The sequence below is a fragment of the Mercenaria mercenaria genome, chromosome 3, assembly GCF_021730395.1.
Source record: "Mercenaria mercenaria strain notata chromosome 3, MADL_Memer_1, whole genome shotgun sequence".
Lineage (NCBI taxonomy): Eukaryota > Metazoa > Mollusca > Bivalvia > Venerida > Veneridae > Mercenaria > Mercenaria mercenaria.
In genome coordinates this window covers 59,709,616-59,770,563 of record NC_069363.1, presented here as the reverse complement: position 1 = coordinate 59,770,563, position 60,948 = coordinate 59,709,616, and the positions used below count along the sequence as shown (strand labels likewise).

The window sequence follows — 60,948 nt, the reverse complement described above, 5'->3', positions numbered from 1 at the left end:
TGACCATGGTTTCACTGCATTATGTCAACCCCATATTTTTTGGGTATATTTTGATTGCCTAAAGACAGACCTTCAAGACAAGGGTAGTCTCGCAAGAAGGGAAATGCTAGAAATCTTGATAAAAATATGTTATAAGTTGTTTATTTTATATAGAAAATAGTAGCGGAGGCATTTAATACCTTCATACCTACACGCTATGCCACTTGATTTTCTACGGAGCAAAATCTTTTTTCTCAAAGAATGAATCGATTGTATCATGACTCTTCAATTAGGAGGAGTCCGCGAAAGTTAAAATATCAAAAAAGTATCTTTGGAGCCTTTTAAGAGAAGAACGTGCATATTTTCTTCTGATTTCTATAATTCTTGATGTACTTACCCCATAAATTCAATATACCTCTTTATCTGTGAAATGTGAACAATTCATGGAATTGTAATCAGTTTTCGCGATACATCTTATTTATCAAAACTTTTTTTTCCGTTACGGCCAGGCTTGTATTGGAATTTCCACAGTAGAACAGTTAGTATTTGTTCCTTAAGTTATGATCTGATTATGCTAGTTTTTCTGGAGAATTTTATTTATTCATTTAGAAAGTAGGAAAATGTTGAATGTCCTTGCCGATTGCATCAGATATTTATGTTAAAGCAAAAAGAGGAAGTGCAAATTTTATTTACTTTCCCTTCAAGTTGCACAAGAGCATTTCTGCGTATCGTGTCTGTTGATTGTATGTGACATTAAATAAAATTTACCATTGCCTTCTGTTATTCAGGTACCGAAATTTGTTGGAATACCTGGGCATGTATACATGCAGCTTAATTAACTGGACATGATGAAAAGCTTTGCCTAAGGACATAATGCAGTGGGAGTGGTCAGCGAACAAGCTGGCTTTTCTTATTTAATTATAGGAGCTTACAGGGGAAAGATTAATTATTGTTTTGTATATTTGATACAATATGTTCATTTGCATTAATGTTTGGAAGTGTCTATCGGCAGGACGGTCGTGCCGATTATTTTTCTTATTCGCACGACGGTCGTGCCGATTAGTATCCTTATCCGCACGACGGGTGTTTTGACAGCGTGAAGTATTATCCTAGTTAAAAGACTATTAGCATCATGTTCATTGTCTAAGATATTGAATCAATATACTTTAATTTGATATTAAAACAACACCATAAAAATGATAATATTACATACCATTTTTATTAGTTAAACTGATTAATTATAAATTCATCAACTGCAGAAGAAATAACTCAAAAGAATGCACAGAAAACTAATATCTGCATACCTTGATTAGTTTATCATACCTTCTTTTTGTTTTTCTAACTTTTTACATTATGTTTTAATTCAATAAATCAGATATAAGTTATTCAACAGAATAATTGTAGGCATCGTAATCGCGCGTTGTGGCGGGTTGTTAACTAACCAAAAGTTGCATGCTAGAAATTGTCAAGAAATCGATACTATGGGGATCTTAAGCAGGGAAAAACTTCAGAAAAGCTTAACTAAATTTTACATATGTATACAGCATGTTTAGTCATATGGATAACAAAAATAATTGGTATGACTTTCCAGGCGTGATCGTCGTGCGAATAAGGAATATAATCGGCATGACCGTCGTGCAAATAACGAAAATAATCGGCACGATGGTTGTGCGGATAAAGAAAATTATCGGCACGACCGTCGTGCGGATAGCCTCGGCCTTAATGTTTATACTACATGTCAAAGACCTGGGAGGTATCGCAGATAGCAGACAATGATATTGTCCAGTATTTGATCACCATCGTGAAATTTTCACAGTCTGGCAAATGGCAATTAACTGGTAAACTGGCCCATAATCAGCCTTGCAAAAAGCCCTTATATGGAAATATTTTAGTTTGCTGCAAACACTTGTTGCGATCATGCTGCGAATATCGGGCCAATAATGGCAATATGCCATGAACACGTTTCTTAAAATAGATACAATGATCGCAGGATGTTCATTTGGTGTTCAAATTTCACATGCAAATTACATTTGCTGCTAACAAGTAGTTGTGAATGAATACAAATATAAACAATGGTGCATGACATCATTTGATCAGTCTTGTTTGAAAGTATGCATGAATGAATGGAAATTGTTGAGTTCTCTAAGTCTTTTCCTGTAGATCCTAAAATAATAACATCCAGTATGTAAAGTTGCATCATTTCAGAAATAAAGGGCAAAAGATACGGGTAAAATAAATTTTAAAATAAAAATAATTGCATAGACATGTCTTTTAGCAGTTATTCTCAAAAACAAGATGGCATCATTTTGAAAAAAAAAAAAGAAGTCTGGCAAAAGTTTATTTAAAGCAAAATTTATTCTACCCATATGTTTTGCCCTTTATTTTGCACGAAGGTAGGATAAAACTTGTTCAGCAGCTTTTATGTCTGTAGAATGTATGTATGAGAGAGGCTGAATTTTTCTATTCTTAATTTAAATTCATGTTTTATGTCAGTTTTTTTTTCAGAATTGTAGGAGTTTCTCTTTACATTGAAATGATGATTAACAAAGTACAACGTGTAGCTCGGGTAATGTTTTCCAAATACTTGTTGGTGACAAATACATGTACAGCATCCAGTTTGTTGGGACTTGGAGATTGTATCATACAGCAAATAGAGAGGCTGGACAATCAACATAAAACTTACAACTTTCAAAGGACTGGTACAGAAACAAAGAATTTTTTTTTGTTCACTTTGATACTGAATTGTTAGAAGATCAAAAATACTCTTCTTCTTTTTCCCATTAATGTACAGGGCCCTCTCTGGGGCATAGACGTACTTGAAAACTGTACAAGGTAAAAGTTTTGGTACTGTTTTGGAACAGTAGCACTCTACCTTAAAATGGACATAAGTTTACATAACCATGCTTTCTTATGTGTTGCATTACAAAATGGTTAAGAGCTATACAGTATAAATTACATTATGCTCCCTTGTATAGAAGAGGGAAAATATTGTTTTCCACAGTGAAAGTTGATGTGTTAGTAGAAGCATTAACTAGAGAATGCTTTGGCCCACACTTCATAGAATTTATGCCTGTGGTTAGTAGATGATCCCTATTGTTTAAGGGATCAATAAGCCAAATTTTATGGTCACAGTGAACTTGAAACTGTACAGTTTTTGTTAAGCCTGCTGGCGGTGAGCTCAACATAGTTCAAGTTGTCACAATGGCGGTTTGGTGTATGTGCGTGCATGCTTGCATGCATATGTCCGTCCAAGTTTGTCCGGGCTGTAACTTATCCATGGATCAAAGGATTCTTAAATAACTTGGCACATATGTTTGCCGCAATGACACGGTGTGTCATGTGCAAGAACCAGATTGGTAGCTAATAGGTGAAGGTCATACTTTGAGGTCAAAGATCAAAACTCGGTACTGTTTTGCTTGTCCGGGCTGTAACTCAGCCATGCATTGATTCTTAAATACTTTGGCATAAATGTTTGCCTCGATAAGATGATGTGTCATGTGCAACAACCAGATTGGTAGCTTAAAGGTCAAGGTCATATTTAGAGGTCAAAGGTCATATTTAGAGGTCAAAGGTCTAAATTTGATGCAGTTTTCTTTGTCCGGGCTGTAACTCAGCCAAGGATCGAGGATTTCTTAAATTAAACTCAGCACAATTGTTTGCCGCAATGAGACAGTCTGTCAGGCATAAGTAGTTGAAAGATCAAGGTCACACTTGGGGGTCAAAGGTCAAAAGTTTATGACCTTTCTCTTGTCAGGGCTGTAACTTAGCCATGGATGGAAATGTTCTTAAATAACTTGGCAGAAATGTTTGCTGCAGTCAGTTCTGTCGCCACCAAATACTATCATAAACATTAGTCCTTTTGACAGCTGGCAGGCTCGAATAGTTTTATCAATAATTGAAGATTTCTGAAAGCTACAATAGTCAAAAGTGATGATTGCCTTTGGTCACTAGATGTCCCCTGTTATAATTTGTAAGTCAGTAAGTAACAAGGCTTAATATTGTTACCAGTAAATAACTGGAGAATACTTTGGCCTAAGACTATCAAATTCCATAGCATGATTGCCTGTGGCAGCAGGTAACCCCTACTGTATTTATAGGGGCAGTAGGTCAAAGGTCAAAGATAATGTCCTTGACATTAAAATTGATTCCTAGTTGTAGCCGAGGAAAGATTGGGTGTATGACCATGAAACTTCCTGGTATTATTGTGTGGTCGGTAGACGACTGTTATTATTTTGGCGGTCTGTAGGTCAAGGGTCAAGGTCATGTTGATCTTGAGAACGAAAAAGGTTTCTGATCAATGAATAGAAAATGCTTCTGCTGTCAGACTTCTTAATATGATTGTGTATGGTCAGTAGCTTACCCTTGTTGTTTTGGGGTTCAGTAGATAATGTCATTGTGACATTTAGTCTAGAAAAATTTCTTATCAGTAGTTGGAGAATACTTAGCATGATTTTCTACAGTTATTGGACAACCTTATTGTTTTGAAGGTTAAAAGTCAATACCAAAGTTACCTTGAAATTTAATGTTTTAGCAAATATAGCCGGATAACACAAAGGCCTGTCATAGTGTTCTTATTTGTTCCCTATTGTTTTCTGGATCAAAGGTCAAGGTCACAGTATATTTCAGTCTGAAAATTACAGTTGGGGACCTCCGTGGCCGAGTGGTTAAGGCTGCTGACTTTGAATCCTTTGCCCTTCACCGATGTGGGTTTAAGCCTCACTTGGGCGTTGAATTCTTCATGTGAGGAAGCCAACTAGCTGGCTTACGGAAGGTCGGTGGTTCTAACAGGTGCCTCCCCATGATGAAATAATGCACAGAGAAGCACCTGGGGTCTTTGTACCCCACAAAACTGGAAAGTCTCCACGTGACCTATAATTGTGTGGGTGCGATGTTAAACCTAACCAAAAAAAACACCAGAAAAACCATACATGTGCAGTTACCTCCAACAATACACATGTTTTACAAATGGCTTGTTTCTTTTGTGATAAGAGCAGGGTAGTTTATTCCAGCGTGTTATAACAATGGTAGATTCTAGATAAATATTACACTTTGAACAATCTGATAATATGCAAACATTTTGCTTTTAGGTAAAGAATTAAGCATTAAGCGGAGAGATAACCCTGTTTATAAAACTGTTCAGGGAATTGTGTTAGTAAATAAATGTTGTTATTATAATGTTATACAATCTATGTTAAATTATTTTATGAATTTATTAACTTGATATTTACATACAAAGAAACACAACAGTATTGCATCATTACAGGTCGTATGTGTACAATGGGATTGCTGTTTGGACCAGTTACACATGTTTGGTACAAAATCTTGGACAGATATCTTCCAGGTACTGTTCTACGAACAGTTGCTTCAAAAATACTAGCAGATCAAGTTGTAGCAGGACCATTCTTTTGTTCAGCTTTCTTTATGGGTATGTGAAGCCGGTAACATAGTAGATATATTTTTAAATGTTTAACCTTTGCCCTGCTAAATTCCTGAATTGGACTGTCCATCATTAAATTTGGGCAGTACCACTTGTTATTCAAAGGGGTGTTCACTGAAAATTTACTGACTGAATATCGCACAGTTCAGATCAGCCTGCACTAGTCCGCACTAGTTGCAAAGGCAATATCTCTTGCCCCCAGCAGGCTAAAGGTTAAGTCATTGAATTGAATTTTGTAAAATGGGTATTATTTGACATGCATGATTTTAGTACACTTTGGCACAGAATGTAAATTAATGGACTATGAAATATTCTCATTACATAATAGTTTGTGTCAAAAGTTTCAGTATTAATGATTGAAAGATTAACTTTAAAATGTTTTGCAAAAGTTAGTCTTTTTACGTTTAACAATATGTTTTATCTGCGTGCTTGATAATTCCTGTTGTACAAGTGTTTTGTAGAAAGTTGAAGTGTATTAGAATTGTGATATATTTTTGTATGTCTCGATTTTGCATTTGTGCCCTCAGGTGTTTCACAATGAAAGCACTGTCTTGCATCTTGCATGAGTTATCATTTAAACAAGAGTTGGCCTGTGCTAATTTCCTTATCTCTTCTTTATACATGCAGCTTTAGAGTTGTTGTTTCTAAGTTATGATAATTTTTATATTGTTTTAGGTATGACACTATTAGAGGGCAAGTCCAGTAGAGAGGGTATGGAAGAAGTGAAGTCTAAGTTCTGGACAGTTTACATGGTAAAGCTATTTTCAAGTCATATTTATTGTATTGAGGAACATTCATATTAGTTGTCTGACAAAAAAAAAAAAAAACCCAGCAATTTTTGTTGGTGTTTCATTTTGACTAAGCAATAGCAAAATGGTATAGATTCTTAACCATTGCCCTGCTAAATTTCTATAATGAACTTGTCCATCTTCCACTTTGGGCAGTACCATTAACTGTTAAAAGGGGTGCTTATCAAAAAGATACTGGCTGAACAGCGCAGAGTGCAGATCATGATCAGATTGCACGGATGTGCAGGCTGATCATGGTCTACACCGGTCGCAAAGGCAAAACAAATCGTGACCAGCATGATAAGGGTTAACTGCAATTTAAAGGTGCACTATATTTAAAAAACAAGTAAAAGCATTATGCAACCCAGAAATACAAATAGAAAATGCATATTTTCATGAATATTATTTTATATGATGAAGACATTGACAGATTCAGCAGTATAAAAAAAATAGAAATAATGGTGACAAAACTCGACTTTTTACTTTCTTTGGTAACAAAGCACCAATAATGATCCCTTCCCTGATACAAGCTTATTAAGATGGGTGATGTTAATATATGTAATTGTATGCTTTAGTTACAATTGGTCAACTTATTCCAATTCCTCACAAAACATGGCCGCCAGAGGGCGTGGTCAGTGACCATCACTTTTCCCTATATGAATGTAGTGGAAATTTTAAAAATCTTCTTGCATGAAAGTGCTTGCCGAATTTATTTATAGAAAATACTTTCACACAAATGGTCCTTGTGTGACCATATACCAAGATTGATTAAATTATTAAGATTTGTAAAAAAGCATGGCTGCCATTCAATATAATTTTTATGTATATAGTGAAAACTTGAAAAATATTATTGTTTGAAACTGCTTGCCCAATTTTGAAATAATTTCACACAAATGGTCCTTGTGTGACCCTCTATCAAGATTGTTCATATCATTTTGTTTCATCAAAAACATGGCCTCCAGGGGGTATGGCCACTTTTTTCCTTGTATGTTTGATTGGAAACTTGGAAAAACATTCTTGTCAGAAACAGCAGGCCCAATTTTAAAATAATATTACACAAATTTCTTGTTTGACCCATTCCAAGGGTTGTAGAAAGGCATTGCCACCAGGGGGTGTGGTCACTTTACCCCCTATTTATATAGTGGAAACTTTAAAAGTCTTCATGTTGGATATTATAATATCACATCATTTCCCAAATGTCTTACCTCTCTTCAAGCCCCCAACCCCACCCCCCACCCAAAGAAAAAAAAACAAAACAAAAGAAACAACAACACATTACCTGAATGTATTTATTCAGTTGAAACTTTTTAACTGTTCAAGCAAGCAACTAAACTCAGTTGAGCACTTTAGGCCATCTTGACCCTCTTGTTAGCTCATCTGATTTTTTGAAAAAAAATGATGAGTTATTGTCATCACTTGAGCGGTTGTCGGCGTCGGCGTCGGCGTCTGCGTCGGCGTTGCCTGGTTAAGTTTTATGTTTAGGTCAGCTTTTCTCCTAAACTATCAAAGCTATTGCTTTGAAACTTAGAATACTTGTTCACCATCATAAGCTGACCCTGTATAGCAAGAAACATAACTCCATCTTGCTTTTTGCAAGATTTATGGCCCCTTTTGTACTTAGAAAATATCAGATTTCTTGGTTAAGTTTTATGTTTAGGTCAACTTTTCTCCTAAACTATCAAAGCTTTTGCTTTGAAACTTGGAATACTTGTTCACCATCATAAGCAGACCCTGTACATCAAGAAACATAACTCCATCTTGCTTTTTGCAAGAATTATTGCCCCTTTTGGACTTAGAAAATCAGTTTTCTTGGTTAAGTTTTATGTTTAGGTCAGCTTTTATCCTAAACTATCAAAGCTATTCCTTTAAAACTTGCAACACTTGTTCACCATCATAAGCTGACCCTGTACAGCAAGAAATATAACTCCATCCTGCTTTTTGCAAGATTTATGGCGCCTTTTGGACTTAGAAAATATCAGATTTCTTGGTTAAGTTTTATGTTTAGGTCAACTTTTTCTCTTAAACTATCAAAGCTATTGCTTTAAAACTTGCAACTCTTGTTCACCATCATAAGCTGACCCTGTACAGCAAGCAACATAACTCCATCCTGCTTTTTGCAATAATTATTGCCCCTTTTTGACTTAAAAAAATCATTTTCTTGGTTGAATATTATGTTTAAGTCAACTTTTCTCATAAACTATCAAAGCTATTGCTTTAAAACTTGCAACAGTTTTTCACCATCATAAGTGGACACTGTACATAAAGAAACATAACTCTATCATGCTTTTTGCAAGAGTGATGGCCCTTTTTAGACTTAGAAAATCATGGGTAGGACAATATTTCTATTATACAAAAAAAATCAGATGAGCGTCAGCACCCGCAAGGCGGTGCTCTTGTTTTTTTATTTGAGTTAGCAGTGTTATGGACTTGTTAATTTCATTCTTTCAAGATTTTCAGGGGGCATGTGTCATACAATTTGACATTATTCTTGTTAATTTATAATTCTTGAGGGGAGAACCTGATAGTATATACAGCAGAATACTTAACCCTTATCATGCTGGACACAACTGATTCTGCCTTTGCGACCAGTGTAGATCATGATCAGCCTGCACATACATGCAGTCTGATCAAGATCTGCACTGACCACCATTCAGTCAGTATCTTTTTGGTAAGCACCCCTTTTAACAGTCAGTGGTACTGTCCAAATTGAAAGATGGCCAAGTTCATTATAGAAATTTAGCAGGGTAAGGGTTAAGTCAATGTATTTTATTTCAGCTTGATTGGTGTATATGGCCTCCTGCACAGTTCATAAATTTCTTTTTCCTACCACCATCATTCCGTGTAGTATATGTATCTGGTATAACCCTGGTCTGGAACACTATCTTGTCGTGGATGAAACATAAAGTAAGTTTTGTTTTAGTCTTGTGTAGAAATTCTCATTTGCATATCATCACGTGTGCAAAAAACCTGGATAACAGAGAAATAACAATAGTCCTGAAAAATTATTATGAAATATATATATATAAATAATGAATGTGAAATTTGTTATTTAAAACACCCACTGAATAAACAGATTTAGGGCAAAGATATTTTTGAAATGAATCAAGCACCATCTTTTTATGAAGTAATAATATCACAGTGTGAACAGTCTGAGTTTTGTCTTTCCAGTCATACACTGAGAGAGTTTTCATTATGCCTTATTAGAATAAAAAATACGCATGATACATATATACCAGAAAAAGTAAAGAAATGTATGTACATGTAAAGTTGTAGTTTAATGTTGATTTTTAGCTCGACTATTCGAAGAATAGTCTAGCTATTCTACTCACCCTGGCGTCGGCGTCGGCGTCGGCGTCGGCGTCACACCTTGGTTAAGTTTTTGCATGCAAGTACATACAGCCATCAGTGAAAGGCATATAGCTTTGAAACTTATTTCTTCTTTTTCTAGGTCAATTACCAACCTCTCTGGGTCAAGTCCCATAACTCTGACATGTATTTTGAGCAAATTATGCCCCCTTTTGGACTTAGAAAATTTTGGTTAAAGTTTTACATGCAAGTTACTATCTCCAAAACTAATGCAGATATTGATTTGAAACTTCACATGTGTCTTCGGGGTTATAAAACTAGTTGATAGCAGCAAGTCCCATAACTCTGACTTTCATTTTGGCCAAATTATGCCCCCTTTTGGACTTAGAAAATTCTGGTTAAAGTTTTGCGTGCAAGTACATACAACTATTTCTAAAAGGCATATAGATTTAAAACTTATTTTTTCTTTTTCTAGATCAATTACCAACCTCACTGGGTCAAGTCCCATAACTCTGACATGTTATTTGAGCAAATTATGCCCCCTTTTAGACTTAGAAAATTTTGGTTAAAGTTTTACATGCAAGTTACTATCTCCAAAACTAATGCAGATATTGATTTGAAACTTCACATGTGTCTTCGGGGTTATAAAACTAGTTGATAGCAGCAAGTCCCATAACTCTGACTTTCATTTTGGCCAAATTATGCCCCCTTTTGGACTTAGAAAATTCTGGTTAAAGTTTTGCGTGCAAGTACATACAACTATTTCTAAAAGGCATATAGATTTAAAACTTATTTTTTCTTTTTCTAGATCAATTACCAACCTCACTGGGTCAAGTCCCATAACTCTGACATGTTATTTGAGCAAATTATGCCCCCTTTTAGACTTAGAAAATTTTGGTTAAAGTTTTACATGCAAGTTACTATCTCCAAAACTAATGCAGATATTGATTTGAAACTTCACATGTGTCTTCGGGGTTATAAAACTAGTTGATAGGATCAAGTCCCATAACTCTGACTTTCATTTTGGCCAAATTATGCCCCCTTTTGGACTTAGAAAATTCTGGTTGAAGTTTTGCGTGCAAGTACATACAGCTATTACTAAAAGGCATATAGATTTAAACTTATTTTTTCTTTTTCTAGATCAATTACCAACCTCACTGGGTCAAGTCCCATAACTCTGACATGTTTTTGAGCAAATTATGCCCCCTTTTAGACTTGAAAATTTTGGTTAAAGTTTTACATGCAAGTTATTATCTCCAAAAATAATGCAGATATTGATTTGAAACTTCACATGTGTCTTCGGGGTTATAAAACTAGTTGATAGGATCAAGTCCCATAACTCTGACTTTCATTTTGGCCAAATTATGCCCCCTTTTGGACTTAGAAAATTCTGGTTGAAGTTTTGCGTGCAAGTACATACAGCTATTACTAAAAGGCATATAGATTTGAAACTTTTTTTCTTTTTCTAGATCAATTACTAACCTCACTGATCAAGTCCAAATCTGGCATGTATTTTGGGCAAATTATGCCCCCTTTTGGACTTTGAAAATTCTGGTTAAAGTTTTACATGCAAGTTACTATCTCCAAAACTAATGCAGATATTGAATTGAAACTTCTCATGTGCCTTCGGGGTTATAAAACTAGTTGATAGCAGCAAGTCCCATAACTGATATGCATTTTGGTCAAATTATTCCCCCTTTTGAACTTAAAACTCTTTTGATATTTAACTTTTTTGGGTAATATTTTCCTGCTTCTGGGTCAATATTTCGAATAGTCGAGCTTGGCTGTCTTACGGACAGCTCTTGTTAAACAGGTTTTCATAGAAAACCAGTTATTATCGCCCAACGAAAGTCGGAGGGATATAGTTTTGGCGTTGTCTGTCCGTCCTTCTGTCTGTCCGTCCAGAGCCATATCTAGGAATTCGTTGGGAATATTTTTATAAAACTTCATATACATGTTCACCACTATGAGTTTATGCGGCCCCTCAAGTTTCAGTCAGATTGCCCAAGTAACACCAGAGTTATGGCCCTTAGATGTTTCTAGTGTTAACTATATAAGGTACTATAAATATGGCAATTTCTGCATCATAACTTTTGATATATTTGACCTAGAACTATGAAACTTAAACAGAATTTAGATCACCATAATGTGGTTGTGCACACACAATTTCATTCAGATTTCTTTTGTAACTTCAGAGTTATTGCCTTTTAATTGTATAAAAATCCACATATTTGTACGTAACAAACTTATCATTTGGTAGAATTTCATTAAATTTCTTTCATTCTTTTCCATGAACATTTATTATAAACATGTGAAGTTGTGTACCCACACCTGGTCACCCCCTTACCTTGGTCACACCCCCTCCCCCTCCCCCCCCCCCCCCCCCCCCCCCCCCCCCCCCACCAAAAAAAATCATTTCTTTAGATTTTTTTTCAAACAAACTTCACACAATGTCATGTCCACCACTATGAGGTTATGGTGCCCGTCAAGTTTCAGTCAGATTGCCCAAGTAACACCAGAGTTATAGGCCTTAGAAGTTTCTAGTGTTAACTATATACATGTAGGGTACTATAAATATGGTAATTTCTGCATCATAACTTTTGATATAATTATTGTGATGATGTGACATGCAGTGCTCATGTCATAGAACTTTGTTTTGCTTAATAATATAGTTATGCTGCTTTTACTTAACAGTGTTTGTGTGTTATCTGTTACCTTATTTAGCATTAAAAGTGGGGAAAGTTCTATGACTCAAAATTGTTGCCCCTTTTGTACTTTATGTGAACTTATGTCTAGGTTTTTTAATAGTTGAGCGTAGCAGTCCTGTGACCACCCTTGTTTCTTTCAAAACATTTTTAGCTCGACTATTCAAAGAATAGGTAGAGCTATTGGACTCACCCATGCGTCTGCGTCAGCGTCCGCGTTGGCATCCCGATTTGGTTAAGTTTTTGTATGTAAGCTGGTATCTCAGTAACCACTTGTAGGAATGGATTAAAACTTCACACACTTATTCACTGTGATAAACTGACTTACATTGTACAGGTTCTATAACTCTACTTTGCATTTTTACAAAATTAGTCCTCTTTTTCGGCTTAGCCCTTTTTTTGACTTAGCAGTTTTTGGTTAAGTTTTTGTATGTAAACTGCTATCTCAGTACCCACTAATGGGAATGGATTGAAACTTCATACACTTGTTCACTGTCATGATCTGACATGTAATGCACAGGATCCATAACTCTACGTTTTTTACAAAATTATGCCCCTTTTTCGACTTAGAAAATTTTGGTTAAGGATTTATATGTAATATTTTATCTCAGTACCCACTAATTTGAATGAATTGAAACTTCACACACTTGTCCACTGTCATAATCTGATATGCAAGGTACTGGTTCCATAACCCTGTTTTGAAATTTTACAAAATTATGCCCCTTTTTCGACTTTTATATTCATTCAGTTGACAATGCTGTTGAATAGTTGAGCGTTGCTGTCCTCCGACAGCTCTTGTTTATTATAATATATGAGCAGTGCCATGGGAAAACCAACATAGTGGCTTTGCGACCAGCATGGATCCAGACCAGCCTGCGCATCCACGCAGTCTGGTCAGGCTCCATGCTGTTCGCTTTTAAAGCCTATTGGAATTGGAGAAACTGTTAGCGAACAGCATGGATCCTGACAAGACTGCGCGGATGCGCAGGCTGGTCTGGATCCATGCTGGTCGCAAACCCACTATGTTGGTTTTCCCATGGCGCGGCTCATATGTAAGATACAGGTAATGAAATCGAAATTGAGGTACAAAAATGTAAATGTTTTTATACTTTCAGGAACAGCATGTTGAAGCTGAAGTGAAATGACAAAGCTATGAAGGAAATACACGGGTTTTTGTATTAATTCCCTTAAGTCTTTCACACTTTATTGTTGTAATGCAGTTTGTATTCAGATATATTTTATCTTTTATGATTCAGAAAATGAATATCATTTTACTTATACCTGTTTTGACTGAAACATGTTAAGAATTTTTTATATATGCATTCATGTATATTTTAAAAAAAGTAGCACAGATACAAAATTTTAAGCTTTTATATTATACATGTCTGTTAAACCAACCAATCTTCAGTCCCTGATAATACATTACTGTAGGTGACTTTACTCCTTGATGTGAATAGATGACAGAAGGCATACTATTCACTACCTTCATATACCCTATAGATATATCAAATAGGGTTATTACAACAGTAGCCTGATCTGGGATGCAGTATTCGGCTCGAGTGGATTTTGCCAGATCGGATCTCACGAGGTGTGCAAGCGCAGAGTGTAATCCATCCTTGCAAAATCCATGAGAGCCGAGTACAAAATCCCAGATCTAGCTACTGTTGTAATGACCATTATATACCTCGTTGTTTTGTTATTGAACAAAATCTTAAAAAATAGAAGTGAGTGAAGTTTTTGTGTGCACTATTTATAGAATTGTGTCAGGTCACGCATATTGAATGAAAGTAGTTTGGCATCATACAATACAAAAGGTACAATACGGAATTTTTTTCTGCCTGTTCATATTTACTTGTGAAATACAAGCTGTATTTTTGACATAATTCATATAGGTGTATAATAAATGTTGATATTCACAAATACCTTAATATCAAAATATTGAATACCTACTGAATGTTAAGGTAGCTCTGCATGTTTGATTAGCTGGAAGTAAAGGCGTAACGTCATTTATCTGGATAATGTAGAATAAAGCCTGGATTCGGCATATGGAAACAAAAATCATTTTTTGAATAAATGGCAACCTCTGAGTAAAATTATTAAAATGGCAATGTTGTTGTCATTTTCGATATAAAGTATGATATCAACAAATTTTAGGTGTTACATAATTCCAAATACTGTCTTAAAATTAGATTGAAATCTAGCAAAAATCAAGCACACAACCCAATCTTTTTTATTCGCCTAATTTTCTAAGTACGTTTTTTTTAAGTTTTGAAAAGTCAGGTTTTAATCAGGTTCTACATTGAAGAAAAAAATCATCCAGACATGCAGAAGTACCTTAAAAGGTAATTATGTTCTGTACTCCTTTATCATATCAACCTTTAGCATGTTGGCGACAAATGATTCTGCCTTTGTGACCAGTGCAGACCAAGATCAGCCTGCACATCTGTGCAGTCTCATCATGGTCTGCACTGTTCGCTATTCAGTCAGTTAATTTTCAGTGAACACCTCTTCGAATTATAAGTGGTATTGCCCAAATTGAATGATGGACCAGTCCATTTTTAGAAATTAACAGGGTAATGGTTAAGTAAATTCTAACTGCTACTGGTATTGATGATAAACCCGGACAGATGATAAAGTCGACCACCTTAGAAATATTCGATTGCAATCGGTTATTTATAAAATTGAACACACCATCTAATAGTTTTCACTTACAACACCACAAAAACAAAATTGGTAAATATTCTGTATAAATAAATGACTTACATTTATTTGTATAAAAATATTTATCCAAAATTACTGGGGAAGAGGGTGTTTTTTGCGCATGCTCACTGTCGAAACATGAAGGCCTGACATTTGGTAACTTTTCATTACTTGATCAGGAATGACTGTTGCATCTTTTTGGGGAAAGTTTCAATATAATAATACCAAGAAAATTTTGTAAATGACAAAGTGTTCGAATTTATCATCAGTCAACGTTCATACAGTCCCCATTTTACATACCCCTTTCAGGGCCTCACTTCGTGTGAGTTTGTTTACTAAATATAAATTTGAATTATGTAAAGTTTTCAGCAAAGGTTAAGCTTTATTTTGATACCGACCATGATTACAATTTGCAGAAATGAAAAAGTTACACTGAGGTAAAAAAAAAACCTCATTTTCTGTTGGGTTTATCATCAGTACCAGTATATTTGCTATATTGAACATGTACAAATGCTTGCTTTAGATCCCTTTGCTAAAATTCGAGTTAAAATGGCTAGTTATGATTATGACATCGGCATTGTACATCTCTCTGCTTCTGCTGGCCATTATTACTCATAATAGAATTGATGGCCTGGTTATCATTTCTCCGTTTTTTTTTATGACACTATATTTGGGCATGATTCAGTAGTGTTGTGTAGAAAATGCCACACAGAAAAAATGTGTCGGGTACTGAGCAAAATGAAAAGAAGTAAAATAAATCAAAAATTATATTCTGTATTGGTGTCTGATAGTGTCACCTTGTTAATGATTCCATGCAAACTCACATGGTGTAATCACTCTCCACTACACAATCGCTACACTTATTGTAGTTTATTCGTTAATTTATAGTAATTAGACAGTTCTGCACATTATTTTCTATTTGTCAGTCTGTTACTTTACGAAATATGTGCCCTATTCTACATTTATAGTTTTCCATTTTGATATAGAAGGTCTAAAATAGAATTGTTGATGCCCTCCATTAAAGTTTGTTATTGGTGTTATTTAATGTCTTACTGATACCTTGAAGTATTAATTTATATAGATGTTTTATTTTTCAACTAATAAATTATGCATGGTATGTGTGTTTTATCTTTTTCATTATAAATGTTAAAATTTTTAGGCTCCACCCCCTCCTCTAAACCTCCCAGCCATGTTTGCTCATGATTGGTTGGTTGGTTCATCAGTAGGTAGACCATTTGCTTTCGATCAATAAGTAACCCATTAACCTTAAGCCTGCTGGCGGCAAGTGATTATGCCTTTGTGACCAGTGCAGACCAAGATCAACCTGCACGTCTATGCAGTCTGATCGTGGTTTACACTGTTCGCTATTCAGTCAGTAAATTTCAGTGAACACCCCTTCGAATAATAAATGGTACTGCCCAGATTGAATGATGGATCGGTCCATTTTAGAAATTTAGCAGGGCAAAGGTTAAAAGTTTGGACTACTGTTACCAAAAACCTATTTAGACACCAGTCCTATGGTCAGTAGATGGCCCTTAATAATTGAGCCGTGCCATGAGAAAACCAACATAGTGGCTTTGCGACCAGCATGGATCCAGACCAGCCTGCGCATCCGCGCAGTTTGGTCAGGATCCATGCTGTTCGCTAATAGTGTCTCTAATTCCAATAGGCTTTAAAAGCGAACAGCATGGATCCTGACCAGACTGCGCGGATGCGCAGGCTGGTCTGGATCCATGCTGGTCGTAAAGCCACTATGTTGGTTTTCTCATGGCACGGCTCAATTATGTCTATGGCTTTGTGCATATATGCATATCAGTCATTGATTTCAGGTTATTCGAAAAGATATGCAGAATTGAGACATAACACAGAACACACTCATTAGGGCGTTCAATTCAATAGCGCATTTCAACCACATTGGTCCATAATGATCCGTTTCCAAAAATGTTAAGAAATGTCTAAATTCATGTAGAAGACTGCCCAGAAAATGCTTCGGAATAATGGTGTTCTAGGTAAATGAATTTCCGATTTACTGGCCCAGCCAAAGGTTATCTCTGTATCCGTGTCCGTTTTACAATGGCCTCTATGGATAAAAATGTTCAGAGTTTTTGATGTCACAGCCCTTGCTCCAAGTAAAGTTGATAGCAATGGCATTACCTGAAGTAACAGAATATTTAATTATACATTGTGTTTCCAAAGAAAAGCTATGTGTTGTATTATAGTTTCTCAAACGTATCAAACTGGTATTTTATTTAGACGTTTGGTGAGTAGAACCATGAAATAAATAACAAAGGTTTCAAAGTGAAAAAGTGCTGGTAAAATTTTTTTCAGAAAACACGAAATGCATCCGAAGTAATGGAAATAGCAGCACTGTTAAGGTCACCCCTCCCCCCAGAGCAGAACTACATTTCAATTTCACCAGACTATATTCAATGATCTCTAAAGACCAGGAAATATAAATAGATAACTACACTATGTACGAAACAAATGACTACTGTATTGGTTATGTCCAAAACCTGTTTAGTGCTCGGATATGATCGGTGTTATGATCTTTAGCCATTGCACAAACTAACTTTTCATTTTCGTACACGAAAGTCTGCCTTCTCCACAATCTTTCGTTTTTTTCAGTGGCCCACACAGACACCTTGCAATTTTCCAATCTAAATAGGTACCAAATCCACTGTCTAGAAGATTAGAAAGAACTTTACAGAAATAATAGTAAAATATCTTGAACATGGCTACAGAATAAAACTGACGTTGATGATGTAATTAGAAAGTCTAAAGGAAGACTGTGACCATACATGAAATCCAACCTTTTAAGGGCCAACGAGCATTAAGTATTAATATTGGTGGTTTTGAGATTGGCTTTAGATAATGCATGAAAGGGAGCTGGCCAATGTTGACATTAATACTTTCAAAAAATGTAACGGCGGATTAAATTTCGATCAGTTAGTTTTACTTTTAGGAGAAACTTACGGAAACGAGTACTTTGCGTTATAAAACTTCCGTTGACCGTTCAACAAAAGGCCTCCTACTCACTAAGATCTCAACGACAGGACACCGGACCCCCAAGACCACCCCGCCATGAAGGAACCAGTGTTTACCCTCGTGATAACGCTGCTGGTGCAGTTTCGTATCAACGTACAATTAACTTTACGACGCCAAATCGTTATGCTTGTTTGAGTGACGTAAACCGTAGTGAACAAATCAAGAGAAAAGACCGCTCCCCTCTTGATAATGAAACATCGAGTAAGCGATTTACTGATGAAGATTGTTATATTGAACCCCCGAAAAATGTTCCCAAAGACAAAATTGTATGTGACAATCGCATCATAGACAAAGATGCAAGCTATAGTGATGACATGGTAGATAACCCGTGGAAAAATATGACCCCAGTAGAAACCTCAGCAGAACCTCATTCGAAAACATTTAACAATGACAATGTCCTTAAGTAGGACAGGTGTGGAAGGTCACATAATACCGACAGTGACACAGAATTTGTATATTCGGTGACCAATCAGTACGAAAATTATTTTGAACTTTTTCATCATTATTATGATTATAACGGTAAATGGTTTTTATATAACGCAAGTATTGACCCTTATACGGTGTATAGACCAGGTTTGCTTTATAAATCAAATTATGTCAATCAGAATACAATGAATGACGGATTTATTAGTAGTAGTAGAGTTTCGCCAATTTTGTATTCGCACAATCTTTTAGATATTGACAATAATTGTAACACTCTGTCTATTGAAACTAATTTTCATCGGGATAATTCTCCATTTTGTTATAGAATACCGAACAATTATTTGACCATTTATAGTAGGACGTATAAAACCATTTTTGATGCGATGATCTGTAACGGTTTTTGGTATTATGCGTGGGAGACCTGTAATACCCTATTACAATACTACTATTTATTGAACTATTCGTGCATGAGCACGTATTTAATGACCCTGTATAGTTATGATGTATCGTATAATGTCCAGATTTATTGTACATGTGTTTGTAAATACTATTATTTGTTAGCATTTTCGTATGCAATGTCTCATTATCTAGGTAATATTGCTATGCTGTTGTACTCATATATGTATGTATTGAATGCCGTAGTCATACATTTGGATAAAAATGTACATATTAGTAATTACCAATGCTGCTCGAAAGTTATACAATCCGAAACCCTGAAACATTATAGCTCTCGTACATGTAATAATAATGTCTCAGACTGTAAAATACCATTTGAAACTGCGAACCAATGCAAACCTCGTATATGCACAAATGACGTCATATATGCTAGAACAAACGAAGCCAGTGCATTGGGCACTCACATTTCTAATAAACAGTCGAATAATATAAGTTATCACCGTGATTCCGTAAATTTGGACGATAAAGCCGATCCTGATAGTAGTTCATCACCTCGCAACAGTGACTATAACATGGGCTCTCTCACTCATACAGAAAATCAAATTAAAATGTTATCTTTAAATGTCTGCGGTCTCCAAAGTAAACTATATTGCCCGGAATTTCTAGATTTAATTAACCAATACAGTTTGGTAGGAATACAAGAATCAAAACTTAATGATTTAGACTCAGTAGAGGTTAAAAATTTTGTTATACATGTTAAAAACCGTAAATCAATCTCCAGACGAAAGTCAGGGGGACTAGCGCTACTAATAAAGAATGAACTGTCCAAATATATAACTATTTTGAATACAGAGAGTACACTCGTGCTATGGTTTACAATATCAAAACTGTTAACGAAAACTGAAACAGATTTACTCTGCGGTGTAGTATATATACCACCAGAAAATTCTGAATATGCATCTTCTGACCCTTTTCTGGAAATTCAAACCGATTTTAATAGTTTTGTTAACAAATACTCTGCTTATTGTATTTTTGGAGACTTTAACTCGAGGACTAAATCCCTTAATGACTATATTATATTCGACAATGAATTAAGTGAGATATTGCATTTAGATGAAATTTCCGATGAATATAATTTAGAAATGTCGAAATTTGATATCGCGCCAAACATAAATAAAATACGATGCAATAGCGACAATTCAGTTAATAATTACGGATATCGATTAATAGAATTTCTGCAAACTAATAATTTGTATATAATGAATGGAAGAATAAACGGTGACAAGAATGGCTTAACAACATGTAAAAGTGTAAGTACGATAGACTATGTCATTTGTAATTCACTTCTTTTTAAAGATATTTGTTCAGTTAGTGTACTCGACTTTTGTCCGCTCTTTTCTGATGCCCACAACCCGGTTGAGTTTTGTTTTAGTTTTGAAAATAGTCCGGCAGTGAAACCCAAAATAAATAAAAATCCATCAATAAAGCTGTGGGATAAATCTAAACAAAACGACTACATTAATACATTAGATAATAACAAAATACGTGAAATCAATGAAAAACTTTTAACATTCACACTTGTAAATGACTTTAATCAAACTGAAGCTGATGAGATCGTTAACGATATAGCTTCTTTATTCATAGACACTTCTGTCAAGGTATTTGGATATCGAAATGAATCAATAACTGAAAATAAGCAAAATAATAACCAAAACGCACCGAAATGGTTCGGATTCAAATGCAAAAAGGCTAGAAGAGATTTCCATCGAGCCAAATACCTATATAAACTAAGAAAATCAGAAGTAAACAAAACTAATCTGAAAACAAAAAGCAAAACATATAAAGATACATTAAAATTATTTCATAACAAATCAAAATCTAAAAATATTAGAAAACTGAAACGACTTAAAACTAATGATCCCAGACAATTTTGGAAAATTTTGAATGAGAAGAAAGCAACTGCTACTGAAGCACCCATCGACGATTTATATAATTTCTTTAGAGATGTGAACTACGCTGACAATATTGAAAATAATGATTTAAATATGCATTCAGATAATACAAATAACCATGAAACTGAAGAGATATTAAATGTAGAAATAAATAGAATAATTACAGAAGATGAAATTGAAAAATCAATAAAGACTCTTAAATCAAACAAAGCTAGCGGATATGATAAAATAGTCAATGAACACATTAAACATACGTATTCCCAAATGAAAAATATTTATGTAAAATTATTTAATCTCGTTTTAGATACCGGTGTTATTCCAGAATCATGGACCATTGGAATTATCAATCCTATTTACAAAAATAAAGGTGATATAAGTAAACCAGAAAATTACAGACCCATTACATTACTGAGTTGTTTAGGAAAACTTTTTACGTGTATATTGAACGAAAGAATCACAAAATATGTTGAAAGCAATAATCTTTTGCATAACACACAAGCAGGATTCCGGAAAGGCTACTCTACATCAGATAACATGTTTATTCTACATCAACTTATACAGTCACTAAATAATAACAAAAAGAAACTGTTTTGTGCTTTTATAGACCTAAAACAAGCTTTTGATACAGTTTGGAGAGATGGATTATGGTTCAAAATTGCAAATTTAAATATAAATGGAAAATGTCTTAACTTAATTAAAAATTTGTATAAGAATATAAAGTCTTGCGTAAGGGTAAATTCTGAACTATCAATTTTTTTCCCAAGTAACATCGGCGTACGTCAAGGCGAAAATTTATCGCCCTTATTATTTTCTATGTTTCTAAACGACTTACATGAATACTTTAGTACTAATGGAAGTACTAACGGCGTAAATATACCAATAGCACATGAAGATGGAACAATAGATCTAATAAAATTATTTATACTTTTATACGCCGATGATACAGTCATTATGTCTGATTCAGAAACTGAACTGCAAAATGCACTTAACACATATGCAGAATACTGTAACCATTGGAAACTTACTGTAAATACTTCGAAGTCAAAAGTTCTTATATTCTCAAAAGGTCGACAGCGAAACTTTAATTTTACTTATCATAATCAACCAATTGAAATCGTTAATGAATATAAATACCTAGGTATATATTTCAGTAGAAGCGGGTCTTTCTATAAATGTAAGAAACATATTGCATTGCAAGCAACAAGAGCTATGTACAGTCTATTGAGAAATTCAAATCGTTTACAACTGCCAATAGATATGCAAATTGAACTATTCCAAAAAACAATCAAGCCAGTTCTACTGTATGGTTCTGAAATTTGGGGATTTGGGAACATAGATGTTATAGAAAGGGTTCAGTTAAAATTTTTGAAACACATTCTTAAAATGAAACAGTCAACTCCGAGTTATATGGTCTATGGTGAAACTGGATGCCCCCCGTTACGTTTAGATATTGAAGAACGAATAATTAGTTTTTGGGCGCGAATATGTAACAGTGACAACAATAACCCAATGTCCAAGTTATCTTCAAAAGTATACCAAGGTATTATATCAACATCAAAAACACTAAATGATGACAATTTCAAAAAACAATACCCGTGGTTATATAATATTAAGCAAATCTTTATAAAGTGTGGTACATTTAATATATGGAACGATCACACATTCCCTAACATTAAATGGCTTAAATTGACAATAAGACAAAAGCTTAAAGATCTTTTTATAAACGAATGGCACTCCAGCATTGAAAATTCATCCAAAAGTTCATTTTATAGAATATTCAAGACAGAATTTGGATTTGAAAAGTACCTAGCAAAATACTCAATTTCTTCATGTTTAACCTTTGCAAAGTTTAGAACTAGGAACCACCGAATGCCAATAGAAACAGGTAACTGGGCAAGAATTCCCTTAAGTGACAGAAAGTGTATATCATGTGATAAAATAGGAGATGAATTTCATTATTTGCTAGAATGTCAAGATCTTAGACAAGAACGAATTAGATATATTAAACCTTACTATTACAGAAGACCAAATACTCTTAAACTGTCCCAACTAATGACATCTGAAAACAAATCTGAACAAACGAAACTGAGTAAGTTTATGAAATGCATCCTTTCTAAGTTTGTACGTTGATTAAATTATATCTTCTATGTAAGTTATAGACTATACTTTTACTTGTTTTTGTCCATTAATTTAATGAATTGCATTTGATTCAGTCTTCTGTTTCGTTTCGTGGGCTTTTAAATAATGATCTATCTGAAATTCCACTTTATTTCCCAATTTCAATCCGAATCATATTACAAATAGTTTGACCACACATGCCACCTATATCAATTAATTTGACTTCCTTATACCATACTGTCAAACTTAACAGACTATCAAATGCTGACAGATGTTTTGTTTGTTTATTTTTCTGTGTGGCCCTCCACAATTATATTATATTTTACTATTTTATTTAAAAAAAAAAATGATATCAAGGTATTTCATCATGCCTGATATAAATTATACTTCGATAAAGTAGATCGTTGGAAACCAATTTATAGATGTAGATTTTGTTTAGTGAGTATAATCATTGTTGTAGTGAATATTTTCTTTACTTAAATACACATAAATATAACTGTTTATATAAAGAGCCTCGATTATAAAATGTTATATGTTTTACCTCATGTTTTCATGTATGCCATGAATTGAGAGAATAAAAGAGTTTGAGTTTGAGTTTGAGTTCGTAACTTATGTTAGATGGCTTCTTTCTTTTGTTTGAATCCAGTTTGTCTGTTCCCCAAAAGACGAATGAACCGTCTTTGACGTTTAAGACGAGTTTTTTTCAGAAGGTGTCGGACGTATTTTAAACCTGAGAATTTGTAGGCAATCTGAGTGAGAGATTGTTCATCAAATGAGCCGCTTGGGATTATTTTTAATCAAAGTTAACCGCCAGGGCACTAGTTTCTCAATCAACTGCGATTAAAAAATGTGTTATAATCCAATTAGCGCTATCAATAAAATGATTACCGGTAACAGATTTGACCCCCAACACGCACGACATGTGCCTGATTAAGAAAGGTGTTGTAGTCCAATTAGCACTAACTGTTAAATGGGTAATTGGATTAAACAAAATATTTTATATAAAATTTAATGTAAATATCCAGTCGATACTATTTTCTTTTGATAGAAAAATCTACTTCGCATTGTAATTCCCTGTTCAATAACATATTTGAAATGAGAACTCCATCTTTTCAATGTGTAAAAGATTTAGCAGCGGTTGGTCATACTTGCTCATGTTCGGTGTTTTCATTTCAGTCAGCAAACACGAATCTCTAAAGTCGTGTTTGTTGCGTCCTGAAACAGATCGCGTGTAAAAAAAAATACAATATTAATGTGCTTGAATGTAGTATTTTTTTAATTATGTACATGTATTTTGCTATTTATAATCAATTTAAACCACAAAAACCACCGTGAAAAATTTATGATAAAGCTTTTATAAAATAATTAATCATATGCAGGCATGTTCGGTATTTAAAAGTCGTGTTCGTGAACACGAAGCAGATCGCAAGTTTTGTAATTTATATAAATAACAAGCTTTAAAATAAGATATTTGTTTTGGGTATGAGCATGTATTTTAAAATTTATAGTCAATTTGAATCACAACCCCCCCCCCCCCCCCCCCCAAAAAAAAACAACAAAACAAAACAACAACATAATATATTGCTTTATTTAAATATAATAATAATCGCTCATGTTCGGTATTTACCAGTCATGTTCGTTGGCATATAACAGATCGCCCGTACTGTATTCTATATAAATAGCACTCTTTTCTGTGCTTGAATGTAGTACATTTTTGAAATGTTCATGATCAAATGCATTTTAATATTTATAATCATTTTAAACCACAAAACACATAATACATTGCTTTAATAGACTAATAATCGCTCATGTTTGGTTTTTACCAGTCTGTTCACGAACATGAATCAGATCGTCAGTTTTATATTTTATATAAATTAAAAGCATAATTATGATTGGATTTTTAATATTTTTGGTATGCACTAGTTTTTTTAGCATAAGTAATCAATTTAAATAACAAAAACGTAATATATTGCTTTAAGAAAATAATAATCGCTCATGTTCGGTATTTACCAGTCATGTCCGCGGACATGACTCATGTTTGGTGTTTAGCCATAACGGTGCAATAAAAGGAGATCACGACGGACAGCCAAAGAGCTATAAAAATGTGTATTTTATACTTCTTTGGAAGCGCTTATTCAATAATTCTTCCCACTGTACACACGAAGAAGAGGGACTACATTGTTTTAGCTTATTATCTGTATTCATGTCAGGACGTGGGTAGCCCCTTTGGTTTCCAGTCAATAACTAGAGAATGCTAGGTCTCACAGTGGCCAAATTTCATACTTGACGATTGCTTTCGGACACCTCTATTGTTTTGCGGGGACAAAGATTAAGGTAACCATTTCCGTTAAGTAACTGAAGAAAGCTTTGGCTTACTGATATCAGACTACATAAGATGGAGCAGTGGTCTAGTGGATAAGGTGTCGGCCGCTCAATCCAGGGGCCGTGGGTTCTAGCCCCACTGGGGTATGAAACCAATACTGGTTTTTCCTGGAAGCGGACTCGTGAGTGGTTCAAACAAGCTCGAAGCTTTCATCACAATCGAGCTAAAACAAATAAGCCGTGCAATGGGAAAAACCAACATAGTGGCTTTGCGACCAGCATGGATCCAGACCAGCATGCCCATCCGCGCATTCTGGTCAGGATCCATGCTGTTCGCTAACGGTTTCTCTAATTGCAATAGGCTTTGAAAGGGAACAGCATGGGTCCTGACCAGACTGCGCGGATGCGCAGGCTGGTCTGGATCCATGCTGGTCGCAAACCCACCATGTTGGTTTTCTCATGGCACGGCTCAAATTAGTAAAAACTAAGAACTACATAAGATGATTACTTTCGGTCAGTAGGTGAACCCTACCACTTCGGGTGTCAGTAGGTCAAAGGTCAAGAAAACGGTTTCTGCTCGATATCTGAAGTAACCTTTGGCCTACAATATTCAAACTTCAAAGGATGATTGCCTGTGGTCAGTAGATGACCTCTATTGTTCCGGGGGTCAGGATGGCAAAAGTAAAGGACACAGTGACCCCAAGACAAATGATTTCCGTTCATAATTTAAAGAATGCTTGGCCGTCAATCGTCATAGGATGGTTGCTTGAAGTCATTAGATGACCCCTGTTGTTTTTAAGGTCAATTGGTCAAAGGTCAAGGTCACAACATACACAATCACATACACATTTCCCACCGACATGCCATCATGTAGTGTTATCTGTGTTTTACAAAATGCTCGTGTTTTCACAAATCACTAGTCTGTAAATGGTTTGTAGAAGACATTATATTTTGCATATATTCTTGATTACCCTTCCCATCCTGTTTTCATGTCGCGTTATTACACCCATATAATCACAATCACTTAATTTGTTTAATCAAGCATAATAACCATTGTGCAGATATCGCTCAGTAGTTTACATAGCATATAAAGAATGCTTTACTGTTTGTTGCATAAGCTTTTGTTATGTTGCTTTTTTGTTGGGTTTAATGTCGCACCGACACAATTTAGGTCATATGGTGACGTTCCACCTTTAATGGTAGAGGAAGACCCCAGGTGCCCCCTCCGTGCATTATTTCATCACAGGCGGGCACCTGGGTAGAACCACCGATCTTCTGTAAACCAGCTGGATGGCTTCCTTACATGAAGAATTCAATGCCCCGAGCGAGGCTCGAACCCACAGTTGTGAGGGGCAAGTGATTCAAAGTCCGCGACTTTAACCACTCGGCCACGGAGGCCCCCGTGTTGCTTTGTACAAGACTTTGTAGATGAAACGTATTCCGCAGTTAACTAATTATCCTCCCCATCCTAATTTCCTCCGCCCCCGCTGAAATGCGACAACGGATATGGTTATTTTCAGAAAATTTTGATTAACAATATTTCTTAGCTATATCCCTATAATCGACTGTACTCCCTCTCTTCCTCTTGCGAATGATCAAAACAATAAACTGACAGCTAAAAATTGAAAAACACCATTTTAAAGTAAATGATATGCTTTGATAGTACGTATATTTATATTTTATTGAAAGCTGAACATGATTTGTTTCTGTATATAATGTGTTAGTCTGATTACAGGTAACATTATAGTAAAAAACTCGATTGATCACTGATTTTGTCCAGAAATTGTACATTGTTGGCATCAAAAGTACATATTTTCTTGTTTGAAGAATGATCTACATGTAAATTACACTGTTGCATGGATAAAGAAACAATACTAGCTTGGAAAAATAAGGTAAAATCAATGCTAAAACCTCCAGTTTGTTTATAACCGTCAATGAAAGAAGATTCGGTGTGATTTCCTGACTGTATGCATGCTTGCTGGAGTACTGTACAAGTGTTTGCGACTTTCGTAAAAAAGACTGTATGCCTGTTTGCAACTGACTTATTTATAAAATATCGGCGTTTCCTATACTCATGTAGTATTTCTTCATTATTAGAACCCGCAAACGAAATTTGAAGGAGGGTGGTATATAGGACTCACCATGCGGTCTGTCTGTTCGGTCTGTTTGTGTATGTGTCCTCATAAATTTGGTCGTGCAATTACTTAAATACTATTACACCTACCTCTCTCAAAGTTTATACACTAACACCGGCAATATGTATTTAATGTTCGTCTTATTCTTTTCCTTTTCTCTTTAATGTGACACTTAAAAGTGAAATAGGGTCTGTTTTTCGTGTCATTGCCATAACTTCTTTATGCATTGATGGATTCTGAAATAGCTTGGTACAAATGTTCACCATCATGAGACGATGTGTCGCGCACAAGACTATATCTTCTAGAAAATCAACCCATTGAAACCGATATATCATCGCAAACTACAATCAACAAGTGAATGAAGTATTGCCATGCAATACAAAGTCCCCTACTGGAAGGCATCTAATTTTCTCTACTGCAGTATAACATAATGGACTGATATCTGTTAATGATGTATAAACAATATTGTACTATATATACAATATAATATAACAAAGCACTTGGATTAAAATTTGCATATATCAAAACGTACAGTTGTTTTCATATGGATTTTTTTGGCCGATTATACAAAAAGTTATCATAAAAGTTATTTATAGTAACAACAAAGTGAAATTAACCCTAAAAAAAGATATAGATATATATATATAATATAAGTCCACAAGAAACTTTTTACCAGGTAGAGATAGATCAAACTACACCTAAAATTTGGATGTACCGTGCATGTTGTACCACAGAAAAGTGGTCTCAATTTTTCCCTACGACCAGTAATAAAAAGTTTACAATATAATCTATTTATAGTAACAACAAAGGGACATAATTGTAAAAAAAGTGTGCCTCATAGTGGTGAACATTTCTGCCAAGTTACAACAAAATCCCTCCATGCATGAAGAAGAAATAAGTCATTCTTGAATTTGACTAACCTCTAACTATGACCTTGACCTTAGACCTAGGGAACTGGTTCTGGCGCGCGACAATTCGTCTCATGGTGGTGAACATTTGTGCCAGTTACATTAAAATCCCTCCATGCATAAAGAAGAAATACTCCAGACAAAGTCTTGAATTTGACCTTTGACCTCTAGTATGACCTTGACCTTAGATCTAGAGCCGGGGATTTGCGCACAACATGTTGTCTCATCCAGGGAAATGTTTGTGCCAGCTGATATTTAAATCCTGTTTTGCGTGACAAAGTTATAGACCGGACAGGAAAAAAATCCTATTGACCTTTGATCTCAAAGTGTGACATTGTCCTTTAAGCTAGGGTTCTTGGTGTTGCACACGACACGTCGTCTCATCATGGGGAATACTTATGCCAAGTAATATAGTAATACCTTGATGGATGACAAAGTTCTGGACCGGACAGGAAAAAACCCTATTGACATTTGGCCTCCAATTGTGACATTGACCTTTAAGCTAGGGGTCCGGGTTTTGCGCATGACATGCTGCCTCATCATGGGGAACATTTGTGCCAAGTAATATCAAAATCTCTTCATGGATGGCAGTGTTATGGACTGGGCAGGAAAAAAGCCCTATTGACATTTGACCCCCAATGGTGACCTTGACCTTTGAGCAAGGGCTCCGGGATTTGCGCATGACATGTTGTCTCATCATAGGGAACATCTGTGCTAAGTAATATTGAAATCCCTTAATGAATGACAGAGTTATGGACCGGACAGGAAATAGACCCTGTCCATGCCATGTTAACATTTGACTGCTAAGTGTGACCTTGACCTTTGAGCAAGGGGTCCGAAAGTTGTGCAAGACACATCGTCTTATTATGAGGTACAATTATGCCAATTGATATTAAAATCCCTTCATAGATGGGAGAGTTATGGACCGGACAGGAAAAAAGCCCTGTTGACATTTGTCCTCAAATTGTGACCTTGACCTTTGAGCTAGGGGTGCGGGTTTTGCGCATGACACGTCATCTCATCACGGGGAACATTTGTGCTAAGTAATATTAAAATCCCTTCATGGATGAAAAAGTTATGGACCGGACACGAAACAAACCCTGTTCATGCCATGTTAACATTTGACTGCTAAGTGTGACCTTGACCTTTGAGCTAGGGGTCTCAACTTGTGCATGACACATCATCTTATTATGAGGTACAATTGTGCCAAGTGGTATTAAAATCCCTTCATGGATGGGAGAGTTATGGACCGGACAGGACAAAAGCCTTGTTGACCTTTGACCTCCAATTGTGACCTTGACCTTTAAGCTAGGGGTCCAATTTTTGCGCATGACACGTCGTCTCATCATGGGGAACATTTGTGCCAAGTAATATTAAAATCCCGTCATGGATAAAAGAGTTATAGACCGGACACGAAATTGCGGACGGACGGAATGACAGAATGATGGAATGACGAAAAAGCGCATTCCTATAGACCCCGAAACTGGTTTTCAACCAGTAGGGGACTAATAAGCTGTGAAAATATGAACAGTAAATGGGGTGATTTGTAGTGAAACGGCGCCATATTGAATCCACTAACCCTTTGTGGATCCATTTCTTGACAGCGTCGCACAGTAAACAGCTCTATTTTAGTTTTGTCTTTGTATTTGCCATAAACACACGAAATGTAACATGCACTTTGTCTTATTTTACTGAAAATACATTCTGCGAATGAAAGAAGCTCCCATTTTACAAGCAGAAGTGCCATAAAAGGAAAAAAATGAGGGTTTATTAGCTCATCTGAACACGAAGTGTTCAAGGTGAGCTTCTGTGATCACCCTATTTCCGTCGTCCGTCGTCAACAATTTGACAATTAACACTCTAGAGGTCACAATTTCAGTCCAATCTTAATGAAACTTGGTCAGAATGTTACCCTCTATAGAATCTTGGACGAGTTCGATACTGGGTCATCTGGGCTGAAAAATTAGGTCACCAGGTCAAATCAAAGGAAAACATTGTTAACACTCTAGAGATCATCATTTTGGCCCAATCGTAATGAAACTTTGGCAGAATGTTACCCTCAATAATGTCTTGGACGATTTCGATATTGGGTCATCTGGGGTCAAAACCTAGGTCACCATTTCAAATCAAAGGAAAAGCTTGACAGGTGAGCTTAAAATAGTATACGTGCGTTTACTACATATTGCCCTAAATGTGTGTGTGAAGTATCAAGGTAGGTGAAATCACAGGTACCTTAGCTCCGCCTGGACATACAGCCTTCGTGTTGACTACCCGCCGTGATGTGACCGTTATTTCTCATACATTTATACTTACCAAGTAACACACAGCTTTCGATTTAAATGTCTGAATTTGCCGATGTTATTAAAACAAAGACGAGGTAGAACTCATGCCATTTTTAAACCAACGGAAGTGGATTGAGCCAGGCTTTGCAATAAAAACGACTAAATCCGCACATTCCCTGCGTGTGCAAGCGTTATCACTATCAAATGTAAATTATTTCAAACATGAGAAATAACGGTTAAATCTCGACAGGTAGTAAACACGACGGCTGTATGTCCATTCGCAGGGTACTTGTGTGTGCAATAGTTTTTAAAAAATCAGAGGATCATTTTGTTGGCAGGCAGACAGACGGGGGTCAGCCTATAGTCCCCTCCTGTCTTATCTCATCGACATTTTGAAGTCGTCAAGTAACATTTCTTCACGTGACTTCCATAGGGAATCGGCAGAGGGTTAATTTCTTGCATGACATAGTAGGGACCCTTTGTATACTTTCAGTTTCTAATTCTGTATCTTATGATAGAATATGTCTGTAAAATCAACACGGACTACTTTCATGTAAACGATTCTGAAGCATTCAATTCATTATGTAATTAAGTAGGATAGCGAGTCACATTATGTACATGACGACTGATCAAAAGAGACAATTTGGTATGTATTTTTTATTTTATTTACGCCTGTAAAGGACATAAATCGCCTACTATAGTCGCAAAATGGAATACAGTGTCAGTCGCAAATACGCGTCAGATCAAATATCAAAATAGGCAAGTCGGCACACAGTGAATGTTTTTTTACCGACTAGATAAAAATTCATTTCTTTCAAAAACGCAACAGATATGCAAAATCTTATTCACATATATATATGGATTATGCATGCTTATTTCAGAAAACATTACGGATTATTGGATTGCAAATCAATTTGACGTGTTATTCATCAGTTTCGTGACTTGGTCGAGTGAATTTTCATGCAATGAGTTTGACCAGTCAACATTTTGACAGCATTTTGTAAACATTACCTGTCAGTTTCATCTATCATATCACCATATACACTTATCTATGTACGATCGTTAAACTTAAATACACATAGTGCAAAGCAAATTGATTAATTTCAAGACGATTTTTTTTTACCTTCCGCGTGTCTGTTTATTGTTTTGATCTCTCGCAAGAGGAAGAGGGGGAGTACAGTCGTTTTTCATATTATAAATGATTGGTGATGAAGTATTCAAAATTATTAATACTTGCATTTCCTAGAAGACCTACATTTTTTTAAGAAAGATGATATAAATAAGACCGTCTTGGAGAATGAGTAAACGGAGCACCATTCCAGTATGGAAATACTTTATTTATAAAAGCAAGTAATTCTTAGAAATTAATAAATTTTCATTCATATACATTCACTTGCGTCATTTTTTGTCAAATAAAGTATATCGGGTGTTCTATATTAGTTCTATCAATTCCAAATATGGAAAGTCCTTTTTTGTCGTCTGCTACACTTTGCTCGTGCTACTCTTTTCCTTGGTACTGTTTCAAGTGAGCCATTACCCAAAGCATTGGTCCAGTGATTATCACCATGGCGCCGCTCCATAACACAATTTTTTCCTGAAAAAAGGTGTTTTTTTTTGCGAATTAACACGTTTCAAGTTGTTTTTAATGTATTACAAGATGATGAAGATCTTTTTATGAATAACAAGCTTTTTTTAAAATTAAAGATGTTTTTTATGAATTACAGTCGAGATAGCTGACTTTCTAGGTGTGATTTATTACCTAAATATATACAAAACGAAATTGAAACTCTTCTTTAGTCTTAAATTGTACAATACAAAAACGTGAGGATATTAATTAACAATCGTTAGTGTAAATTGTAGCACACGACCTCCAAGCATTGGTTACCTCCCCTAGCGCCATATTAACTAATGTAAGGGGAGAAAACTGCAAAGGAAATTCGGTAGCTCTGTGCCTACACATATATTTCAAACACCTGTGTAATAGGATTGTTATTTACAGCGTTACGTCATAACGACAGTCCTTTCTACAGTATAATAAGTATGTTATTAGCCCGACTACCGGCTTAAATAAAAAAAAAAAGATAAAAAAAAATCTAAATTTCTACTCATTTTTGCTCGCTTTTACCACTTAGAAAAAAAAGGGACACAACTATTATACTCTTTGAATAGGCTCAGGATGTAGTAGTAATTTCCTGTTAGCAAAATGCAGACCATGCTGTTTTGAAAAAAAAATTGATTAAACACAATAAATCTTATAGATAAGCTTTCAGCACACGATGAACGTGCCATTCACTTAACAGGTTGTACGTTATCAGGCATACTTAAACGCAAGGCCGTGGAGATTAGGTCCAAGGCCAAACTGTATTTTGTCTTCCAAATACTCAGTGCATAATGACACTGTGCAAAAGGATGTAAATATTAAATTTCAATGCATGAAAGAACATTTTAATTTTGTAACTGTTTATCTTGCCTAGTAATATGAAGCGACCATGACATATATTGCATTGAAATCCAGATTTTCAATGATACGAAAAAATGCACTTTTCATAAATAAGTGCGTATTTTGAAGCTGATCATTTAAATATTCATCTATATCAAACAGAAATAACGTTCTAATTCTGTACCATTCTTATGAGCAGTTTTTTCTTTTAAAATGTTTAACTATTAGAAAAAAAGTTCCAAAAATGAAGTACTCGTAAATTATTAGAAAATTTGAAAGAAAAAAAATACGCATCGATTTATATCGGTGGTCTTGATCGCAGACTGGTGAAGTAATTGTTAGGACACTTGAAAATGCAGATCAAAAGAATATCTAAAATACTAACGAAAGTACCTGCATGGAAATGCGGTTCTTTGGCGGTCCGTAAGTAAAGTTTCTTCGCCAAATAGTCCTGCTTGTTAAAGGTACTAAACGATTAAAAGCTTTGTTCCACACCATATTGTTAACTTACAAGGTCGTTGATAACGGAAGTTAAACAAATGTATGAATACTATTTTATGTATGAATTCTTAAACACATGAGGGACTTTGAAAAAAATTATAATTACAAATCTTTGAAGTGTGATGTGGTTATTAATTTCGTTTCATTGCATTTACAAAGTACACTGTCGGTCGATTCGAAATGTGTCCTTTCGAGGCAAAATACCAAAACAAAATAGTCCGCAATGCATGGAGCGCGCAAAAGTGCACACACTTCACTTACATGTATACTTCTTATGCGAGCACGCATAAATTGATATACATTTAATAATACCCTTGCACCTGTAAATTTTACAAGTGCAAAATAATGTGCAAGTGCGGCACAAAAACAGTATATAGTGACCTGACATAAACAACGGGTCCAGCCTTGTGACCTCTAAACATCGATAGACTCCACCCTATACCAAAGCTTTTAAAACTGACTTTGGGGTTCATTGCGTTAAATACGCAGCATTTTTTTACGTAAATAGAAGCAATGTAGATGTATCATACATAGACGTCACTTTCTGTTTTAAATTTTGTTTTCATGAACATCTTGTGGCACGCCCTTTTCAAACTACATACATGTATTTTGGCCTTCTTAAACACGAAGCTCTATTTAAATGCCAAAGATGTTGCACAAGTACTTTTCCACCCATGTATTTATTTTTAACTTACCACTGCGTTATCTTTCGCTGATTAATGAGTTTCAAAGCAGTGCCACGACACTTGTAGAATAATATCAAAGACGGCCCTTTCCACGAGATTGCACCGGCAACCTGATGTCACTCGCAGAAAATCATTAACAAAATGGCGTGGTACGAAAAAAAAAACAAAAACAAACATTACAAACATTGAATTTAAGAGTTAACTTTATTTTTCTCAAGTTAAAGATCAAAACTGAATCGACGCGGCTATATCGAGGGTTGAATGCAATACTGTAGTAACTCCTATAAAATAAAGAAGGACTTACGACAGTATTGCGTTCAACCCTCGAAATTATGATGTGTCACTGGATGTACAGATATTTTAGATAAAAACCAGGAACTGCATTTTCATGGGACGGCAAATTACAACTGAACATGGGCGGGTCCTTTTGGGTGTTCTATTTAGATGTTGAAAAGATGATATACTGACACTGAGTTTGATTTTCCGATACTCACGGAAACCAAACCACTCATTTACAAATGTAATAGCAAGCTACCGTAAGAAAGTAAATACAAGAATTGAATGCTATTTTTTTCTGCGTTTTATACGGGTGTAAACTATACTGCAAATTATCCAAGAATTGCTAGCACGGTTTAAATTTTACACAAGTCTTCATCAATCTGATCACCTCGGCCTTTATGCTACGCAATATTTACCGGAGAATACGGAAATGCCCGATGTTGCACGATTGAAGTCTTCATAATGAAACCAATAACCGGGCGACCAGACACTGTCTTTGATGCTTACCTCGTCTTGGATCAAACTCCTGATCTGTTGGTGTAAAATGAAAATGGAACCTGTTTATATTACAATTATGTGTCTGCCAACATCCGAGCTACAGACGTTCAATGGTCAGTTCAGTATTAATCCTGGCAAATGGGAGTTGTTCGCGTCAGATGGCATACAGGCAGTTTCGAATTATGGCTCCGGTCGATTTAAAACGATAAATTATAATATTTGGGGTACTTTTGTTGAAAGTGTATTGATATAAATGTTTTAATAATTGGAAGTTTAATTTCAAAGAAATAAAAGTGTTCATGCTATAAAAAGAAGATGCAAATACATGTATATGCTTCTCCCGATCCATTAATTTTGTGAGTCATTATTTTTGGAGGCGGATTTAAACGAAGCAATATGTTTTCTATAGCAAAACAATAGTAAGTTTCTTTGACCTGCTTTCTCTCCTAAATCTCTTTCATTGACAGACAATTTGCTTTGCAGGGCTTTGCACCCTAAGCGTTGCTCTGTATGAAAAAAAAAGTCAAATTACATTAAAGTACACAAACGAGTGTTTAGCTTGTGTTGGAAATAAGGAAAATACCCAGTTCAGACTGCTGCTTCTGTACTAATATAAATATATATTCAATAAGATGATTGTGTATTTTTAGTGCTTTGCATCTTAATTACAATTTTGAAACAACGGTTTTCTTTTTGTTATCACCAGCGTGCGATCTGTTTGTTAATTAGAAAGAAAACATTCGACATCAAAACCGCCTGGATTACATTTTGTCATGTGCATATTCCTTCAGGGTATTGCATAACATTTGTTCATTGTTTTTGATAGCTGTTCTTGCATGAAAAGGCAACTTTCCAGAATTGAAGTGAGGTAAATAAAGTGACATGGTTAAAGTGTCAGATATGAAAGGCTTCTGTAACTTCCCATGGTTGGGATGTCATCATATTAACTGTATATCTAATAGGAGATAAGACTTTTTAGCATGTTTCGTTTCTTTTATTGCATTAAAAATAGAACAAATTTGTAAAATATAGTTGCATGAACATTAATTTTAAAAATGACATGTAAAAGAATAAAGGTAACAGGGGGACAGGTTCAAATTATGGCGCCGGTCATTTTTTTTTCAGATGTTTGGAGTATATTTGTTCAAAGTGTATATTTTTTAATGTTTTAATTCACAAAAAAATCAATTGGGACATGCTATAAAAACAGATGCAAATATTTGGCTACAACTGGATCCATCGGTATTGTGATTTATTATTTTTGGAGGCAGCAATGTTTTCTGTAGCAAAACAAAAATAGGTATCCGTGACCTGACTTTTTCTCCTAAAACTCACTCCGTGACAGGTACTTTGCTTAGCAGGGCTCTGCACCTAAAGCGTTGATCTATATGAAGACAAGGTAAAATTAAATTAAAGTACATAAACGAATATGGCATTGTTGGAACTAAGGAAATGTTTAAAACTACCCTTGTCTTTGTAATCGGCGATGAGTTACTGTCATATATAAGAATCCAGTACGAAGAATCTTATCATTTAAAAGGTCATACGTGTAATAACGGTAGAATAGTAAATAGTAGGTTTCATCCGAAATAATACGTTGCTGCTTCATACGTCTGACATAACAGCATGAGCCATTTGAAAGTACGTTCGGATAAATGTGGCACGATGTTTAGCTGAGTCAGCCTTGTTTTATGGTATTTTATGTAAAACTAGCTCATTTTTTATGACAGCTAATTCAAAATACATGTCATTTCTTCTCATTTTCTTAATATTTAGCAAAATGGTCTCAAGCAGTTTCAGAACTTGGAAAATTCAAGAAAGATATTAACTATTAAGATTTAATTAAAATTATGACTGACTGAATTTGATTTAAATTTCTACAAATGGACCGCCCTGTGAACAGCAGAAGTTTAAGGGTGGTGCCGGTTTCTATTTCATGGGTAAATATTATTATATCACCCTAACCTCTCATAACCGCTGCTTATATAGTCGGTTAAGGTCGTGTATTTTAGTGCTTTGTTTTTTACAGTTTAGATGCGAAACAACGCTTTTCTGTGTCATCAACAGCGTGCGACCTGTTTGTTTATTAAACAGTTAAGATTCTACTTCAGGGCCGTCTAGTTCACATTTTGACTTTTGCAGATTCCCTGAAGTCATTCCTGTCAAAGAAAGCATTGTGCATGGCATTTGTTCTCTGCTTTTGATATGTTTCGCATGAAAAGGCCGCTTTCTAGAATTCAAGTGAAGTTAAGACAGTGGCATGGTTAACATATCAGCTAGGTCAGCTGCTGTTACTTCCTTTGGGTGGGAGAGGATGGGTGATCATCATAGTTGGAACACAAGACTGAACCATTTTAAAGTGTCAGCTACATTGGAAATAGTTTTTATTACATTGAAAATAGAACCCTTTTGTAAAAAAAAATAATAAAAAAAAAAAATAACAGCATGAACATTAAAAAGTGACATGTGAATAAAAACGGTACTTTTGTAATTCCCTTTATTACTTTGACAATAGAACAGATTTGTAATAAAAAATAGCATGAGCATTTACAAATTGGCCGTAGCAGGAAAGCAATATAAATTTATGGCACGGTTGAGGTTTAACGTATTCGAGGTACTTTCGTTCAATGTGTATTAATGTTTTGATATTAATTATTAATCCCGAAAGAAATCAATGTGTACATGCATGTAGCTATAAATAGCAGACGCGGTTATTTACAGTCTGTTTTCTGTAGCAGAAGGACAGTAAGTGTCTTTGGCCTGCTTTTTCTCCTAAAATACTGCCCATGACAAAGACTTTGCTTAGCAGGGCTTTGCCGGCTGAGGTTTAACCCGTATGAAAACAATGTCAAATTATATCAAAGAACACAAACGAATGTATGGCTTGTGTTGGAAATAAGAAAAAAGGTCCAAATTAATTCGAGTTTCAGAGGGCGCGTGGACAGGTTTAAATCTCTTTATTCTAGAGGTGATCCTAAAGGTCTAAACTATTTGTATAATGTTGAAGCATATATTACTGCCATATTGCAGTATAAATCACAAGTGCTGCAACCTTTTTATCTGATTTTATACATAGGAAACCTTCGAGTATCCGAGATGTACTTCAAAATTTCGAAAACCCCGCTCCACTAATGCTTCAAGGAATATTGAAGGTTAAGACATTTAGGTATATGTACTAAACTACTTTGTCTTTAGAATCAGCGATATTGTTTTTGGCCATAGAAGAAACCCACTTTTTTTCTTCTTTAGTTTTCAGTACTGAGCAAAATGGTCTCAATGGTATTCAAGACCATATGGAAAATACAAGAAAGGCATAAAACAAGATTTTATTAAAACCTAGATTGACTTGATGTAAGTTGCTTCAAATGGACCGGCTAAAGGATAGCTGAACAGTTCTACTGAATTTACACCATGTATTTGATACAGTTTGTTATTTTACAAAAGGTGACTACCGGTTCTACATAGCTGGAGGCAACAAGCAGCGCTTGTTGTGTACGAACCTGTTTATAAAACAAATCCTATGACAGGTACATAAAAAAACTTCCCCGAGACCATATAGGCTACAACTGACTGTACCAGAAATTTATAGTCTGTTGTATACATGAAAGGCAAACCGACAATAGTTATAAAGTTTGCAATAATCATACACAAGGCTCTTCCAGTTGCTTGTGACACATTCTTAGCTTACTATTGTTGTCTAGGATCTCTTCAAACTTAAGTTCCAAAAGTCAACATAAATTTTTAATCACATCCTTTTCAGTTTCTTTAACATTACTTGCACCAAACATATTTGAAATCTTTGAACACATCTGAAATAAAAGATCAATGATACAAAAAAAAAAAACAAACTGTAAGAGGCATGGGTAGTAAGTAAATTACAACAGAAATATTCAGGTTTAAGTTTTTGTGGTGTATACCTGTAGTTTTGCTTCTTGCAAAAACAAACGTTATACCGTTATAGTTTTTTTTATAACAACTGGCACACAAGCCAATAAACATTTCTTGTGAGCAGATAATTGGCTATTGGAATAAAATTTATCCCAGCTTTCCGAACTTGTCTTACCATTTTAACTTCGAAGACAGTATATCCTTTAAAATATTTCGTGACTGTATATGAATCAATTGAGCCGCGCCATCAGAAAACCAACATAGTGCTTTTGCGACTAGCATGGATCCAGACCAGCCTGCGCATCCGCGCAGTCTGGTCAGGATCCATGCTGTTCACTTTCAAAGCCTATTGGAATTAGAAAAACTGTTAGCAAACAGCATGGATCCTGACCAGACTGAGCGGATGCAGATGTTGATTTTCTCATGGCGCGGCTCAATTTTACTCTGGAACCAGGTTATGCTACAATGAATCTCTACGTGGAAGCCATTTTATTACATCTGTAAATCAGTTCTTTTACAACCATATATCTTTAAAATTTAACAATTACTTTTTTTTTTCAAATTTTGTTTTAAGTTGTCAAAAATTATTTATATTCCTTAAAAAGGAGGGGACACCATGGCCGAGTGCTTAAAGTCGCTGACTTCAAATCATTAGCTCCTCGCCGACGTGGGTTCCAGCCTCGATCGGGGCGTAGTCGATCGATTGCATGTGAAGAAGCCATCTAGCTTGCTTAACAGATGATCGGTGGTTCTACCTAGGTGCCCGCCCGTGATAACATAGTGCATTGGGGTGGGGTGGAGGGGGTTACCTGGGATCGCCTTCCACTGACAAAAGCTGCTGAAAAGTCGCAATATGACATATAAATGTGTCGGTGTGACCTTTAATGCAACACAAATTCTTTGAAAAGGTTTAACAGGAAAATTATGTTGTCTATTTGTCTTAATTTTCTTTTTATATATGCATAGCTTAATTTGTCTAGCATCAGTCGATGCTGATAGCTTTAATTAGAACCTAAAGAAACCAGTCAAAATGCAAATGGCTAATTTAGTGCACTGATGACAAGTAATTTGCTTTTAGCGAAATCACTAGGTGGGCTTTTTGTAATAGAATGGCTTTTTGATCTTTGTGCACTCCCCAATGTAGTTTTGAGGAGGAGCTAGGCTCCTAGATTTACCAATGCTCGTTCGTCTGTGCGTCCGTTCGTTCGATTGTGTTTAGTCATATATCTCAAAAAGGGTTTGACTTGGATTCATCAGACGTTATTGGATTGTGAATCAGCAGATTTAGTTGTGCCCTTGTGGTTTTGTTTGGAATTTCACTCCGCAAGACCAGAGCTATTACCCTTTATTTAGTCAAAATGATGCATTAGGGGTAATAAAGTTTGTATCGCATGTATCTCAAAATATTTATTTACCTGAGTACAGTTGTGCACCTAGGTTTTATTTTGTGAATTTCACACCTTCTATCAATACCCTACCCCGTAAAAGATACTTTTCAGTTTCTTTTATCTTGTGTTTCCTAATAATGGTTTGTATTATCAATACCCCACCCACATCCCTCCTGAAGACTCGCATCCTCAATCCAAGATAATATAAAATTTTACTGTGTCTTGCATTGCCAACAAGTGACAGGAAGTGGGTGTACCAATAGAATTAAAGAAAAAGAACTTGATTAACAGTCTGAATAGTTTGAAGGAAAATTATGATTTATGAGCGGTATCGTAGTTATAATGTATGAATTATTTTGTTTAGACATATCACTGAAGACAAACATTACAAGGCGAAGGTCAAAACTGACAAAAATAACCAGGACACGAAATACGTGATGTAATAACAAATAAGGCCGAATTTTCAGTAAAAAGAGTTTCCTTTGCGCTCCTTTATGCTACTTAGTTTCTGTGGTTTCAGCAGGCTTGAAAGGTTTGATCCAATACCTCATATCTTTATTTCGATATAAATCGTACTGTTGTTTTGTGCCATATAACTTGTAATGCGTTCATGCGCCGTAAACAATGATAAAACCCAATCAAAAAAATCAAACCTGCTATGCTGCTACATCACTTGTTAATAAAAGATAAAGTCTTGCTTGAATCAACGACACAACTTAGGACAAGTCATGAATCTTTATACAAGACAAGATGAAAATACACATCAGTATTTTTCTAAATTGATTGAATAATGTAAGCGATTGTATTTGTTCAAGTTTTTAACACTTGGCATGAAAATCTTAAAGAGTAAGGCTCTTGCTTTGTTGGACTATGTGATTGGAAATTCCGTTTTCGAATTTAAAGTTATGTGATAATATAAGCTTCAGAGTTATGGTTTTATAAATGATGTGTAAGTGGAGGGCTCAACGTTTGACAATAAACAATGAAGTCCTACAATTTTCGGATTGTTGGTTTAATGGTCATTAACCCTTATCACGCTAAATATATACAATGAACATTTGGACAGTACCATTAACTGTTAAAAGGGGTGCTAACCAAAATGATACTGGCTGAATAGCGAACAGTGCAGATCAGGATCAGACTGCACGTATGTGCAGGCTGATCATGATCTATACTGGTCGCAAAGGCAAAACCAATCGTGTCCAGCATGGTAAGGGTTAACAGAAAGACTGCTAATCTTAATCGCAAACACAGCATAGATTTACGACTGTATAAAATGAGATTATATTTATCATTATATGACAGTAAGTTCAAGCAAATATTTTTTCGTTTGTTTGGGGCAAAATTAAACAATCTGAAAGTACAAAAATGAATTTTTTATATAATAAGGACACTTTAATAACCATTTGCATTTTGACTGGCCTCTGTCATATAAGAAACGTTATCAACTTAAAATAAAAAAAATGTAATTTATAAATATTGACAGTTTACATACCCCTATACATTATCAACAGAGGGTACAAAATGCTATATTGGGTTGGGGCAGCTGATTCGCAGTTTGCTAGATTTTTTGTAACACTTGTTATACCTTTACTAAAAATCTTCTAATAAATAATGACATCGTTCTTTATTAAGTCCTTTGCATGTAAACGTGCAACGATTACTGCACGGTTATGTAAGTGGTTTTATAAACGCATATCGTCAGATAATTAGTATTTATGCTTATCAATATGAAAGATCGGTCCACCTTGCTAATTGCCAATGCGAAATGCCAAACACTTATTGCAAAATGGTATTTGCCAAATGTTGCCAAATGTTTATTGTCAGATGATAAAAGATAGTTTTTAATTGCAAAATTTGAAACAATATATTCCAAATGCCTATTGCTAAGTGCTTATCAAAGAAAGAGCTGAATACATCAGTGGATAAATGCATCCTTCAAATAGTCACTGCCCTTTGTTACATAACTTCGTCTCATTTTAGAGTAATCATGTCCCCACGACCGACAGAGCATGTTATTGCTTCTAGTCAAACGGGTAGAACATTTATATGTTTTACAATAAGTAAGTATAAAATCCAAAGGGATTGATGATATCAATTAATTATAATAAATAGAGTTGTTTATTATTAATTGTTTTACAATTATTAAAAGGTACGCCCATTTGTTTAAGAGATACATTTCATTAAGTCAGTCAGGAAGTTAAAGAATTTGACGATTAGCATTTATCATTTGACAATAAGCGTTAGCTACTTGACATTTAGCATATAACATTTAAAATAATGTATTTGGCATATGAAAGTTGTTATGTGGCATTTAGCATTAAGTATTTGGCATTTAGCATTAAGTAGTCATTTTGCATTAAATATTTGTCATTTAGTTTTTGGCAATTAGCATGACGCTCCGCCTTGCATGGAAGTCAAATTAAATTGAGCACAAAAATGGAGCAAAGTACACACTATTCCTTTAAACAAACCGAAAGCACAAAATAGGAATTTCAATAACTACCTTTCTAAAATAGCCATTAGCATTTTGACTGGTTTCTGGCGTTCTTATAATTAAAGCTATCAGTGAGCTGTCAGGGATAACTAGAGAAGCCAGACAAAAGCCAGCTGTCCCTTCCCAGCAGAATATCTGACAACTACCAATCACATACATACAAGTCAATTTGACATATTTACAACAAATCATTGTCTTTGGTTTATGGTGAAACTTCAAGACATGCATTTATTTTGTGACAATTTATTACATGATAAAGACTACCGGGCAAGAATATTTCCGGAAATTAATTCACATTGCATTTACTGGAATTGGCCCTGTAAGTTTAATTAAATCATATTTAGAAACTCTCATTTCTTACAAAAAGAGACTTACTTTAATGCGTGTTTGAATGTGAACTGTACCGTAAGACTCCCCTACCCTCTCTCTCTCTCTCTCTCTCTCTCTCTTTCTCTCATGACAAGGCCAGACATGTATCTGCGTTTTGATTATTCAATTATCTGGGTGCACTGGAGTATTCCTTGTGACAATATTGGCCTCTAGACAGCAGATCAGGAAATAAGTTTGTTCTATTAGGTTATCAAGGAGATTGGAGTATTTTGTTATATACATGTACTTGATACGATTATGTATGTCTTTGAGTTATATTTATTAGATATGTCCAACACATCTTGATTATGTTAAAAGAAAAAGTATACATTTCATGAAACTTGTACCTTCGTATCAAAATGGCAACAATAATCTTTTTAATTTTAATAAGTGTCTTATTGAATACTTTTCACTACAAAGTTGGCATGGACGTTTAACGGTAATTCATATACACAAAGTAATAAAAATGCTCATGAAATTCAGTAAGTAATGATGTTTTTTCAAGTTTTTTTCTGAAGGTCTAATTGTTATATTGTATGAAACATAGAACAGTGTCAATGTGTTCTTTAGAGCAAAAGTTAAAAAACAAGGATGAACGTCCAACAGGGAAAGTCTAGTTCCAAAAAGGCAGCCTCCCCACCCCACAGCTCAAAGCAAGTGGACGTGCATATGACTAACAAACACAAACGATGACATAACGAATAAATAAAGAAACAACGTGGGATAATTTTGTTTGTATGTAAAGTTCCATGGAAGATAGAAAAAAATAAGTGCGTCGTTTTCTTTTGAAAACAAGGTATATGGCTTTCGTTCATTTATGTGTTTTTACGATTATAAAGAAGTAGAAAAAAAAACTGTAACAAACAGAGATAAGACATTCCTTAACTGTTTGGAACATTATTACAGGACAATACTTTAAGGAATGGTTAAGTTATGAATGTACATATCGTCATATCTGCAGACGTTTCCAAAATAAACAGTAAATATTCCATTTAATGTAATCTTAATATTTTTATTCAATTCTACAACTGTTTCATTTGACGCATCAGATATAATGAAATCTCCTTTCAGATAGGTTTTTTGAAAGTTTGTTATAACATTGTCGACTTATTATGACAAATGAACACGAGTACAATTGAATGAACAAGGTTGCCTTTTCGTAAAAGCTAGTCTCGACCCGTTAATCATGCTACTGAGATTGAAAAATCTGTGCCGGTATGGTATTGACCAAAACAACTTAAATAATGCAACAGCTGGTTTTCAGCTTGCCAATGCATTTGCAATTGCTTGCACAGAAAGCAACGAAAGAAAACAACACAACAACATCTCCATGGGGTTCGAAAGCTTCGGCCTTTATCGTTGTTTTAAAACAAAATTCCTGTCGTAAAAGTTTTCTTTACATGAACTTACGGAACAAATCGAATTAGTAAATCAAGATGACTTAATAGTACAATTCTTTTGCCTCATTAAAACAGTTTGTGTAACTTCTATATATGTTTACTGAATATGTTGTCAAAAAAAGGAAATAATAAAATATTTATAAAAAAATAAACACAATTGAGGTTAATTTATCTTCGTTTTGCAATGCACTGCAAAAAATAGTTAGATTTTTTTTTACATTGATAAATTCCACGGAGATGCTTCATATATAGCACTACCATTTCAATTATACTTCAGACTGATGACTGGCCGTCTGGGAAGGTAACATGACTCACTGTTACTTGAAACCGATGAGGGCTTCGGATTACAAATGAAGTGAACGATCAGATTGAAATACGCATTTTCGACTTTCTTTTCTAGCAATCTAAACTAATTGCATAAAGCACAACCTAAAGTTAGAACCTTTTGGAAACGATATAAATATATCATGTCTTATACTGTCCGATTATTCAACCGTGGCGGATAAAATTTAAAAACCTCCGAATGAATAAAACTCAACTAAACAAAATAACAGACTAAGCGTGATTAGGTCTATCTATGGGAGTCTGAAATGTTCAATTGTACCATTTATAAATACAGCGGGTATTGTGGCCGAGTGATTAAGGTCATTTGCCCCTCACCGATATGGGTTCGAAACCTCGCTAAGAGTGTAGACTTCTTCAGGTGAGGAAGCCATCCAGCTGGCTTACGGAAGGTTGATGGTTCTACTGTTCTACGCAGGTATCCATTCAAGCCTGAAATTAAAGCCAGATAAGAACCTGTGGTCTTTCTCCACTATCAAAAGCCAGAAAAGTCACAACAAGACCGAAATCGTGTCGGTGTGATTCTAAACCCAACACAAACAAACATGAAAGATAATTTATCAACATACAGAGTAAACTGTACTCATAGTAATGTACAAAGAACAAACACACATTCACCACTGAATCTTTCCTGTCCTGTTTGTTTTACGGACCCTACATATTAAGGACAAAGATGCTATTCTTACAATGACATTAAATGAACTGGAAGCTATAGATAGACATGTTAGATTTCAAAAGAGTCCGAAACGGGATTAAAATGATCTGTGATTGATTAGATCATGAAATCCTGTGCTTAATATGAAATATAGTCAAGGACCGTTTATCAGATTCTCTACATAAATCAGTCCATTTTGTATAAATATGGCAGTATACACTTTCATAATCATAAATGTATATGAACGAGAGTAACTAAATAAATCATATTTGTTTGTGTTTCTGGAAGAAATATATAGATTAATTCTGCCCAACGGTCGTGCTCATATAATCTCGTGACTAAAGGTAAATGAATGTAAAACAACATTTGCAAAACGAATCAAAGCATTCTTACATTATGTATGGATAAAAATATAACACTAGAAAGGTGAACGCGCATATCCCCTTCTATGGTTTGGGCTGTCCTGTAACGGTACATTGACAATAACTATGTATACAGAAGTTTCGGATCGGAAAAAAAAATGTCCTTAAAATCTCACCTTTATGTGCTCTTCAGTTTTTAACCAGGGATCCTTGTCCTGTTTGTTGCATATCGTGTTGTTATGATGGAAGAAAATATGATATCCCTTTATGTCTAAAAAGTTACAAACCGGACAAGGAAAATGACATATAATCTTTGACCTTTAAGCATGAACATGTGGGCATCACCATTTAGTATTGAAGTCAATCCTTTCCAAATCCTTTAAATGAAGTTTTGGAGCAGCTACCTCATATATAGTTCATACATGAGGTAATGTGATTGTATTGAGTATAGAACGTATGCTTTATGCACTGTTTTCACGGACAAGTAAGTAGATGTTAGTAATATAAGTGTTTTTAATAGTTGAAGGGCACTCGAAGACAAATTAAGCTTGAACTATGTTTTAACTTCACCATTTATATTCACATATACTCGACACACTGTTTCAGTGATTATATTGGTATTTCAGTGAAACAAGGTCATTGAACTTTACAAGATAGAAGTCTACTTTCGAGGCAATCTTCTGCTAGATCTATTTATTTGTCTACCAATACGACGACCTATGATTGACGATGAAAGATTTAATGAAGCTCCAAGGAAGCCAAGCCACGAATGTGTTGTTAGATAAGACATTTTTACGAAAGTACTCTCACGAAGAAAAGCTATAAATGTTCAAAACCTCATCTGCTGGATAACGATCTCTTTACCATGTGAAGGCAAGACATTTACAGGGTTCAACATTGTGAATTGGGAATAACTAAATGGAAAAACATTTCCAAAGACAGTCAACTGCGAATTTGAGCATTAAATAAAACTGAAAACTTCCATTTGTGTGCACTTAATGGATATACTGTTGCTGGCATTTCAACATTCATCTCTAATTCAGTCTGAGAGCACATATATGATCTAATTGTGTAATGGAAATATATTTGCAAACTGGACCTAGAATTTCGAATTTAGTTAATAAGAAACGACGCTGTGTTATGTATCACTAACGCTAATTATACTGAACTGATAAAGAAACGCTCAACTATGTTTATATGGTAATTTTAACAACCACCACATAGCGTTCAAACTGCAAACATTCAAAGTTCACTTTCTTACTGATATATAATACAAGAAATGTAAACAAGCTTTTGCTTTGTGGGAATGTGTGCTTGCAAACTCCGTCCTTGAATGTAAAGTTATGTGATAATATAAAAAACCTATCAGTATTATCATTTTATGAAAAAATAAGCGCAAGTGGAGCGTTCAACATTTGACAATAGAAGTCCTACGAAATACAGCACTGATTTACAAGAGTTATTACAGATATCAGGACGAGCTTGCACCATAAAATGAGTTTGTATTTATTATATATGACAATAAGTTCAGGCAAATATTTCTTTGTATATTGAGGGCAAAATTAATCAAGCACAAGCATGCATTTCTTTTAATAAGGGTACTTTTATAATCATTTGCATTTTGACTGGGGGATGGGGTCGTGAGTCTCCTTGACGATTTGATAAAAGACATTGTGTCTGACATCATTCGTCCTCCACCTCTGATTCATGTGGAGAAGTTGGAAGTTACTTGCGGAGAACAGGTATATACTGGTACAGAATCCAGGAACACTGGTTAGGTTACTGCCCGCCGTTACATAACTGAACTATTGTTGAAAACGGTGTTTAACCCAAAAAAACAAACAACCTGGCATATAAAAAGCTTTCGGTGAGTTGTCAGAGTAGAAAAGACAGCTGTTTTTCTTGCATTTTCAATCAAACCATAAATAAGTAATGTAAAGTATATATTGACAGTTTAAATACTCCTAAACATTGTCACTGAGTACAAAGATGCTTAATTGGGTTGGGGCAGCTGGCTCGCAGTTTGCTAGATTTTCTGTAACTTTTGTAATACTTTTTACTAAGAATCTCCTATAGAAATAATGACATAGTTTTTGAATATCTCTTTTGAATATAAATGCGCATTTGTTACTGCTAGTTATTTTCGTCAATGCATATCGTCAGATAATTAGTATTTATGCTTATAAACATGAAAGAACTGTCCACCGTACTAATTGCCAATGCTAAATGCCAAGCACTGTCCAAGGGTTATTGTAAATTGATGAATGCTATTTTCTAATTGCGAAATGTGAAACAATATATGCCAAATGCCTATTGCTGAGTGCTTATCAAATAATTAGATGAATACATCATAGGATGAAAGCATCCTTTAAATAGTCACTGGCCTTTGTTTCATAACTTTGTCTCATTTTAGAGTAAACAGTTTCTTTCACATGCCCCAACGACCGGTAGAGCATATTATTGTTTTAAGTCAGACTGGTAGAAGAGTTATATGTTTTACAATTATTACAGTCACAGTTACGTTCGTTTGTTTAAGAGATACAGATCATTTAGTAAGAAAATTAAACAATTTGTCGATTAGCATTTATCATTACCTATGAGACTTTCAGCATTTTACATTCAAAATTAGGTATGTGGCAAATATAAGTTGACATGCAGCGTTTACCATTAAGTATTTGTCATGTAGCATTAAGTAGTTGTCATTTTGCATTAAATATTGTTCATTTATCATTTTGCAGGGCGCTCGCTCCAACCTTGTTTAGAAGGCAGAATGAATTTGTGCGCAAAATGAAGCAAAATACACACTACTCTGTTAATCAAACCGAAAGCACAAAATATGAATTTTAAATAATAAGCTCACTAAATTAGCTATTCGCAATTGACTGGTTTCAGGCGTTCTCATAATTAAAGCTATCAGTGAGCTGTCAGAGATAACAACAGAAGCCAGACAAAAGCCAGCTGTCCCTTCCCAGCAGAATATCTGACAACTACTAATCTTACACATACAAGGCAATTTGCCACAAATCTTTGTCAGACTGATAGCAGTTTTTATCCTTTCATAAAGCCTTATCATGCCAAGTTTGCTGTTTTTATCCTTTCATAAAGCCTTATCATGCCAAGTTTGCTAGAGATGTCAAGAGGAGGCTGTTAACAAAGATACTAACGTATTTGGACAACACATTTATATTCATTCTTTAGTTTACCGTGAAATATATAAAAATACTTTATTTCGTAGAAATTTACTATACAGCAAAAGTCTGTGTTTTGTGGCAATTTGTTTAATTATGATTTATTTCATGATGCTTTGTGGGGATGAATACGCTTGTGATTTCAAGAAGCTCCCGTTTCATCCAAAAATAGACTTACGTAAATGTGTGTTTGAATGTGAATTTATCGTAAGACTCTCTCTCTCCCTCTCCTTCTCTCTCTCTCTCTCATGGCCAAGTCTTTCGTCGGACATACGTGATGACCGCGCTTTAATTATTCCATTTAACTATGTGCTCTGGAGTATTTCTTGTTACGCTATTTGCCGCTAGACAACAGATCAGGCAATAAATTTCAAAGTTTGTCTCCATTATTATTGTGGCTATGACAGCATATTGCTTTATACATGAAATTGATATCTCCTTTGTTGCAAAAATATCCAACATATTCCGTTTATATCAAAATAAAAGGTATACATTTCATGAAAATTTTACAATTGTATCCAGTTGGTAGCACTAGTCTTAATTTCTAAAAATGAGTGTTTTACTGAATACATTGTACTTAGTTTTTATTTGGAACACCACAAGGTTGACAATAACGTTAAGCAGAAATTCGTATGTACAAAGAAACGAAAAACACACGAAAATCATAAAGAAAGGAGACTTGTAGATTTGATATTTGATTCAGTTGAGGTGAATCTATGTTTGTTTTAACTATATTTTGCAAAAATTGGTTAATTTCTGACATTTCTCTTACAGATTGTACATTTATGAATTCCACAGAGATGCTGCATGTCTAGCACAACACATGCCATTTTTACCACTTCCTTTTATATTTCTGTCAGATACAACGACACTGTGGACGGGCCGTCCTGGTTGGTAACAAGAGTCACGGACTGGGACTATACAGTTACATATATTGTACTGCTTCGAATTACAAATAATTTAGAGAATCAGATTGAAACACATTCGTCGGATTTCTTTTCTTGAAATCTTGTCTAATTGCATAAAGCACCGCCCTTAGAACTTTTAGAACGTTAAAATGTGTGTTCGTCTTATTTTGTCTAGATATAATACCGCTAAAACTTGCAATGTATAGTCCGATTTTCAAGCATAGTGAACTAGACTTAAAAACGTTTGAAAGCATAAAACTCAACCAAACAAAACGTAACAGACTCGGTTTGACTGAGTCCATTTATGGGATACTTTGAAATATGTACCAGTTATACAGGGTCATCGTGGCTTAGTGATTATGGTCGTTTGCCCCTCATCGATGTTGGTTCGAACCTCGTTAGCGATGTGTACTTCTTCTTGTGAGGAAGCCTTTCAGCTGATCATTGATTCTACCATAAGACAGAAATTGTGTCGGTGTAACTCTTAACTAAACCCGAACAAACACAAAAGACAACTTTGTGTTATGTATACAGAACAAACAGGCTTGCATCACACAATCTTTTATTTGTTTCATGACATATTAAGGACAAAGAGATTAGGCAATGCTATTCTTGCTGTGGCATACAATGAACTGAAAACTAAGGACAGACATGTTAGTTTTGATAAGATTCTGAAACGGGAATAGTATTTGTGTTTGTTTAGTTCATGAAATCCTGTACAAAATCATAAAATACAGTCAAAAAGCTGTGAAAAGAAACTCCACTTAAATTCCGTATAACTAATTCAGGCCTTTTATGGCAGTATAAACATTCATAAAAAGCGCAATTAAATTAATAAATTGCTTCTTAACATTCCTAAAAGAAATTCTGCCCAACGCCCGTACTCTTATAATCTCATAATCTCGTGCCTGAAGTTGTTATTTTATTGGTAAATGAACGTGAAACGATGTGATGTTTGGACAGTCCTGTAACGGAACTTACTGGCAAAAACTATGTATACAGAGGTTTCGGATGGGAAAAGAAAAAATGACTTCAAAAATCTCAACTTTATGTAACCTGAAGTTTTATACCAGTGGTCTGTATCGTCTTGTTATGATGGAAGAAAATTTGTCTTTCCTTTTTTATGTATATAAAATTTACAGAACAAGAAAAATGAAATAAAATCTTTGACCTCTAAGTGTGAACTGTGAACATCATTATTTAGTATTAATATTAATCTTTTTCAAATTCTTGAAATAATATTTTGATAGCAGCTTACTCGTGTATAGCTCATACATGAGGTAACGTGATTGTGTTGAATATAGTATCTATGCTTGTTGCACGCTTTTCACGGACAAAAAGAAAGAGAAAAACATGTAGATTATGCTAATATCTTTATGAGGGGCGCTCATTGAAATGTATTTCAACTTCATCACTTGACACTGTTTCCATGATGATGTTGATATTTCGGTAGAAAAAAGGCAGCTGAACGTTACAAGATAAAAGTCGTATTTCGAGGCAATTTGCTGTTAGATCTATTTATTTGTCTACCAACACGGCAACCTATGATGGACGATGTAAGATTTAATGAAGCTTCAATGAAGCCAAGCTGCGAATATGTTGTTAGATAAGACCTTTACGACAGTACTCGCACGAAAAAACTATAAATGTTAACAAAAATATTTAGATTACGATCTCTTTTCTCAGAAATTTACTGGGTGTTACAACTTGAAATGGGAATAAGTAAATGGAAAAGCATTTTCAAAGACAGTCAACTGTGAATTGTATCACTTAATGTTTATAGCTGTACTAGAGGAAATCTTGTGATCGAGCTAAACGTTGTATCATTGCAGTAGCGCTTGTCAACTATAGTAAATATAATATTGCCGATCAAAATCTTAAGATAAAAAATGTTATTTGTTTCGTATAACCAGTATAAAAGAGCAAACATGTTAGATGATCCTCATTTTATATTCAGTGTATTTATCTAAAGAGAGAGAGAGAGGGGCGAGGGAGGGAGAGAGGGAGAGAGAGAGAGAGAGAGAGAGATGAATAAATAACTTTCTTTTTTTTAAAACAGACATTAGTCAATGCATGTAAATTGTTCTAAAATACTTTCTATATCTCTCCCTCTCTCTTCGGCTTTTTACTTATTAAAAGTATTACATACTCCATTATTTGTAAAGAATAATACTTTGGAAGTTATAATTTACTATAACATTATTGTCAAACTATGAAAAGTAAATACAGAGTTCCAGTATTTTAATTTTGTGATTCAATTCAAATTATGAATAATGCATGTCTGTCTTCGTCTTTCAATGCGACGTGAAAATAGTTTAATTTGTAAAATTTCCCTCACGGATTTAAGAAATTAGGAAATATCACAGACTTACTTCTTATCCAACTGTCTTTGCTGCCTGTAACATAAATTGCAAACGACAAGGCTGATCCTGATTACAACTGTAGCGGAAAATTCAGTCTGGAATACGCATCAACGGGAAATGACACTTCCTATTGGGCTTAGATCTAGTCTTACAAGTTACAAGTAAAGTTAATCAGATAAAGTTAAGTATATTTTTGGAACTTTATTCTATTTATGTTTCCAATTTCTAGATTGATTGCAACTACAACGTGCTAGGCGCATTTTTAGTTAAACCTTATCGTCTGTGATTGCAACGTTTGGAAAATTACATTACAAGCAGAGTCTTTGGTAGCATAAAGCATTGAACTCAACCGAGTCAAAATAACAACATGGTTCGATACCGAGTCCCTTCGTTAGATGTTCTTAAATGAGCAACATTACACCCGCCTCTTGAACTGACCTAATTCGACTTCTATTGACCTAAAATTGAACGATTCATTAACCTAATATATCAGAAATAATGCAAAGCGGCATTTTACGCCCTCTTGTTTTCGATATTTGAAAAGAAGAGGACAACTTTGACCATACATTTAAGAAAAAACAAAACAAACAAACAAAAAAAAAAAAACAAAAGAAAAAAAAACAACTCCCCCCACCCCCAGAAATATTCAGAAGTGTAAGAAACCCCGTTCACAGAGCTTTTGTAACAAAGTTATAATTAAACTAAATCAACAGATCGTAGGAAATTTAGACATCAGTACATTGTTTGACAAAATGATATTAATAGTACGTCTGCGTGACATCACAAAAATGAGAGCGTACGTACAATTTATAACAATTGTATAAAAGAAATGATAACAACAATAATATTATCAATTATTAGCTCTGTTAGCTTTTTCAAACACTGCTAAACGTTAGATGACATGTTTTCAGTGAAAATCCGTCTTCTATAACTCTATAACGTACGTGTGTTAAATAAACATCCATGTAAATTTGATACCTCGTAATATAAGTTTGACATGTATCACTTTTATACGTTTTTGATTAATGATCATTTTAGCTTTTTATCATACGATAATTATCCTGGTTATACCGTGTTGAATCTTAAGCTCTAAAGTTATCACGAGAACGGATAGTAGACTAGTGTTTTTCAATTACTTGAATATAAGCATGTGTATGTTAGGTGATTGTGGTTGGCCATCTTGCTCAAATGTAGATACCTTTCTAAAATATCTACCAAGCCAAAAGATTTTTTAAAACTTCATTCTCCGTGATTTGTACGTCTCATTTTAATAAAAAATATTCTCAAGTAGAATCTCTGAAACTGGGCCCAGGAACCCTGTAGCTAACGACCTATCAGATGTATCAGATGTATCCTATCATAATGTATTTCACTGTTTGTGGCTTATATCTTTAGGATGCCGGCAGTCGACACACAAAAAACAACAACAACAACAACACAAAACAAAACAAAAACAAACAAACTGAAAGTTTGGTTTAAACATATTTTATTTATAAGTCATTACATGAATGATATACAACAATAGAAATAAGGGAATTGGACAGAAAGCTAATTAGCTTACGGTTGTCCTTTCCCTAACTGAATTTGTAACGAGAATGGAATAAATCCAGACAATGTATTTTGTAAAGATCTCAATGTTTTGATGCCAACAGCAGAACGATCCGACTGTTCGACTGTGACAAGAATGATATTCCCCCTCTAGTGCAAAAAAGAATTAATATATATAACAATTTTGCAGTTACTTCAATTCAGTTGTATGAACATGATTTACAGATAGTCCCGTGTACATAGTATATATTATTAATTAAGCAGCAGTTCGATAACGGATTGCGAGACTAATTTCACTATTCCCAGACTTGTGAAAAACTCTTATTAAACTAAATTTATATTCAAAACAATTTATTTGCTTCCAGACCAGTGAGGTTTGTATTAATGGCAACTATATTGTATAGACTGTGTAAAGGCAGATATGGAATTTTGACTATTTTCGAGAAACGTGAAAATGCCAAATTCATATGGTAGAAATATACTATATAATTTGTAATTGTACATGTATGTGTCACTGCTTTGTATAATTTATCATCTAAAACCATTTTGAGAAGCTAAATTAAAATGATGCAAGACTTTTCTTACATGAATAAAAGTTACTTTTTTAATTAACGTCATGCCATTTATCTACATTCTCGTCTGCCCTCCCTGAAAAGGCTTAAAATATGCCATTTTGTCTTATAGAATTTTAAAATTCTTCGTGAAGGACCCCGAACCCCTACCTCGACTTATACTCCAACGACTCAAGCGAGTAGTTTGTAAATATCAATCTTATTTGCCCTGATATTTTTGTCTGCAATTGCTTAAAATGCACTTTGTCTCGTAGATATTGAAAAGATATCTGCGAAAGGACAACCAAATCCCCAACTATACTGCTCTCCGATCATCCAGGCTGGTGAGATGCACTTAGCCTTATTTACTCAGAATTTGATATCTGAAAATGGCTTTAACTGGAATTTCAACATTAACCTAGGAGAACCCCAGAATGTCTGCGTTAACATACACCTAAGTTTCATAAGCTTTATTTTTCATGAAGGCAAAATGTTCAAATTAATGCCGACTGGTAAATTCTCAGTTTTTACCTAAGCCCATGTAAGCAACACTCTTTCCCGAAATATTCTGTCATGATGTTTTTTCAGGCTCTTGTTACGGCACAGGAAGGAAAATATGGTAAAGGCCGTTGAAAATGTAAACGGCGAACTTTTCGTTTTTTTTTAATTAAAATATAGTCTATATATATTGTTTCTAATAGATATTTTTATAAATGTGTTTTATTGTTTTCCTTTAAAAACTTATAACTCCCTCATTTCTTATAACTTCCTGTATTAAAACAAAGGCTACACTTTTAACACCTTGAACGTAAATTATAATTCCCAACAGCCGATTACGAATCATGTATTTGAATTCAGCTTGATCTTCAATCGCATTTTCAACATTATGAGTTCTATATACATCAAATATAGAGTAACCCGTCACTGTTTGACTGTTACGTAGAAATTGACATAGTGCTTTCACTACACGAAATTATTTTATTTTTATGTTGATATATTTTTCATACTTTGCTCGATTCTTTAACGTTATTTATCAAAATTTATTTAATTAGATGTTGATGTAGACAGAAAACTGCAGTGCTACTGTCTCGCAGCTACTGTTAAGATTTTTTTGCCCAGACGGTTTCAGAGTGAACCTAGTGAACCTTCAGTTAGTAAGGTTGTGATAAATAGGCCTTAAGAGAAACAGGTCGCAGAATGTATTAGCTTTAATTCGATGAATCAGGATAACACAGTCCGAGATAAAAGACCAAGGGGATATATCTTTTTGTAAAGATTTCACTCACGTATCTCAGAGATTAAAAAAAACATCAACTCAAAGTCATAAACATTTGTACTGCCATGTTAATATTTAAAATATCCAGAAAGTTTGACCCTTTCCTTGGATCGTGATTGTTCCCTTCAAGTATTTTGTTAAAGTTGTGTAAACGTTCGGATAGGATGTAAATAGTAAAATGTAGTTTCAACCATTACAGGGTTAACAGTATACCCATTGCTATATCAACTCAGAGCTCTATTCAAATATGGTACAACAGGTATTCTCAATTTTGCAAGAGAAAAAGAGACATTCTTTATTTATTTTCTATTAAAAATTTGCATACGCATAACCTGCATCTCAAAAGCTTTCAAAACTACGCTATATAACCAAATTTATGTCATATTGTATTGGTTTGATGTACAAATCATATATTATTAAAGACAATTAGCATGCCATTTTGACCGGTTATATGAATCATTTCAACAGAAGTGTCGTCTGTAGACAAATGTACAAAGAACTATTTTTCTCTATATTTGGTTCCAGTGCCTTGAAAACTTTATAACAGCAAAACCATCTAACTGTTCGAATGGCAGATTTCTTACTTCCGTCTAAAGAGATTGGTTTTCAAAACTAATTTTACTAAAGCAGGGAAGGGACTTCTTTAGTTTTACTTGTTACTTTTTACATCTTAACTTATAGAAGTAGAGAAAAGTGGAAACTTCACAGGTCGCTCAACACGACAAAAACGAAAATATTGCAAGCTCGGTTTGATTGAGCCTGTTCATGGACGGTAGTGGAAATGCATGCTACCGTAAAGCCATAAACTAGGTACAATATGGTTATACGTTATATGTTTTCATTAACATATAGGTTGATCTATGCCGTATATAGTCTTAAAAATATAATGAAAACTAAAGAAAATGTATAATTGAGCTTTGTCCAAACAAAATTCCTAATAATCTTAAAGGTATGAGATATATTCATAAACGTTTATAATTCTTAAATAAAAAAACAACAACATATCAACAAATATTAAAATTGACAAAAAATAAGCGCGATCGAAGCTGCGGAATTTTGAATGCATTTTTCTTAAAAGTGACAATAGGACAGAGATCTCTATAACAGAGAAGAACGGTATCATTATTGTATTTTCAATAAATCCATTGGCGGCCACTGTCAAGAAAATTGATACTTTAACGTGCGAATAACTGGTTAAATGGAAACTCTTGACACATTAACAGAAAGCAAAGACCGAAATTCGCCCTAAAAACAAAGAAAAATATCAAACAGGGAATGCCACGCACCAAAAGCGCAGCCTCCTCAAAACGAACCCCCCAGCACGCAAACGCGCGCACCACACACCCCCCCCCCCGCCCACACACACACTCAAAGCTTACACATCAGGACAAAACGAGCAACACACACACACACACACACACACACACACACACACACACACACACGAACCCCCCAGCACGCAAACGCGCGCACCACACACACCCCCCCCGCCCACACACACACTCAAAGCTTACACATCAGGACAAAACGAGCAACACACACACACACACACACACACACACTCAAAGCCAACACATAAGGACAAGACGAACAATAAGCATACACACACGCGCGCACACAAAGTCAACACACAAGGACAAAACGAACAAACAAAGGAACACAGCGGGGCACCGCCTTGGAACGGTCAGTGGCAAAAACACCACTGGGGAGCTTAAACCGGTTTATGGTGCGCACCAAACCTCACTCTTACCCCCACCATGTTCCAAAGACATGGGACAGTGTAAATAAAAGTAATCCCCTCCAGGTGAATCTCTAACACACGTAATGGAAACAAAAAGGCATGGCATGTAAAACACAAAAATGCTCGTGTATAAATATATATAAAAAGCAAACCTTAAGAACCAAAAACTAACCTCGTTATCGTTTCGAGCGATAAATTTATCTTGTCACTTTAGAGGAGAAAGGAAATCGCAACATAAATGTCGATTGAGATAGCTCTCCATTTTCTTAAATGATATAAAGCCTTTATTACCGATTTTATTCTATTTTGCCAATAAGTAAGTGTTCGCCTGAAGATAATTAAAATGTAATTACAATGAAATTTAATAGACAGTGCATCACCCTTACAAATTAAATGTATAATTCTTAGCGATCGAAATGAAAAACACAATATTAGATATTTTCCAATACAACTGGTCTTTTAAATAGTATTGGTATAAGAAGGAAGAAGAAGAAGTTCAAAAACGTATAGAAACAGACTTTGAATCAATTAATTCATCTCCTCAGTAGTCACAGAAAAGGCTTCGAATAAGGAAACCCTGCAGTCATTGTTAAACCAGTATGTCGCATTGCAACGTATGTTTTTCGCAATAGACCTGCTTCTGCATTATTGTGCTGAATTATTTCATGAGATGAACCCTTGTAAAGGTACGTTGAGTAGTCTCATTGATTTCATGCAGGATATAATGCAAATAATTCACCTGTAGATCCTAAAATATGCTAATTTGGATGTCGCATATTTAATTACCTCTTCATAAACAAACGGATTAAAAAAGAGTCTATTAAATATAACAACAGTATTGAAAGTGCAGTGCTGCGGCCGTAAAGATCTCCCCCGTACTTGTGTTGTTTTTTTTTCTTTTTTTTTTAAGATCCATTTATAATAATATATTTTGTTTATATTTGTAATAGAGTTCCACCTCAGTCAGTTCTAGTGGGCGTGAGGGATACTGCATTTTAAAATAAACCCAATTCGAGTTTTTGCTTGGTTGTGTTTTATGATTCCAAATGGTCACCTCATAGATTAAATTATGAATATATCTCGAGCTATTGACACGTGTTGTGTTTAATTAACTATGCAGGAAAGAACACATGTAAAATCTAAACTGTTGGCATAATTTTCATGTTGTTGATATCTAAATTTGTAGAAAAACATTTACAGAAGTACGAGATTGGCTGTAATGGAAAAAAAAACAAGAACACCAGACTAGCATTTGCCGATGAGAAGGAAATGTTTGCTAGAATAAAGAGTATCATAAAACATTCGGTAATCCTGTAGCGTAAAACAACTATGGTAATGGCTTCATCTCACAGTGTTTCGTTTAATGAAAAACTATATTTCTTGTGCTACGTTTAATCGTTTTTAACCTTTAAGTCTTTCTGCGCGAAAATATGATTTTTATATCAAATTGTATGTTATTACATTTTAAAGAACTTAAGATGTCCCTTTATAGTTATATTGTTACATTTTGAATGTTATATATAGGCAAACTAATTATGATAATAGATGACTTTGGTCTTAAAATATTTCAGCATAGCGGAAGTATCAATTGCTATGCCAAAAGGTAACACTTGGTACTGTTTACGATGTATCTTTTTGTGTGCAATTGTATACATTTATGTATATTATCTTTATTTCCACGAGGATGCTGTATGGTAGCTTGCGCCCTTTGAATGTAACTTTTTCATGTTAGAATTTTGTTCTTGTTCGTTTTGTTGGGTATGTAAAGCACTTTGTATGTTTAAACTTTCATATGCAGTGTCAAATCGTGGATTGCTCAGCTTACAGCGTATTGTTCTGACCGATGTATTTGGCGTGTTTCCGCGAAAGAATGAGATAAGAAGAAGATTTATCTTTAGATAAAACATGCGTTATTGGTTAAATGTTTCAAAATATGTACAAAATATTTTATGATTTTCATAGTGGTAAAACTGCATTCGTAGTAGAAAAACGGATGGTTAAGTGAGATTAACTTCTACAGCATTAACTTCAACGTACTGCGCATCCCAGCAAAGTTTTGTTGAAATCCTACTAGTAGTTCAGAGTAGTTTTCGGAATTTTTTTTGACAGACAAGACAAAATCAATATACTTTCCAACATATAGGGAGACATAATATATGGAACAAAACTGACAGAATATCAAAACGATTGTTGCGTCATTGTTTTTTTTCTGGAAGGTCTGATACGTCTCCTCCAATTTTTACTCAAACTTTTTATAACGATATAAGATTATACGACCCTAACGTAATATATTTAGAAGCAAAAAGATAAATTCGCTCCGACATTCATGGTGAATAATGTGTTTGTGAATTTGAAATGTTCTTGTTCTCTTTTCTGTTTCAGAATTTGGAGAATTTATAAACTCTCAAGTAAAGTATTATCGTTTTAATTTTGTCTGACAGCTTGCTGGCGTATTTTCAAGAATCTTTCCTGTTTTCAGTTATTTCTAATTTTATTACAGCCAAGCAAAGTAATGTATTGTTCCACGCATGTCTTTTTGGGATCAGTACAATTATTTATATTTGATGCTAATTTAAATGAAAATTTCCAATGTTTAGGCGTATTTCCTGGTGTTTTCAAAATCACTTTAAATGCTTAATTACACAGGGAGTTTTGAGTTTTACAAGCGAAGTTAAGTTACACAGATTATAAAATAGTACACATGTGCTAAATAAATTTAGTCTTTATTAGACTGTTTTTAGTCTGCATGTTTTAAAGTTAAGTATTCATCACGATGAATATGGTCATACATGCCAGACAAAAGGTAGAAGGTAAAGAAAGAACGAATTCTGAGTTATCCTATTTACGATACTGCTGAACATGCTTTTGATGATATGAAAGATTTTTATACCAAAACGAACATTAAGTAGCATTCAACACGATAACTATTGCATACAATTTTCAATGGTGTTAGGAAGTAGGAGTGTGTTCATCGTTATGCAAGAGCACACTAAAAGGCAACTGAACATATACGCAAGATCAAGGCTTTTTTTATCTGCCTCTTTTATTTGATTGCATACGGACTGGTTTTAATTTGATAATGTTATTTTGATAGTTTCTATAATGTTAAAAGATTGATATTCCCGACAAAAATGCATGTATATCTGTTCTATAGAAAAAGCAAATAAAATAGAGGATATTTGTTTGTTTTGAGTGAATATGGAATATATTTCACTGAGAAGTGAGAAAATTTCAAATATTTTCATTTGAAAATGTTCACATTTTCTTACTTTGAGGTGAGATATTCTATATTCACGGAAAACAAACAAATTTTCTTTTCATTTTATGCTCAATTATGTCGAGAAACAAACGCGCGTAACCAACATGACGTCAGACGTGTTGTGACGTTAGAAAGACACACACAACAAAAGTTCCATTTTATTTTATTTTATTTTATGCTGCATAACGTTATGAAATTCTCATTTAGTAGAAAAAATTGAATCAAGAAATATACTATAATGTATAAAGAACAAAATGCGATTACAATTTTCATCCTGTATTATGCAAATAATTTAAAATTTGTGATATGCAGT

At 34.7% G+C, this 60,948-nt stretch overlaps 1 protein-coding gene and 1 long non-coding RNA gene across 4 annotated transcripts; one reads left to right on the top strand and one right to left on the bottom strand.

Moving 5' to 3' along the window:
• The first annotated feature begins 263 nt into the window (after positions 1-263).
• LOC123524616 (mpv17-like protein 2) lies at positions 264-16,032 on the top strand. Of its 3 annotated transcripts, none has more exons than XM_053538688.1 (6): positions 264-517; positions 2,485-2,678; positions 5,243-5,404; positions 6,092-6,168; positions 8,980-9,108; positions 13,331-16,032. In XM_053538688.1, the coding sequence occupies exons 2-6, from the start codon at positions 2,513-2,515 to the stop codon at positions 13,358-13,360; spliced, it is 564 nt and encodes a 187-aa protein (XP_053394663.1). In that variant the 5' UTR covers positions 264-517; positions 2,485-2,512; the 3' UTR covers positions 13,361-16,032. The 3 variants fall into 3 exon arrangements, with proteins under 3 accessions (XP_053394663.1, XP_053394664.1, XP_053394665.1); XM_053538689.1 differs by having other exon boundaries at positions 2,473-2,678; XM_053538690.1 differs by lacking the exon at positions 264-517 and adding an exon at positions 636-722.
• Positions 16,033-31,812: 15,780 nt separating this feature from the next.
• Positions 31,813-33,616, bottom strand: LOC123523463 (uncharacterized). The gene is made up of 2 exons (XR_006681111.2): positions 33,330-33,616; positions 31,813-32,090 (listed from the first exon to the last, which is right to left on the bottom strand). It is a non-coding gene; the product is annotated as an uncharacterized LOC123523463 (long non-coding RNA).
• Positions 33,617-60,948: the final 27,332 nt, after the last annotated feature.

Bases quoted from the DNA above. Each gene is read 5' to 3' on its own strand.
- LOC123524616 (XM_053538688.1), top strand. From the start codon at position 2,513: ATGATGATTAACAAAGTACAACGTGTAGCTCGGGTAATGTTTTCCAAA. The intron at 5,405-6,091 runs GTATGTGAAGCC...ATATTGTTTTAG, and splicing joins TTGTTCAGCTTTCTTTATGG to GTATGACACTATTAGAGGGC. The intron at 6,169-8,979 runs GTAAAGCTATTT...ATTTTATTTCAG, and splicing joins AGTTCTGGACAGTTTACATG to CTTGATTGGTGTATATGGCC.